Source organism: Haliotis rubra, unplaced genomic scaffold, assembly GCF_003918875.1.
Source record: "Haliotis rubra isolate DU_JTF1 unplaced genomic scaffold, ASM391887v1 Scf331, whole genome shotgun sequence".
Classification (NCBI taxonomy): Eukaryota; Metazoa; Mollusca; class Gastropoda; order Lepetellida; family Haliotidae; genus Haliotis; species Haliotis rubra.
This window is the reverse complement of record NW_025767004.1, coordinates 404,810-465,757: the sequence shown is the minus strand read 5'-3', so window position 1 is coordinate 465,757 and position 60,948 is coordinate 404,810. Positions and strand designations below refer to the sequence as shown.

Genomic DNA, 60,948 nt, shown 5'->3' with positions numbered 1-60,948 from the left:
AACTGTCCCCAAGATCCGCTTCTCGGTCCCCAAACCAACTTTTGTTAACTGTCCCCAAGATCCGCTTCTCGGTCCCCAAACCAACTTTTGTTAACTGTCCCCAAGATCCGCTTCTCGGTCCCCAAACCAACTTTTGTTTTGTCCCAAAGATCCGCTTCTGTCCCCAAGATCTTTTGCTTCCCCAAGATCCGCTTCTCGTCCCCAAACCAACTTTTGTTAACTGTCCCCAAGATCCGCTTCTCGGTCCCCAAACCAACTTTTGTTAACTGTCCCCAAGATCCTAGCTTCATTCAGCAAGCGATCATTCCTACATGCAGCTCCATGTCTCTGGAAGTTGACTGGTAAACTTTGCGCTTCCTTAGATCTCACTTAAAAATCATCATTTACCATGTAAACGATTACAAGCCACATAGATGTATGGTAGTCAGCAACAAACTGCCGAGCTGCAAATGCAATGTCAATCTTGTGATTCCTGTCATTCAATGTAAATGGTACACAATATACAAGAACTTTTATTCTTAATGTTTTATTCAAGGCATAGTGTTCCTATGGTGACATCTGTACAATATAATCTTGAAACTGTAGCATTGTGTGAAGATCTACTGCACATTGTGGTGTCTGGGAATGTGTCATCAACATGGAACTATCACCACTGTCAGTGGGTGAAGTGAAGACCTAGATACCAACCACCTGGCAGGTGACGTGAAAGGATCTCACTGCATATAATCACACACTGGAAATTTCATTCAGTCTCCCTTTTGTCAGGTAAAAGCATGATTAACTGGTAAATGTGACAAGGGAGTTCTGAATTCTGTTAACATTCACCATTAGATCTGGAGCATCAGGCTGTTCTTGATACATGTTGGGACTCAAGCAGTCCAGACATGACAGCTGCAGCGTCCCTTGACCTGGTAATGACATGATTCTCAGTGTTTCCTCAGTAAACAAACCATGTCGCTGCAATGGTGGAAGCTTGTTTTTGTTGAGATGCTTCCACAGTGGAGATCTGCATATCCTGAAGTGCTCCTATGACAACAGCCACACTGTGTCACGTGAGAATACATCTTGATGAGCAGGGCATATCACATCACAACCCTGCAGACATTGTCACTGTACACATAACTTCAACTAGTACGACTTCAGTACTTGATGCGTTTCTCCCCGTCACCAGGCTCTGCCACCTTCCTCTTCTGGATGATGCGGTTGATCTGCTGTAGTTCACGATCCAACTTGGCTTTCTCATCCTTTGGACCTGTCCTCCGAGTTCTGCGACCATCAGCCATTTTAACACCATACTGGAAGGCAGCTCTGAAAGTACAACAAAGTCCACACATTAATAAGAGTACCGGTCCGTGATCAGCAACTCAATAACTCAGCCATATGTGATGTAAGTAACAGACTTGGCAGGAAATATCCAGTGTTCAAGAACACCTGTCTGAAGCTATCAGTACAATGGAGATTTCAGGTTTTGTTTCACAAGTTGATATTTCATTGATGGCAGATACCAAAAGCCAATGATGGAAGGAGTAAATCTAGTGAAATATCCCCAAATGATTGAGAATTCCCAGACATTAAATGCTATCAATGTTACATTGTCAGACAACAAAAGAAAACAGTCCTTTTCTGTTATTACTGTTTTGTACAACCATTCTCTGGTCTAGTGTAGGTCATCACACCGAATGGTACAGCCTAATGGTACAGGATAATGTTCAATCCCCACATGGGCACAATGTGATATCAACCCTCAGGACTTTCTGTGGCTGATTACAGGATATCAACTTGAAACTTGAGGTGTTAACCCTTGAGGCACCCAGCCTAACAACTCTGTCGCCTGGTGACCATTATTGGGTGTCTTACCCATTTAGACCAAGATTCCCTTAGGTGGAAGTTTCCCTTGACCAAATCATGTCTAAAACATTTAAGTTAATGATGTGTAACTCAGCTAGACACATACTTGGGCAGGGCTTCCTTGTTGGACATGTAATCGCTGTATTCCTCCTGGGTGTCGAAGTCCCAGCGGCCGATTGGGCCCTTCTTGTTGCCTTGGTCCATCTTGGTGTAGTCAACCTCATCATCCGACTCGTCAATAGCGTCAAATGCTTCCACCATCCTAAAGCAAGAAAACTTTATATTCACATGCAAGTAGCTTTACAATTCCTAGTTAAAGAACATTGTATCACTTCCACGAGGCTGCCAACACACCAACACTATTTGATTCACATGGATGGGAAATCCTATGGACACTGTAACTCTACTATATTCTGCCTACTTACATACAGCACACACATTAACTGTATCACTAAACCTAGGTTAGCAGTCACAACCTTATAGTTGCCTCTTCGATGTTGTGAAAATAATGCCAGTTGTTCCACCTGTGGATTAAAGGGGTTTTGGATGCTTAGCCCACTAAGTAAACCTGAAGTGACCAACTGTAGTATGTCCACACAAACAGGTGACATGATACTTTTTTCATTTGGTTCATGATTTACTGCCTACCAATCTGATGATGTTGGGGTTAGGGGGGTCAGGTGGACTGTCCAGTAGGACTTCTGCCGTACTGGTGACCACACAAAGTGTAACTATACACCACCTACACTACTCACCCTGGGTAACACTCGGCATAGCTGTCTATTTCCATCTTAGACTGCAGCTTCTTCAGACGATCTTTCTCTGCCTTCTCATTGGCCCTGTAGCAGGAAGAATGGCATTGTATTACCCACAATGACAGAGTTTAACTATCTTTGGTAAGTTTGTGAAGCATCAATTCACATCTGTGTGAATGATATCACTAAACATTTCATCAGCTAGTGTCTCATATTGAGATTCAGAAAACCCAGTTTCTACATGATAAAAACAACAAACTCTTTCAGAGCTTATAAAAAGCAGTACACCATGACACATAATTCCTCGATGTTCATGGTTTATTCTCAGTGTCAGTGGGCTAAAATCAGTGTGGTAATCAAGTAGTTTTGTCTATCGGTGTCAACTCCCACTGGGAGACAGAGACATGACTTCTCTGATTCTGTATGCTGACAGAATGGAGCCTCGTTTCTCTAACAACTTACTTTTGCTTCTCATCTTCCATGTCGGCATAACTCTGAAACAAGGAAGAAATAACATCTACATGTCTGCGTTGATAAGATACAAACTTACCCGAATCAATTTCATGATAATGAAGTAATGCAATCTCTATGATTTTCCTAAAATACTTAATACATACGAGCCAGGTAATACTGACATGTCTCTACACATACTCTTGAACACCATGTACTCTGACATGACAAAAATAACAGAGAGGGTCAGTATGCACCACACCTTTCAACAGCACAACAGATACGTTTATCCGTGGAGATCCCAGCGTGTCAGTATGACAGCCACATATCCATATATCCTCATGTGTATATAGACAGTAATGTATAACCTTGAATATCCTAGTCTGTCATGTACAAGCTTCCAGTTCAAACCTATGCCCATAGGATCCTGTCGCACTAAAGGGATGCAACTTACTGGACATCAACCCATACCTTACACATGACAGGAAGGCATCAACACTACACTCACCTTAAATCTGTCATTGATGTTCTTCACAAGTTCCTTAGCAGACTCGGTTGGCTTGTCTCGGAAATCCTCCTGTTGTAGACATTATGCATGAAACAATTAATACAGATACACGTCATCGACACACCATCATGTTCATCTGTAGCATAATCTGACCATAACTGTCCCAAACAGAATTTCTAGATACACAAACCTCCAGATTAATGTGTACATAGGAATGTCCCTTTGATACAAGGAATACATTATGTAAAAACGATCATTTGGAAGGGCTGGTTTCACGGAACAACTGACTGTAAAGCTCTTGAAAGGCATTTAAAAGTTGGACGAACATAAAATACATGTGACCTTTTATGGATAACAACTTCTTTCTATTCTTTATACATGTTTCAAAGCTAATTCTGAAACATATAAAGAATAATAAGAAATTGTTTTACAAGAAATGTGTCATGTATTCATTTCTGACTGTAAGTTTACAGTTGTTACCGCAGCTGGTTCTATCATCTTCGTTCCCTCACCTCTATGACCAACACTGCCTAGGCACAACCTACCTCTTCAGATGGTTTCTCAAAGTAGGACCTTTTCTTCTTCTCCTCCCTGTCTCGGTCCCTGTCGCGTTCCCTTTCTCGGTCCCTGTCTCTTTCCTGTTCTCGATGTCGGTCCCTTCTGTCCCGTTCCCGATCTCGGTATTCTCTCTCACGGTCCCCTCTGTCTCTGTGACTGTCTCTATCTCTGTGGTCCCGATCTCGATCCCTTCCTCTCTCACGGTCACGATCTCCTCTTTCTCTCTCCGGAAGTCTGTCCCTCTCTCTCTCCTTGCGATCTTTTTTATCTTTTGACTTCCCAACTTGAGGAGCATACTGACCAATATCTCCATAAATGCTGCAATCAGGACAGACTGGTCACCATCTTTTCAAACTCCTACTGTTTATAGCAGTCTTTCTACCTACCCGCTAAGACAGTTCACAAATTTCAGTAATGGAAAACATAGATGGTAAATTACATTGAGAATGGGCAGTAATGCTTTAACTTATCATTTTTGTTTTCACTTTGATCACAATTTTGAAATATCTGTCTCGTCTCCCTGTGCTGCAATACACATGTAACTGTAGGAGTCGGCAACAGGGGACGGCAGTACATCGTGTAGCATCCTAGAGTCATGTTGACGGAAAGCTTCACCTGTCGTCTGCTCCAATCAGCTTTTCTTTCGGCTTGTCCTCTTCCTTCAGCTTGCCTGCAATACAACAAGCACCACTCTATACAGTCTTATTCAAAGATAACGACTCCACACAGAGATCTAGAAAGTCATATTTACAAACAGATCTCTAACAACATATTGAGGGAGCTCAATGACTGAGTATTTGGCTTGATGAGCCAACACATTAAGCACCAACTAAATTACTCATATCTCCTCCTACCTTTCTCCTTCTTCTTGAGTTTCTTGGTCTCCCTCTTGCCTTGTCGCAGGTATGACAAGATCTGGGTTAGTTTGTTAATCACAATGTCATTCGTTGTCAGTGTTGTTGTTGCCTGTCAATAGTTAATCAGAAAAACTTAGAAGATATTTCAAATTGTGAGGATGAAGTTAATTTTTCAGAATTATGAAATATCAAATGCTCCTTAATTAGTAACTAACTTGAAGTCAGCAGTGGTTACTTTACTGTTTGTATCCTGGTCAAGAAAATGCCAACAATGTAAAACACTGGAATGTCCCCAGTACAAAAGAAGAGTCACTGCGGTACAGCTGGAATGGGAGTGATTGTTGCTGCTGTACAGAGTGTTGGAGTAATGTCCACACAGTCAGGTGGCCATCAAACACTAGTTATGCTTGAACATATAATTCTTGAGGGAGAATGAGGCCTTGATACAGAACATATTTTCCAGTCAGCACTCTAAACCATAGAACCTTTCTCTCTTGACAAAATGCCAGCCTTCTTTAGACCACAAGGGTGTTGAAATAGTTCACCCAACTGACCCGTCAGTGAAAATGTAAAGCTGGGCATATGGGTTACCATTTCATTGCCCTTTGGATATTTAAACACACCTGGAAAAGCTTACAACTTATTCTTTCCCCACATCTTATGACACCCCTTACTCTCACACCCTAAGATCGGTGTAAAAGCTGCCAACATGGTCAACATATTATTGAATGATTTAGACTCCAGCTCTAGAACTTACTTCCAGACTGGGACAATCAGCTTTGCTTCTGATGAGTGTGGTTGGCACATCAGACTCAGCAAAGTCATCCTCCAAGTCTACAACGTATGCCATCCGACGTGGTAGAAACAACTCATTCCTGTCTGGGAGTCGGGCTTTGAAGATTGTACGATACACATTCCTTGCTGGAAACAGAAAGAAAATCTCAAACACATTTTAAGTATCCTACTTTCGTCATAATATGTATAACACTTTTCAGCAGGTTCTTCTGTTCATAAGTATTCTATCATTAGCCTCACGACCCAAAGAAATTTACATGATTTGAGCATCAGTCCAAAAGCCAAGCTCAATGTTCACATGACAAACATCACCAAGGAATACACCATAATGTGTCAGCTGCAGACATTACAGGACTACATGAAAACTTTGGGAAGGGATACCTCCAATTAAAAAATGAAAAAACGGCAACCAGTGTGTATAGAGGTTAAAGGTTAAGGAGTCATGGTATTTCAACCAGTGTGTACAGAGGTTAAAGTCAAGATGTTTCAAGAATTTACCCATTTTTGTCTTGAACTGCATCTGGTTCTCTGGATCTTCTTCCTCTCTGAAAACAAACAACCAACCTCAGTTTCACGTCACAAGGACACTGCAACCTACTGTCCAATGACTGTTTACAAACAAAGGCATCATGAACGTACTTGTGAACAATCCAAGAAGTAGCATGAATACAGTACACTATGGCCACTGAACACTAAATGTGATTCGTTGTAGCCATAGTTCATTATACACTAAATAATTTCAACCAAAATAGAGGAAGGGACCTAAAACACAGTTGGTTATATTTGCCCGTTTGGTGTAAGTTATAAATGTAATTTACTAACGGACACGTGACACCATTTTGGTCCTGCAGCCAGCTACATTTTACATGGAGCACTGACCTATCTCACCTATCACCAGCCATCACATAGAGCATGGTCTTCATCACAGTGACAACATACAGACACAGAACACCTACTTTTTCTTGGGTTCAGGCGGCGGCGGTGCTGGTGCAGGAGTAGGTACAGGGGCAGCTGCGTTGGCCTGAGCAGCAGCGGCAGGGGCAGCGGTGCTGGTCACTGCACTCTCCATAGCATCCTCCTCTTCTCTCTCTTTTGATGTGATTTCCGCTCGTACCTGTCAGTTGGTGATGAAGCGCAGCTGATTATACATCAAGAGTTGGCTACATTGGCTACATACTTATAACATACAGTACTATCATTGGCTACATACTTGTAACATACAGTACTATCATTGGCTACATACTTGTAACATACAGTACTATCATTGGCTACATACTTATAACATACAGTACTATCATTGGCTACATACTTGTAACATACAGTACTATCATTGGCTACATACTTGTAACATACAGTACTATCATTGGCTACATACTTATAACATACAGTACTATCATTGGCTACATACTTATAACATACAGTACTATCATTGGCTACATACTTATAACTAACATACAGTACTATCATTGGCTACATACTTGTAACATACAGTACTATCATTGGCTACATACTTATAACATACAGTACTATCATTGGCTACATACTTGTAACATACAGTACTATCATTGGCTACATACTTATAACATAACATACACATACTTATAACATACTATCATTGGCTACATACTTATAACATACAGTACTATCATTGGCTACATACTTGTAACATACAGTACTATCATTGGCTACATACTTGTAACATACAGTACTATCATTGGCTACATACTTATAACATACAGTACATCATTGGCTACATACTTGTAAACATACAGTACTATCATTGGCTACATACTTGTAACATACAGTACTATCATTGGCTACATACTTGTAACATACAGTACTATCATTGGCTACATACTTGTAACATACAGTACTATCATTGGCTACATACTTGTAACATACAGTACTATCATTGGCTACATACTTGTAACATACAGTACTATCATTGGCTACATACTTGTAACATACAGTACTATCATTGGCTACATACTTATAACATACAGTACTATCATTGGCTACATACTTATAACATACAGTACTATCATTGGCTACATACTTATAACATACAGTACTATCATTATTACATACTTATAACATACAGTACTATCATTGGCTACATACTTGTAACATACAGTACTATCATTGGCTACATACTTGTAACATACAGTACTATCATTGGCTACATACTTATAACATACAGTACTATCATTGGCTACATACTTATAACATACAGTACTATCATTGGCTACATACTTCTAACATACAGTACTATCATTGGCTACATACTTGTAACATACAGTACTATCATTGGCTACATACTTGTAACATACAGTACTATCATTGGCTACATACTTATAACATACAGTACTATCATTGGCTACATACTTATAACATACAGTACTATCATTGGCTACATACTTATAACATACAGTACTATCATTGGCTACATACTTGTAACATACAGTACTATCATTGGCTACATACTTATAACATACAGTACTATCATTGGCTACATACTTGTAACATACAGTACTATCATTGGCTACATACTTGTAACATACAGTACTATCATTGGCTACATACTTATAACATACAGTACTATCATTGGCTACATACTTGTAACATACAGTACTATCATTGGCTACATACTTGTAACATACAGTACTATCATTGGCTACATACTTACTGTAACATACAGTACTATCATTGGCTACATACTTGTAACATACAGTACTATCATTGGCTACATACTTGTAACATACAGTACTATCATTGGCTACATACTTGTAACATACAGTACTATCATTGGCTACATACTTGTAACATACAGTACTATCATTGGCTACATACTTGTAACATACAGTACTATCATTGGCTACATACTTATAACATACAGTACTATCATTGGCTACATACTTATAACATACAGTACTATCATTGGCTACATACTTATAACATACAGTACTATCATTGGCTACATACTTATAACATACAGTACTATCATTGGCTACATACTTGTAACATACAGTACTATCATTATTACATACTTGTAACATACAACAGTACTATCATTGGCTACATACTTGTAACATACAGTACTATCATTGGCTACATACTTGTAACATACACATTACTATCATTGGCTACATACTTGTAACATACAGTACTATCATTGGCTACATACTTGTAACATACAGTACTATCATTGGCTACATACTTGTAACATACAGTACTATCATTGGCTACATACTTATAACATACAGTACTATCATTGGCTACATACTTGTAACATACAGTACTATCATTGGCTACATACTTATAACATACAGTACATACATATCATTGGCTACATACTTATAACATACAGTACTATCATTGGCACATACTTATTGTAACATACAGTACTATCATTGGCTACATACTTGTAACATACAACATATCATTACTACATACATACTTATAACATACAGTATCATTGTACATACTTGCATACAGTACTGTCATTGGCTACATACTTGTAACATACATACATCATTGGCTACATACTTGTAACATACAGTACTACATACATTGGCTACATACTTGTAACATACAGTACACACATACACTATCATTGGCTACATTACATACTTATAACATACAGTACTATCATTGGCTACATACTTATAACATACATACATACTTACATATCACATTGGCTACATACTTACATACAGTACACACATACAGTACTATCATTACTACATACTTATAACATACAGTACATATATACATTTACACATACATATATTGGCATACATACTTGTACATACAGTACTATCATTGGCTACATACTTATAACATACAGTACACATCATTGGCTATACTTATAACATACAGTACTATCATTATACACATATACTATAACATATACATCATACTATCATTAACATACATACCATCATATACTTATAACATACACATATAATATATAGTACATAATTATGGCTATATACTTGTAACATACAGTACATATCATTGGCTACATACTTGTAACATACATTACTATCATTGGCTACATACTTATACATACATACAGTACTATCATTGGCTACATATACATATATACATACATATAGTACATATATATATTACATACATACTATATAATATACACACATATACAATACATGGCTACATACTTGTAACATACAGTACATATATATATATACATACTAGTATACATATATATATATATATATACATGACCTATATAACATACAGTATATATACATATACATATATATATATATATAAGTATATCATATATACATAATATATAACATATATATACATATCATTATATACAATATATATATATATGAAACATATAGTACATATATATATATATATACATACTTATAACATACAGTACTATATATATATTATATATATATAACATACAGTACTATATATATATACATATATATAACATATATAGTATATATATAATATATAATATAACATATATATATATATATTATATATGAAAGCATGGCATATACATACTTGTAACATACAGTACTATCATTGGCTACATACTTATATAACATACAGTACTATCATTGGCTACATACTTGTAACATACATATACTATCATTGGCTACATACTTGTAACATACAGTACTATCATTGGCTACATACTTGTAACATACAGTACTATCATTGGCTACATACTTATAACATACAGTACTATCATTGGCTACATACTTGTAACATACAGTACTATCATTGGCTACATACTTGTAACATACAGTACTATCATTGGCTACATACTTGTAACATACATACAGTACATACTATCATTGGCTACATACTTGTAACATACAGTACTATCATTGGCTACATACTTGTAACATACAGTACTATCATTGGCTACATACTTGTAACATACAGTACTATCATTGGCTACATACTTGTAACATACATACAGTACTATCATTGGCTACATACTTGTAACATACAGTACTATCATTGGCTACATACTTGTAACATACAGTACTATCATTGGCTACATACTTATAACATACAGTACTATCATTGGCTACATACTTGTAACATACAGTACTATCATTGGCTACATACTTGTAACATACAGTACTATCATTGGCTACATACTTGTAACATACAGTACTATCATTGGCTATCATTGGCTACATACTTACATAAACATACAGTACTATCATTGGCTACATGCTTGTAACATACATACTTGTAATCATTGGCTACAGTACTTATAACATTGGCTATCATTGGCTACATACTTGTAACATACAGTACTATCATTGGCTACATACTTATAACATACAGTACTATCATTGGCTACATACTTGTAACATACAGTACTATCATTGGCTACATACTTGTATACAGTTATAACATACAGTACATATCATTGGCTACATACTTATAACATACAGTACTATCATTGGCTACATACTTATAACATACAGTACTATCATTGGCTACATACTTGTAACATACAGTACTATCATTGGCTACATACTTGTAACATACAGTACTATCATTGGCTACATACTTGTAACATACAGTACTATCATCGGCTACATACTTATAACATACAGTACTTGATTACATTGTACTATTTTGAGAGAGAGAAGAAGAAAGAAAGAAAGTGGCTTGCTGGCTGGCTGTCTCCTTCTCCAGCATGCCAAGAGTCTGTTTGAGTGTGTTAGTGTCTTTCACTGTTACCTTCTCCAGCAGGGCGTAGTCCAACCCCTTCACCAAGTGAGTGTGCTCCATGTCACCTCCCAGATACTTAGACTCCTGGATCAGCTGCTTCCGACGCTCAGCATAGTTCTCTCCCCTGAAATAGTAAATATGATGGATTCTCCAAACATGGACCAGCCACACAGACAAAAACAGTGCTAGCTATTCTGGATGCTGACTGAAAATCTTAGACAGTATTTTGGGTTGCATACTGTCATGTGACAGTGTTATTCATTGTGATACAATGTTCCAAGTGTAACACATTATAGCTGTTGATATTCAGTAGGGGGAGGTGGCGTGCTCTATATTTTGACAATTGTAGAGGCTTCCACCATGTTCTGACCCACAGAATATTATAGTGAGTGAGTGGGTTCGGTTTTACGTCGCTTTTAGCAATATTCCAGCAATAGCACGGCAGGGGACACCAGAAATGGGCTTCACACATTGTAATCATGTGGGGAATCGAACCCGGGTCTTCAGCATGTCGAGCAAACGCTTTAACCACTAGGCTACCCTGCCACCGAGAATATTATCGAGAGACTAGGAAGTGTATTAAAAGGTGCTGATTCCAGAGTGTTACGCATCGTTGAGTATCGTACAATTTTCATGGCATTTTGTTTTGGATATAAGGGGAACTAACTCTTGCTTCTCTTCTGACATTAAATCTCAAGCCACAAGATGACCAGCATTGTATGTGATGTTCATCATACCCTGGATGCTTGCTTCCAAGTTGGAATAGTATCACTGAGAGGTAAACATTACATCACTGCCTTTAGTGCTACAATCACTACTCTTGTATTACCTCGGAATTTGTACTGGATTCTGTTTTGTACTGCCATGGATATACCTCTGCATTGATTTGTATCAATTTTTTAACATAGAATACAATTGTTAATTTGTTGGTTTCACAGTAGTTTTCTCACACACTGATTCCAGGTTAACTGTGTAGTTTCAGCTTGGGTGTCAACATGAGTGAGTGAGTGAGTTTAGTTTTACGCCACACTCAGCAACATTCCAGCTACATGGTGGCGGTTTGTAAATAATCAAGTCTGGACCAGACAATCGAGTGATCAACAGCATGAGCATCGATCTGCGCAATTGGGAACCGATGACATGTGTCCACCAAGTCAGCGAGCCTGACTACCCGATCCCATTAGTCGCCTCTTACGACAAGCATAGTCACTGTTTGTGGCAAGCATGGGTTGCTGAAGACCTATTCTACCCCGGATCTTCACGGGTCGGAGTCAACATGAAACAATGCAATAAAGTTTGATCATGCTCATACCGGCAATGAACATAAGGTGACCAGCATTACAGCAGACATGGCAAAAGAGTGCTTCAACTTACGCCTTGGCGTCAGGGGCCACTGCTCGGTAGTCTGCGGTGGTGCTGATGATCTCAGTTTCTGCGTAGTCCTTGTTGGACCCTTCACGCCGTTCCCGTGCCTGCCGGGAGACAGGTCATTTCATGCTCATATCAGTCACTTAGGATAATTCTAAATTCCATCCACATTCCAGCATCTTTCAAAATCTTCACAAAATGATTGTCAGTTTTTCAAATACCTTGGTCAGATGATTAATGATTTATACAGAGGGTCAAGTGTGAACATTTCTCAGTTAGGAAGATTGAGCTAAGAAAGAATACTGGTTGCATCCAGGTTTCAGATATATTGCTGCATATAAGTATAAAAGTGTCATTAAACTTGAATGAAGCATGTACATGGTACTGCCAATCTGGACTAGTACTAAGAGAGTTACCTCCCTTATGCAGCACATCCAGCCTGAGTTAGGTACTATATGTGTGTGTGATCTACAGAAATCACCCCCTCTTGGTATTTGTGTGTGATCTACTGGAACTCACCCTGTCTCTGTATTTGTCTGCCAGCTCCTTCTGTCTCTCTTCCTCCATCCTCTTCAGCTTGGCATAGTAGCTGAAACATGACACAGGGGTGGATACAGCATTTTTAGAAGGAGGGGGGTACTATTGAGAAAAGGGAGGGTGCACATTTCATTTTCACCCAAGTTTCAATGGTCATTTAATAAACTGTCAGGCCACCTGCACCCCCTTCTGGATCCGCCTATGATGATACCTCACACAACACGACTCGCATATAACCCTCAGTTGTCGTGCTACAGCTGAGAGATGTTTTACTCATGATAATTGGCCTTGTCACTCTTACAATGAAAACTTGGACCAGATTTTGTTATACATCATTTTACACCAATTGAAATTATTAGATTTGGATAGAATAATTTGAGGACAAGATCTTATTCTAATGTGGGATCTCAGTATACTGAGACTGCCCCTTTAGTTCCTGGGTTACTTGACAGAAAGGTGTAACTGATGCCTCAAAGCTTTGTAGGTAAACATTTCATTACCATTATGAAGCTTGCTAACAACTTTAGAGGTCCCATATAAAATATACATAACTGATTGCCAGGAATCTAAGACTCAACTTTGCATTTCAAATCTTCAATTCTCGACATATGTTCACCTAAACAAATCTTTAACAATAGCATTGCTACCATGACTCAATCTTCTTTTTAAAATAAGATGCATATATATTTTTGTGAACGGATAATGTGCACTTTCCTAATGTAATCAGGGTTGTCAGTCTCTCTTATGTTGTCCTGACTGAACACATGTACTAAGTGAATGTGAACTTATATCAGAAACTTGACATGAAACCGATGGATGGAGCACTCCAGGCACAGACTGTGGGGTAACAGTTCCCTAAAGATAATGATGGATTACTCAATACATGTAAACACCCAACAATTATCTCTGTAAGAGGGAGTGAGTGAGTTTAGTTTTACTCTGCACTCAGCAATATTCCAGCTACATGGTGGCGGTCTGTAAATAATCAAGTCTGGACAGCATGAGCATCGATCTGCGCAATTGGGAACCGATGACATGTGTCAACCAAGTCAGCGAGCCTGATCACGCAATCCTGTTAGTCTCCTACGACAAGCATGGATTACTGAAGATCAGTATTCTAACCCAGGTCCTTCACGGGTATATCTCTGTAAGATGCATACCAACCTTTTCTTCTTCTGCCTCCTGGTGGCAGGATCTTCATCCTCATCTTCCTCCTTCCTCAGTGCCCTGTAACCATGGTAATATATACAAAGTCAGCAATAGACACCTCAGCAGTGATATCAAATATATTTCTAGTTCCCCATGATCACTACTATGGGAGTCAAGATTACTCCTGCTGAACCGATACACCTTAGTTGTTGTTTCTGTTGGTGTTGTTCTTATAGTGTCGGTATAGCTCATAATTAAACACTAATATTTCTCAACATGATATCATCAGTAGAAGCAAGAGTATGGCTGTTGAACTCAGCATGTGCAACATTTCACAAACAAAGATACTACTTTAGAGTTTTGACAGCAAATTGATACATAGTATAAAAGAGCAAGTACATGTGTTAAATTGCTTTCTCATGACATGTCATAGCAAGCACTTGCTCCCTCATCAACTTCCCTACAGGAACAGGTCAATGCTTTTACAGATTGTCAACTGATTGTTAACTGATGTATTCAGAACTTACGTAGCCTTGTTGATTGTGGCAGTGTAGCTTGATGCCGAACCCCTAGGGGTCATCAACATCTTCCTGAAGTCTTCATTTGTGAGAGGGTGGGCGTCATCATCATCTGGATCCTGCTGATGATTGACAGGTGGGAGAGGGTTGGAGAACACCTCCATCTCTCCTGAAACATACACCATACATGTTGACTATAAAACTCAATATATAAAACAGTTTTGCAATACATCAGTCTGCAATTCACATTTTGCAAACATTCACATTTTCCCGTCAGATTGTCATGTGTGTATGTAAAACAGACATAAGAATGTTACAAAAAAATGCTATTTATTTTTAAACAAAAATGTCCTGTTCCCCACTGTTACTGTAATAAGTTTCTTCTAGCTGTTATCTTTCTTCTATTACTGACATTGGCAGTCCATCACGGAAATCGTAGATGCAGTTTTGTGCACTTGTATCATGTGTATAGATGCATATTAACTATATGTGAATAAGGATAATGTACCTTGAACAACAAAGGTATATCTTCTTTGAGATGCATTTTTAGAAGTTGTATAGATAAAGGAAAACCAAGTTCTATGGATAGTCAACTTCTTTATTGCAATGAGTACACTTCCCTATGAGTACACTCATTGCAATAAAGAAGTTGACTATCCATAGAACTTGGTTTTCCCTTAACAAAGGTATAAAAATGCATGAACAATGTTATAATTTTATTGTTTGTGTAAATACGTCTCAGTTGTAATACAGTGTATATCTAAAGTATTATCTTTGGTGAGGTGAGGGGACATTGGGTTTAACGTCGTGTTTGAGAATATTTCGCTCATATGACGAAGTGCATGCGTGTGTATGTGGATGTGTGGCTCCTTGTACTAGCCCAGACTGAAGCTGGTTTTATAGTGCTTGCCAACTGAGATACCATGCCGCAGTGAAGCATGAATACCCCACTCCGACACATTTTACTGACTCCGAGCCGACCAGTCCTTGTACCCATTAATGCAGAGTGCCAGGCAGGACCAACAAGTACTATATTTTAATGCCTTTTGGTTTGACGCGGTCGGGGATCGAACCAGCGACCTCCGGGCGGACGCTCTAACCACTACACCACGGAGGCGGTTATTGACTTTGGAACCTACAAAAATTAACTAAACCTGCAGAGATTTCCAATTCTTTGAAGAGAGTCATCCTTGGGTTACATATATGCATTTTCTGCGGCTGAAAATGTCCTGTGACAGTTGTATCAATGTTTTAATAAAAATATTGTACAATAAATAAATTCTTTTTCATCTATTATACAGCCCCCACCACGTGGAGTTACCTCCCTGCTACGCATGCGCAGCCAACCAGGTAAGCACCTGGGCCCGTATCATCATTCCTTCTGCTGAATAAATCAGTGAACAGAATTGCGGGGAGGTGGGCGGCCCTACCCCAAGGACGACTCTCTTCAAAGAATTGGAAACCTCTGCAGGTTTAGTTAATTCTTTTTCAGAGAGATCGTCCTTGGGGTACATATATGCATAAACACAGACTCCCAAAGACCGGAGGCCAGGGAGGAGGGAATTCTGTCAAAGTACACATGAATAGCGATTGTTAAGAATAATGTAACAGACGCCACAACACTCACCTGTCACGTGTCCCGGAGCTTCCGCGAGAGGCATTATGGGAGGGTAAACGACAGGGAGGATAGGTACTTAGAACCGACCTCGTAGGTTAAGCAGAGCAAGTTCGCACACAGTGCGAAAATAAACAACCCCACCCACATCATGGTCTATTAGAGAGCACCGTAGGGGGGAAAAACCAACTCACAACCGACCATAATCTCCGGAGAGAATCGAAAGAAGTTAGATCACACAACAGCGGATATATCAATAAACACAATTGAAAGCAGCATCAACTAACCAGATAACCAAGACTCACTCGGTCAGGGTGGCAGGACACTGTCCACTGGAGAGAACAGAACGGCCAAAACGCGCATGATCACGTGAATGTGTATCGAGCTGATAGTGCCTGATAAAAGTGCTAGGCCTGCTCCAAATAGCGGCACAGCATATCTCTTCAATGGGTAGTGCCGATGCAAAAGCTTTTGACGTGGCTACTGCCCTGACCGAGTGAGCCTTCAACCCCTCAGGGGGAGGCTTGCCTTTAGCCTCATAAGCAGCACAAATGACCGAAACAAGCCATCGAGACAGGGTCTGTTTGTTCGCCAGCATCCCAGCCTTCCCGCCACCGTAACAGCAGAACAGATGGGTACCCATACAGATCCCCTGTGTTTGTTTGATATAGACCTTGAGAGTCTTTCGGACATCCAATGGGTGAGTGCTGGATAAGAGTAGCAGGTTCGATAGGAGCTGTCACATGGAAAGCGTGATCGACCTTCGGGGCGGTAAGTATCTGGGAGGCGAATACTGACACGATCGAGATGGAGCACAGTCAGTGCTGGGTCTGCGGACATAGCATGTAAGTCGCTGACCCTACACCCAGATGTTACCGCCACCAGAAATACGGCCTTCCATGTTAACAACTGAATGGAAATAGCTGATAGACGTGAGAACGTAGGACCGGACACCCAATCTAGCACAATTGACAAATCCCAAGGTGGGCTGGTTCACCTGACAGCAGGTCGAACCCGATCCACGCCAGCTAAAAAGCGCTGCACGAGTGGGTGCTGCCCCAGAAGAGCACCATCGACAGGGGTGTGAAAAGTGGAAATAGCGGTGGAGTAGCCACGAATGGTCGAATCCGCCAAGCCTTCTTCCAAACGAGCTTGCAAAAACTCAAATACTCTGACTAAATCCGCAGAAAAGGAATCTGCAATCCCCCTATTTGAACACCAGCGCGCATAGCTGGACCACCTATCCTCACACTGAACGTTTGTCGAATCCCGCCCCGAAGCTAGAATTGTGTCTGCAACTGCTGCAGGAATTCCGCGTGCTTCGAGGCTAGACCTGACAGAGGCCAAGCCACCCACTGAATCCTAAGATTGGGGTATGGCGCGCTGTTCTGAGTGAGAATGTCCGGTCGCAAACGAACTGACTGGGACCGACCCACTGCGACAGCCTGCAGGTTTTACGGGAGGTCGGGGCAGACCTCCCGCGACCGCGAAAAGGCTGGGAGCCAGACCAAGAGGACTGCTCCTAGACCTTACCTTTGGCTGGACGGGTCCTCCTCCTAACCCTGCCCAGCGGCCGGAGCCAGACGGCAGACTCGGGGGTAGGCTGCGCCCCGGAGTTGGAACCCGCTACGGAAGCGCGGGGGAGAGAAGCTCGCGGATTCTCCAAAAAGGCCTTAGAGTCCTTGAAGGAGGTAGCTGCAGCAGCAGCCTCCCGAATGACCTGCTGAGCCCCCGGAAACAACGTCGCTCCCAGCCAGAACGGAAGGGCTAGCAAGGTCTGCTGTGTCGCTGCCGAGTAGCGGGACGTAGACAGCCACATGACTAGGCATCCCCATGACTGCGCGCATCGCCGTAGACGCCACAGACCACAAAGAGTCGCGCGCTAGGTGGGCCTGCACTTCGGCCAACTGGCGAAGCAGAACAACATGCGAGGACACGTCCCCAGTGCTCCCTTCAGCCTCCAGAGCCGACCTGTGGACAGAGGAAAGGTAGGCCTCATGGATCACCACCCGCACCTGCTGCATGGCATTCCGGTAGACCTCCTCATAAGTCTGGTAAGCCTGTTGCAGGAGGGCGCCCGCAAGGGCAAATGGTGAAACTAAACGCCCTTGCTTGGCAGCCGGGGCTGCATCAGAGGAAGCCGAGCCTCCCCCCGAGGACGACCGAAGTGAACACTCACTCGTCCACCACCGGCACAAAGAACAGAGTATCGTCCCCCAGTTGGTACCTCTTAACGAGTTCGGGTAAATCGAATCGGAGGCGTGTCCCAGCCAGGAGGGGATCCATCACCAGGGAAGGCAAGATGCGGAGCAATGTCTGCGAGGGTTGCCTAGGGGCAAACGCCTCGCCCGGCAGACGGAACTCAGCTGAGTCCGAGTGACAGGTGGGTACCGCGGCTTGGGGAATATACTAGGAATAATACGCTTCCGCACCTCCCGGAGAGCCGACGAGAAGCGGAAAGTGCCCTCCGGCTCCTCGACCTCCCCAACATCACGACTCAAGTTAGCCTAAGTTAGAATCTGGGTCTAACCGACCCGGTGGGAGGCCGAGCCCCAGACACCAAGGGAAGGGAAGAGCCAAAGGAACTCCCCGCTCCGGCAACCGACACACCACTCGAACCCTGGTCCCGAGACACGGGAGGAAGACCGGGCAGAACCGACTCCTCCGCTCTCATGGGGCGGGGCTGCGCAGAGAACGGAACCCCAGGAATCCTCAACAGACCCTGCGCCAGCACCGAGAGGGGGACTGGGAGCGAACCCTCCCCCTCTGGGATAGCTGGGGTGTCTGTACCAAGGGCAAAGGATCAACAGACACCTCCAGGCTAAGGGATCTAGCCAGGCTCGGCGATCCCATCCCCGGACTCTCGGTCCCCTGTTCAGAGTGGGCGAGGAACTCCTGGCGGAGACCTCCAACGGACTCATAAACAAGGGACTTCACAGAGTCCATATGCTGCTGGAACAACTGGGTAATTAGTGACATATCAAAACCACTATGAGATGACTGGGGAGGCGAATTATGCGACCTAGCCTTTTTAGTTGGTTTGGACTTTTTGGCTTTAGACGGGGGGGACCTCCTGGGTAAGTTCCCCTCCCGCCTCTGCAATTCCTTATAGAACAGGAAATCCGCCGCCCTTCTCTTCTGGGCCCGGGTGGAAAAGGCCATACAAAGCTCACAAACATCGGGGTTATGTCCCACCTTTTCAAGGCAGCACAAGCAATTGTGGTTGTCGGCTCTCGGAATGTTCTGCCCATAGACAAAACACCCAGTAAACGCCTGAAAGCAAACACGCAAGCATGTAGCTAACAGAAGAACCAGCAGCATAAATATACACGTACAAAACATTGAAAATTACGTGAAAGCGACCACAGGAAGAAATAATAACGCAATATGACAACCACGTGGCACGCTAAACTTCCCGCCATGGAAGAGCAACACGTGCGTAAACCACGGGAAAGCTAGCGTAAAGTTTAATACAAAGTCACATAAAAGAGAAATAACAGACTGCAAAGTCAATAAAACTGTTCTGTCAAGAACGAATAAAGACCATACATACAGTTGTTGGAGTCTCAGACATTCTTTTCACAAGAGAAGTAATTTAGCTATGATACTCGAAACACATGTGAATGCTTGAGTGACAGCAGAAGGAATGATGACACGGGCCTAGGTGCTTACCTGGTTGGCTGCGCATGCGTAACTCCAAGTGGTGGGGGCCGTATAATAGATCAAAAAGATTTTTATTTATTGTACAATATTTTTATTAAAACATTGATACAACTGTCACACGACATGACATCTACTATATTGGATTAGGTCCCTAATACTAACCCTAAACCCTCAGCCCTAACCCCTTGAAATAATCCTAAATAATAGAATGCAATGACTGAACCGGCACAAACAAAACTGACGTGTCCAGTGTAATGCATTATTACTGCTTCGAAAAATAAAATACTAATAAAAAACTTTTCTACTAAATGGTGCAAAATACTGAATGAAAAAAATATATATGTATGTCAGTTCACATTGGTAAATCATTTAGACTTAATAGTTACTTAGAAACCGAAATATAAAATATATTTACATAATTTGAATAATTACATTGACCAAAATTGCGAAAAATCGAATATATATAATATAGACCGGTGTAACGCATTCTTGCTAAATTTAAAAAATACAAAATACAATAATACACTAAACAAAACACCTCAGCACCCTGTAATACAAATTATATGAGTGTATTAGTGAAAAAAGAAAGATATATTATAAATATAAGACAACCGTGTTGCCATGGTGCATTGGGCATCGGATCATTGGGCACTGTGTCGAGAACGTGCTTTCGAAGAAAATGACATTACATTACGTATAAGGGTATTATGACGTATTTTTAAAGTTTGTGGTGCTGTATTCTAAAGGTAGGCCCTGACAATGTCTGTGTGATGCAACATCCCAAATTAAAGCCCAGATTACACTGCCGTCCGAAAACGTACATGATGTCCGAAAAAGTCGTGTTGTACATTTCCATAATTCAAATACCAATCCATAAGAAAGTACAAGTCATGTCTCAACTGTAAGACCCTACCGCAGCTTAATGTCATCCACACACTACATTACAAAGTGTACTGGAATAGATCCTTAACTAAAGAGTGGACCCAATGAACATGATGAAGAGAAGGCTAGTGTCTTGGTCATACGATTAGACTAGAGCTAATTTTATGTTGAAAGCGTTGACAAAGTTGAAGCGATATGTTTACATTGAGACAGGGGCCTATCATAACTTACCTGTAAATCACGTTAAATTCATCAATGTATCAACGGGTATTGTTTAATATGCACCAGTTTTTTCACAACCACATATGCAGATGGGATTCTAAAGTCGGAGTGTGGAGATCAACTCATTTCATTTTAAATGTGTAAATTGCAACTACATATACACAAAAGCTCTATTTCAATGTAATGTTTAAATGCCAACAATGTTTAAGTTAAAAAGGCTAAACATACGTTCCGGCATGTTGCTGTCCTTGTTTATTAAACAGCAGTGACAAATTAAGAAAAGTTAACGTTCAGCAAAAGCTTCTGTTGACTTCCGCTTCGCCAACTAACGCGATGTCTCGTCAAGATCGAGAACAAATGTGGCTAAACAGTATTCATGTCAACTATTCAAAAGAGATAAAGCACGAACTTCAGTTGAGAAGTTTCGGAAGAAAGTCGGATTCTACTTAAAAAGATGTTTACACTTAATCATGGAATGTGGCCAAAAGAGTTAATACATTTGTACAACGTGTCTCATCACACATCATGTTATGATGATGACGACCATCATTCAGTCATGGACACCAACAGAACAAAACCGATAACACCAAACAAAATGAAAAATGCTTTGGATGAATTGTAAGATTCCCTATGTATAAAAAAATTATATGAGATATATTAGATACGTCTTGATTAAAATGTGTGTTGATTTTAAGAAAAGGTCTTGAATTCAAGAAAATGAAATATAGAAATTGCAAGAGGTTCTTGTTCTTCCAAAATAAGAAGGAATGTGAGTCTGTCCTACTGAACAACATCCTCTCCATGTGTGTATTTTGAGGACGACTGATGAACTGGATTTAATGGTGATGTTGGTGTTGAACTCAGCAAAACTCCAGCCCAATGGTTAAGACTGGGTAAGACAAACCACAGATTGTCAACACGATTCTACCAAACAGTAATTAACTAAATAGAACACTCCCAAACGCGGAACCATGACGTAGGAGAACCTGTGTTTTAAAATACACCACATATTGACACAAACATTTTCTATATGGCACAGATATGTGGTTTTTACTGTAGATAATATTTATGTGGTGCAAATTTGGTAATAAACTAAACCGATGCATAAGACAGTAAGATTCTTTATGGATAACAAATTCTTTATTACATATGATGCGATTTTTCGGTATGGATTCTTATCACTCACCAACTTCTTAAATGCCAGTCAAACAGTTGAACCGATGCATTTCATAAAGGTAATATTCCTGAACCACTAGAAAATAAAGTCTTTAAAGAATAATTGGATATTTAATATTTCTAATAAATTTGTTTTGTGCTGTTCAAACATGAAAACATGGATACAATCCCTACCAACGTTTCAGCACCAACAGAAAATGATTATGCAAATGTTTCTTACTATAGGACAGACATCGTGTTATTTACTTACACATTTGAAATGTCTTCTTTGATTGGCATTTGAAATGTGTTTGAAAGGAAGTAGTATCTCATTACCGGAAGTGATATTTGATTGGCAGGAGAGCACCTGTGCAACTCGGCGGTTGCTTCAAAACATTTTTGTTGTGGTGGGACGAGTCTATGGGCTTCTTTGTTTGAAATCTGTTGCATTCCTGCTGGAATCGCCATGTCGTTTTCAAAAGCAAGTTTGAAAAGATTCAACGAAGTCAAAGGTGTGTATGTTCGCCACAGACCACATTCTCATTCAGATCATCTATCCAGAAAAGCTGCTCGTCTTCAGACCTTGACACCTGAAGACCACTTCAAAATTAATAGGGCTAAAGTTCACATTGTCTGCATCACATCCCGAAGTAATTTATTGTGCGCTCCTATATTATTTCGGGAGTACTGCACTTTACCGGGCGCACTTTTTCAGATTAATTAGCGCTGCTGGGTTTCCCTATCCCCTAACCCTAAGGATCGTAAAGGGTGCCTAACCCTAAGGATAATAAACAATGGTAAAGGGTGCTTAACCCTAAGGATCGTAAAGAGTGCCATACCCTAACCCTAACCCTAAGGATCGTAGAAGAAGCAGCGTGGGCTGCGCCCGGTAAAGTGCATTCTAGCCATTATTTCTTTTATGAAACTTCATTTTTTCATAGCTGTATCAAATCCCCAACCACAACGTAATGCCAAAGCTCCTACACCAGAGACCATTACAATGCCGTCTGGTAATTCCGCGCATCTAAGCACAACAATCACAACACGGCAACTAACGTCTCTTATTTTTTGTGGTTTACTTGACTAAACATGCTGGTGTGCATCATATTTACCTAGAAATTTAAGTTTTATTGACGACTATAAGATTCTAACGTTGCGTTATGCCATATGGTTGACCTTACTGGCGTTCTACTGACATCGCTTGCTGTCCGGTAATTCTGCGCAGCAACTGATGCATAACATCCAGCTGGAGATCCGTAGTATGGAAGCGTATTGGGGCCAGATTTTTTCAAAAATCACTTCATCAATGTAAGGAAGAGTGTTTCATATTAAATCCAATTATGAATAATGAAGCAAAAGGTTTTAAAGTCTTAAGAAAACGAATTTTCATAAAATTGTCAATTACTGTTATTTACTTACCTTTAGTGATTAAGAGCCAGTCCCTTATAGAAATGTCCAGATTTCAAGCGTTAATGTGGTAGCAGACGATGTTTACATTCGATACGAAAGTACGCTATTGCAGCTGCGCAGACTTAACGGACTCACTTGTATGTGCGCCATCATTATTATAGGATATTTATATAGCGCATATATCCAGGCAACTAGTGCATGCTCAAGGCGCTGGTATTTTCTTCCCTTGATCACTGTATGTCAATGTCAACGGCACATCGCATTATCAATCTCAACTCCCTGGGGAGTATTCAACTCTTGCAGCCACTAGGCGCACTGAGTTATTGTGGCTTTCTCATCCTTACGAGGTACCCATTCACAGCTGGGTGGACTGGGACACATAGTCACAGTACTTTGTCCAAGTTCACTGCATGTTGCTGTACCCGCAACTAGGTGTTTGCATGTATTCATGTGGCCACCATCTGGTCATATACCAACAGATTTGTGGGTTCTTTTAAGTGCACAGGCTTGTGTACTGTACACTAGGGGTTGTGACAACACTGAAAGAGTGCACACAAAGTTGACTCTAAGGTTTTTACACCCGGTCACAGGTGGTAGGCTCGATCCCATCACCTCAACCACGCTGGATCACTAGCCTGGCGCCTTAGCCAGCTCGCCCACCGCGCCCCTGATCATGCCTATGTTACTACCTAACTAAGTCTTCAAATCATGAGATATAGGGAATTATGGACATCAACAGTTTCAAACTTACAAAAACACTTACCAAACTTATAAGAATATCATTTGGTGGCCTCAGATGTTCAAAGTAAAATCAAATAAGATATAGTCAAACTGTTCATGCTTATTAGCAATGTTTTGATTACCTGTGCAGCCATATATAGCAGGGTAAGACGTACGCCCGTATCCCCCTTAAATTTTAATGATGAGGAAACATTTCTTTGAGTGGCATTTTAAGAAGATTGATGTGTCTTTCAGTATGTTCAGATACAATTAAAGAAACATGTTAAAACTCATCCTTATGAGATAATGAATATATATTCAGGTGATCTGATTTGGCTAGAATGAAATTTGAGGGGGGATACAGACGGGAATTCTTTCCATTCTGAGCTTAACTTAGTGCCTAATGCCACAGACCGTTGATAGATAATAAGGAGATGGTCAGTGGTGTGATTCTCTGGCAACAACATTGTAAAAACATTTAGAAGATGGTACTTGTTCTTACAACCAAAGGACAGTTATCTTGTGTGAAGCATAAAAAATAGGTATTATCCCATAAATAATATGCATGCACTACTAAGCTTAAGATCTAAATCACAATCTGTCACACCCTAATGCTAAGTTCTGAGGCAAACAACCAAAGTTCTACAATATAGATTGAGATAAGGTTACTATTGAAAAATAATATTTTCAAGTATTGTCAGGACTGGCTATCAATATAGATAATAGAGTGAGTGAGTGAGATTAGTTTTACGCTGCTTTAAGCAATTTTCCAGCAAGGTCACGGTGGGGGACACCAGAAATCGGCTTCACACATTGTAAACATGTGGGGAATCGAACCCAGGTCTTTGGCGTGACGAGCGAACGCTTTAACCACTAGGCTACCCCACCGCCCCATATAGATATTAGAGATAGATAATCGTGAACTAAATATCTATCATTTATTGATGAATATCAGAAAGTTAGCTTTCAGCAAATATACAAACAAAGTCCAAAAGAAATCATATTTCACATCACTCGTGAGTTTTGACATATTTTTGTGGTGATAACAAAACAGTGTCCTGAACATACTTTAGCAGCAGCTCATAAATAAATAATACATGTAACTTTGTGTAATGTGTGAGTAATTTAAACTTTATTTCATCCAACAGTTTATGTATGATATTATCAGCGACACTATTCTCATAGGAAAGTTCGATACGTTTATGGATGACAACTTCTATATTATATATGATGTGACACTCTTGCTTGACAACGGTGTAAGAATCTACACTGAAACGTCGCATCATATATAATAAAGAAGTTATCATCAATAAAGTATCTTACTTTCTTATTACTCACAAACTTCTAAACTGCCAATCGAAGAGATCACTATTCTCATATCATTAATTGTTAACAATTTTTCCAACTGACGATATTTCCAATTATCATGTTTATCAATCTTTTAGCCGTCATTTGTGTTGTACAGAGTTTTAGAAGTTATTGACCTAAGTCTGAACAAGTTATCTCCCCTTTTTTCCAAACCATTTATCCGTATCAAGACTGACTCACCTATCAAGACTGAAGCTGTTTATTGAAATATTTGGTTACACTGGGCATGGATGTGTGTTGTTGTGTTGTGCTTTCATCCAAAATTGTCTGCCAAGCAAGGTATTATCTATAAGGTCCCTGAGCATGCTGTTTTCAAACCTTCAGCCAGTGCCCCTCCTGTTGGTGCGTATGACCCCAGAGAGCTGAAGTCTGCACATGGTGGTGTCTTTGTGAAGTCGGACAGGTTCAACAATGACAAAGGCAAGTAAACAACAATTTGCGAGTGATATTCCTAGTGTATTACCATGGTTACAGATATGAGCATGACCTACAGTAGAGGTCATATTGCTGCTGCACCTGTTCAACAGTATGCATACATTCATAAAGGACCAGTGTAACTTGACTGAGATGCTATTTTGTTGTCACTTGTGACCAATCCCACTAATCATGCTACTATTTTGTCAAGGTTTGTCAGTGTCACTGTTTGGATTTAAGGGTGATCCTTGGGTCTTTGAAGTTTGCACCTATAGTATATGAATCTAGGGACCCCTTATATCTTAAGTACTTGACTGTTGCAGTTCTTAAGCCTACCTCTCTACGATAGATAGAGATTATCACTCTTGAATATTGGTGTTATCATTTTTAGTAAGTGTCACAAAGGATGTTATATTTTATCACTCAAACACCCCCCACGCACCCACACCAGCCCAAGGTTGTACACTTTGGTTCTTCTCTGGTTCAAACCTTGAGGAATGACATATAACCCTTGTGAATATCCAAAGTCCCTCCCCATTGTATACAGTCAGTTTAGCAGGTTCAGAGATTAATTAGAAAACCTCTAGTTAGCTGAGGTACTAATGTCTTGGGAAGAGTTGCCAATGTCACAGACTGCAAATGCTGACTTTCAGTGTTTGATACTCTGATGTTGACAGAATTTGGTCCCAGCCCAGCAGACTTCGACATCAGTACATGCAGCGTGATCAGTGGTGTCAGCATGTTGGCGGGGAACAATCCCGGGCCCCGGCGTGTTCTCCAGCACCCCCAGGAAGAAATCCCTGACCCATGCTGCTAGCACAGAAGTAAGTCATCAGATTACAAGGTCAGGTATAAGTGTGTGAGCCTGACTTGAAGTACTGACATCACAATCTGCATACCTGAAACATCTCACCTTCCTCTGGTCACCCTTGTTCGTGTGTTCTGTCTATGGTTTGAGTGAGTTTAGTTTTATGCCGCACTCAGCAATATTCCAGCTATATGGTGGTGGTCTGTAAATAATCGAGTCTGGACCAGACAATGCAGTGATCAGCAGCATGTCTCTGGTTTGATCAATTCAGATATTTTCAGGTTATTTGGTAAGAGTTCCTCCCGTTCCCCCATCCCAAATAATTTTTATAAATTAATATAAGCTAAATTATTAACAAAACCTAACACAACAATTACTAGAGAACTCAAAAAAATAACTAAAAGCCCCAAATTAATTACAATCTATAGGGTTGAACCATGTTGCCTTACCTCTGTTAATCTTCGGAAGAAAGAAATGGGGAATGGAAGGACTTTTTCCGCCTGTTATTTCTTTATACATTGAGAGTTACAAATTCATGCACTATATTCTTGACATTTTTGTGTCGTCTTGTGGCCACATTTTTCAGACATTTTAGGCTTAACATATCATTACATTAGTTGAAATTATGTAAGAATTAGCCTGTAGACCAGTGAATATATTTGCAACTCTATATCTACAATCTATATGCATGAAGTTCGTAAAAGAAAACCCATCCATTGCCTGTCAGATGCTTGTTAGGTAGGTCAACTACTAGCTGAGTTGTGAATTAGCCTTTGATGACATTGCAGCAGAAGTACTGTCACAGTAAGTGCTAACTGTTTCAAATCATGACACCAATCATAAGTGATCTGAGATTTCATGCAAGCAGACTAGCTTGTGCAACTATACTTCACCTTTGATACGTATAATCATGGTAATGGGTCCAGGGGGCAAGCCCTGTGTTCATGTCAACATGCACATGATGGACCTGTTGCAGGTTAAATCCAGCTCCACAAACTGAGCCCTGTTATTATAACCTCAGCTGTTAGTATAACCACTCTGCTTCCAGTCTCTGAAGGAGAAGAAGGGGAAATCTCTGGAGGAGACGATGATGCTGAGTAAAATCAAGGAACTCGAGCGAGAGGTGGGTAAATGTTTTAGGAGACACTGTTGGATATTACAGGGTTTTTTTCCAGCGTGCACATGGGTCACCTTTAAATATGTTTAAGGGGTGCCCTTTGGAAAAAGAAGTAATTTAAAAAGCTGAATATTTGAAAGTATTGTTTCATATTTCTGTCACTTAATGCTATTGATAATATAGAATACAAATAATTAAGCCATAGCAGTTTCCTTTGATACCTGTGATGAAATTACTTGTTACGAGTTAGATCCATAAGCTGGGGTTATCTTGAAATAATAAACATGATATTTAATGTGAATGCAATGTATCACAATGATAGAGGTTACTGTAAGCCTGTTACTCCTGCTGTTATTTGCCAGCACTGGCCACAGCTTACCAAATGGTATTAGAGTTCCTAATGTTAAGTACACCCTAAGACATGTTTCACAATTCCTAGTGTCAGAGCTCCTGTTGAAACGCAAGGAGGGAGACACTGAAGTAACCATGGTAACTGTTGTCAGATGAAGAAGCTGCTGCAGGAGAAGACAGATCTCAACAAGCAGCTCGGCATCAAGGAGGAGGACATGAAGAAGTTGGAGGGGCGACTGCAGCATGCACAGTCCGACCGCACCGCTCTCATTGCCAAGGTGGCCACGCTTGAGAAGGACATAAAGGATGTCAACAAGAGCAACTCTGTACTGAAGAATAAGGTATGCTTCTCATAGCAACTCTGTACTGAAGAATAAGGTATGCTTCTCATAGAAACTCTGTACTGAAGAATAAGGTATGCTTCACATAGCAACTCTGTACTGAAGAATAAGGTATGCTTCTCATAGCAACTCTGTACTTAAGAATAAGGTATGCTTCTCATAGCAACTCTGTACTGAAGAATAAGGTATGCTTCTCATAGCAACTCTGTACTGAAGAATGAGGTATGCTTCACATAGCAACTCTGTACTGAAGAATAAGGTATGCTTCTCATAGAAACTCTGTACTGAAGAATAAGGTATGCTTCACATAGAAACTCTGTACTGAAGAATAAGGTATGCTTCACATAGCAACTCTGTACTGAAGAATAAGGTATGCTTCTCATAGCAACTCTGTACTGGAGAATAAGGTATGCTTCACATAGCAACTCTGTACTGAAGAATAAGGTATGCTTCTCATAGCAACTCTGTACTGAAGAATAAGGTATGCTTCTCATAGCAACTCTGTACTGAAGAATAAGGTATGCTTCTCATAGCAACTCTGTACTGAAGAATAAGGTATGCTTCACATAGAAACTCTGTACTGAAGAATAAGGTATGCTTCACAGAGCAACTCTGTACTGAAGAATAAGGTATGCTTCTCATAGCAACTCTGTACTGAAGAATAAGGTATGCTTCTCATAGCAACTCTGTACTGAAGAATAAGGTATGCTTCTCATAGCAACTCTGTACTGAAGAATAAGGTATGCTTCTCATAGCAACTCTGTACTGAAGAATAAGGTATGCTTCACATAGCAACTCTGTACTGAAGAATAAGGTATGCTTCACATAGCAACTCTGTACTGAAGAATAAGGTATGCTTCTCATAGAAACTCTGTACTGAAGAATAAGGTATGCTTCACATAGCAACTCTGTACTGAAGAATAAGGTATGCTTCTCATAGCAACTCTGTACTTAAGAATAAGGTATGCTTCTCATAGCAACTCTGTACTTAAGAATAAGGTATGCTTCTCATAGCAACTCTGTACTGAAGAATAAGGTATGCTTCTCATAGCAACTCTGTACTGAAGAATAAGGTATGCTTCACATAGCAACTCTGTACTGAATAATAAGGTATGCTTCACATAGCAACTCTGTACTGAAGAATAAGTTATGCTTCTCATAGCAACTCTGTACTGAAGAAAAGGTATGCTTCACATAGCAACTCTACTGAAGAATAAGGTATGCTTCACATAGCAACTCTGTACTGAAGAATAAGGTATGCTTCTCATAGCAACTCTGTACTGAAGAATAAGGTATGCTTCTCATAGCAACTCTGTACTGAAGAAAAGGTATGCTTCACATAGCAACTCTACTGAATAAGGTATGCTTCACATAGCAACTCTGTACTGAAGAATAAGGTATGCTTCACATAGCAACTCTGTACTGAAGAATGTACATGGTTCACTTAGCAAGTCCATACTGAAGAATAAAGTTCATGTTTCACATAGCAACCCGATGCTGATGAATAAGGAATATGTTTCACATGGCAACATTCTGCCAAGGTCAGCTAGCTGTACACATTGTAAGTTGTTCACTGGTCACGAGGGGGGCATGGGTTTATGTACCCTCGATGTTTGTTTATGTTCCCTGAGCCTAAACATCGAGGGTACATCAACCCATAGGCCCCGAGGGACCAGTGACCAACGTATTTATCTTACTGAACACCTTAATGTTTGAAGCACGGGTACAAATCTTTTTGTAGCCATCGCTAGATTTTGCTGACAAGAAAAACAGATTTAGAGTTATCTCCCTTTCCATCGATTTGCATTCGCAAAACATCGGTAATTTCCGTACACCATACGTGATTCAATGTTAATCGAGATAAAGAATTACTACGACGAAGTACCAAATGAGTTGCCATTGACAGCGGGGTACATTGAAATGTTACTCGCTTGTAAACGGGGTACATTGAAAATAATAGAGCGCTCAGCCAATCCGAAAACGACATTTATGTGTGTGGTAAGATAATGACATATATGCTTCTTAAATTATGATGTGACCTTTCAGTAGAGATTCCTATACCTTGTCAAGGTTGAGTGAAGTACTACAGCACAGGACCGACTTATGTACATCTCATATATACGGATAGGTGCTTGTTCAGATTTGTTGGTGGCCAGTTTATTTTTCGGATGGAGGGTGGTACTGATTGGATAGTTGAAGAAGTTGAACTGAGTGAAAATATGGCGAAGGTGCTGGGTTTCTGCAGTATTGATAGTAGAGGAGAGATTGATGGCTTGTCTGGTGAGGGTAGAGATGATGCCAGTTTTGGTTCTCAAGGGCAGGGGTGGAAATAACCCATTGCCCGAGTCCAGTGTTTTTTTCTGTCGGGCAAGCAAATTTGTACATCACACTGTACCGGTGTCCAGTTGACTTTCCAATGTTAATTATGTTGTTTATTTAAAAAATCAGCAAGAAAATGGTCGGTATACTTGAAAAAATATCAGGGCAAGTCACTTAACATGTGCCACTATACCGGAGTACACTATCAATTTTAAAGTTATTTCCACCCCTGAAGGGGTGGTTAGATGTATGCATTGCTCGGAGTTGATCGGGTTTCTGTCCTCACTTGTTTGGATATTGTTGGATGGGTTTCTGGTTTCTTGATTGGACATCTAGAAGGGGATGTTGGTGAACTGGACGTGCAGGTGTTGCATTGCCCTGGAGTAGTGAGGCCTTGTCCTGTGTTATCTCAAGAGACATGGTGACCTGTTGAACTGTAGGTGACTGTGGCAGAGGGCAAGAAGAAAGATGAAAACTTACAGGCTGAACTGACAGATGCCAGGAAGAAGCTGGAGAAGAAAGACAAGGAGATAAGTGGCCTGAAACATGCCATGGAGGAGGCTGTCTCCCTGCTGATGCGGGACCTCCGAGAGGTGACGTGCGTGGCAGACAAACTCAACAACAAAGTGTCCGAACTGGGTGAGTGCCACAATCAACTAAGTATGCAAATAAGATAAAAATGAAAACCTGGAAACAGCACTGTTAAGTTATTTCAGTGGTGTTTGTGAATACTCATGTACAAACTGTGGAATCCTGTGATGATTAATCAGATTTATTTAATTGCATGTTGACATTGTCAGCACATTTCATACATACCTGTGAGCAGTTTCTCAATGAACGGTTACAACAATTTCGCATGCATATATCCTGCTACCACTGGGATTGTTTAAATCATGTTTTGTAACACATATGGTGCATGTATAATGCAGCTTTGTGGACAACAGACATCGCTAAGGTTTACAGATCATTTGTCCCCTTTTCCCAAAGTTGAATGACAACTTTTTAATATTGGATTAGCTCCAGTATGTTATTTTTCAGACAATGGAAATTGGTTACTTTTTCTACATTTTGCTGATGAATAAATGTATCTCTACAGTAACATATAATTAATGTAAGATTTCTAGAATTTTGATGTGTTTGTTTCTATTTGAGGAAAGCTTTAATGTGGAAATGCTAATAAGAATTCACCTTTTCTTCAGAACGAAGCTTTGAGGATGAAAAAGATCACGATTCCACAGAAAATGCAAAGGGTTGGTGAAAGATATTCTGGCTTTACAACTAGTTTTAATTTACTTTCCTTATACGATCAGGGACTACTGTTTCAAGACTATTTTAGTGGTTATTTTCACAAGATTTGTGGATTGATGAATTTACCAGAAAAATTAAAATGAAATATATTTGGCATGAAATTCGTTAAATGTCAGGGTGTGTTTACTTCAGAGCGGAGATCGGTGGCAGAAGGGAAGGGTGACCTTGACCTCTTCGAGAAGGTCAACAAGGCAAGAGATGACACACAGGTAATGCCAGAAGCTGGGTTCCTACTCGTCCACACTTACGCTGTCATGATACATTTCATCAAGATACTATACACATTACAGCCACATTTAGTACTTCAGCATTTAATCCAGAAAGAATACACATCTCATTATTAGGGTTATGCATCAGTGTTTGAACACACTTTTTGGCATTTTGGAAACATTTCATTTAACCTACAGAGGTGGCTTAATTGATGGTCACTCGAATGACATAACCAAATGCCATCATACCCTGATGGTATGGTTTGGTGCTCTCAATATCGACCATCGAATTGTCTCATCCAAACTGGATTAGTTACAGGCTGCAGTCATATAGCTGGAATAATGCTGCATGTGGTGTTAGACACCAAATAAATAATGTTTGAATCACTGATGATACAGTTCTGACTTTATATTTTCTCAAAGAAAATCAAGCGGTCCCTTCATGAGATCCGAGTGACAACAGAGAGGAAGGTGCATGAGATGAAGGTGCGGATGCGAGAGAAGTACGAAGGTGCAATGGCTAAGCTGGAGCAGCTGGCAGAGGATCTGCAGCGTAAGGATGACAACCTGGAGAGTTCCAAGACCTGCGGCGAGGCCCTGCAAACATACAGGTAACCACAGACCACACACCAGTGTTATGTGTGTCTCGCTACCTAGATACAAGTCCTATTTGGTGGCATTTAATTGTGGCTGGTACTGACTACAGAAAAGACCGACATACTCACTCAAACCAAGAGCACTGCATGACTAAGAATAACAGTTATGTAGATGGTCAAAGCAAGTACCCAGCAAAGAAACTATTCAAAGATTGAGTTTTCTGTATGCTAAGGATGACTTGTAGTATATAAGTCAACTGTGATGTTTAGTCGCTGTATTGTGACGTTGACAGAGATGCTCTGAGGGCCCAGAACAAAGGTCTGCAGCTGACCGTGAGTCGTCTCCGGATGGAACAATGGGAGTGTGAAGACACCATCAGGTATTGAAAACTATATCAGATGTAATACAGCTGTAGTGTCACTGTACCACAATATACTACAGCTGTAGTGTCACTGTACCACAATATACTACAGCTGTACTGTCACTGTACCACAATATACTACAGCTGTACTGTCACTGTACCACAATATACTACAGCTGTACTGTCACTGTACCACAATATACTGCAGCTGTACTGTCACTGTACCACAATATACTACAGCTGTACTGTCACTGTTCTACAATATACTACAGCTGTACTGTCACTGTTCCACAATATACTACAGCTGTACTGTCACTGTGCCACAATATACTACAGCTGTACTGTCACTGTACCACAATATACTACAGCTGTACTCCACATCATATGAAGCAGCTGGCAATACCACTACAGTGAGTTGTTTTTCTAAGGAAGCATAATGAAATATGTCCCCAAAGATGTGACTTAAAAGTCATGATATGCCTTTCAAATCTGTGTTAAACTGAATGCTCACATAGCCTTCAGCAAGTGTTTTATCACTAACTTGATTAATACTTCTTATGACTTACAATTTGTCTGAGTAAGTCCGTGCCCTTGTAAATTGAAATTTTCCTTATCCTGACTCATGCTTATAATGCTTGTCTCCTTCCTCTTGCGAATGATAGTGGAACACTTGAAATCACTTGAAGTTCCCTTTAAATAAGCGGACGTAAAATCACTCACCCAATGGTCACATGATCGACCATATTTGTCACTCCCTTCTTCTTCATCGCCCTTGAGGATGGTTGTGAGAGCACCTGGGTCCCTATACGGCATATATCCTTTTATATTTTCCGACCTTACATCAAAATTATTGCTGTATACGGTTTTTAGGATTATATTCTACATTACAGTTTGAAATTTGTTCTAAAATTTCCTTTGTTTGACATTTGTTTTCTTCATGTTTACTATTGATGAAAACTTGTATTCGTTGTAGGTACCAAGTGTCTGCGGCTGACCCGGATTTATTATGTCCTAATTGCACTGTTTCATGTTCTTTCAGCTCCTGCTGTGAGTACTGTGTAAATTTAAATTCGGTTGAATTTACTAATTACCTTTTTTCCATCCATAGACGTGGTAAGGACTTGGTACGTAGGTATTCACAAGTCATGTCTAAATCAAGTGATTGCGCTGATAACTGTGTGTTAACCACTGCTGCAGATATTCATAATTCGAGTGAATTACTGAACGTTACTCAGGAGCAGGTCAATGTACCAGAGGTGAACGCCGGAGGCCATAAGAGATCATCGTCTACTGAGCTGACCTCATCGCAGATAAAGAAGGCCAAATCTTCAGCTTCGCAGAAGAAGAAGGCTACTAATATGAAGACTTCAGCGATGTCTAAGATCATCTCTAATCAGAAGACGAGGTCTTTCTCAGCCGAGATTGTTCCTCCGGAAGAAGCAGACGCTTATGATGATCCACCCATCCTCATACCTGAAGTCACCATTGTCAGTAAGAAGACGAAGCCTGCTTCTACAGCTACATCGGCTTTGGTATCAGCGCAGACATTGACAGTAAACCTACTATCAACGCAGACATCGGGTACCAGAGATAGCAGCAGCATCAACTCTTCACGAGGGCAGCGAGCCTTAGATGACGTCTCTTCAGTATCAGATGCATCATCCCTGCAGCAGTCTCTTCAGACAACGCAGAACTTCTACCCGGGACTGTTGTAACAGTTTACAGACCAGATGATGTCGATGATGGAACGTCGCTTCGCTCAAGAGAAGGCTGCTATGAAGACCACTACGTCTACTAGCCTGCGTGAAGGCTCTACAGTCTCCCCACCACATCTAGATGAAGAGGGAAGCCTGCGCGAAGGCTCGCGGACATGATTTTCCCCATCTGAAGTAGATGCCCTAGAGAGTGTTGCTAAGAAGTCTCCTCGCAGGAAGGAAGCAAGACGTTCTCCTGAACCCTACAGACGTCGCAGATATGAGTCGTCATCTCCATCGGACTCTGACGCCCATCAAGAGCCTGTGCGAAGACACTCCTACAGAGGGGAAACTACGTCCAGGAATCCACCTTCACAAAGATCTAGAGAAATATCGCAAATCTCCAGGAAAGATTCAAGATCACATCTGGATCGTTCGCCTGCGCGAAGCTCATCTTATAGATCATCCTATAGAGACTCAAGTCGTCGTTCATCCTTGGAGCGAGAAATGTCTTAATCAGAGGATGAAGGTGAAGGCGTCTTCTCCGATACGGAAATTAGCTCCTGGATCGCCAATGGCTTGGACTTATCATCACCTTCTAAGGACACAGATGAGGCGTTTACCTACAAGATGTCCAAAGATGATTTCGACATACTTACCTTTCCACCGACAAACCCGATCTCTCAAGTACCAGAAAACCTCAATGCAGCTTTTGATAAAGCCACCAAGTCGCAGTCAACACATCCCGACATTCAACGCCAGGAAATTCCCTCTACATAGGATGGAACCCTTCCTGAAGGCTCCAGAGGTTGATGATGACTACAAGATTATCACCAATTCCCGTCAAAGAACTTACAAGAATGAGGATAAGAAGTTAGCGCAGCTGGATACAACCACCAGACGTACTTTCTTCGGATCAGCCAGATCAAGGGCTATCAACGAAACTCTCATCTTGAAGTTCAAGAATTCCTCGGCCGAAGAAGCCCGGATGATATACTCCGCTCTACTTATGCAGAAGAGAGACCATCAATTCATGTCGGAGCACCTAGCACCTACCTCAGCGGGTTTGACTCTCCTGAGAAGACAAGGGTTATTGTCAGCATGCACTTGGAGTGAACGCTTCACCAAGTCTTTATACATAGCCCCATGGTCATCATCTTACATCTTCGGAGGAGGAATTGAAGAAGTCGTCAGAGAAGTTTCTCACGACTCCAGGGAAGTTATGATGATTAAATCCATCGACACTTTTTCTAACGTGATTCGTCAGACATCCCAACGCTACTCCAACAAATCTAAGTTTGCAGGAGTCCAGAGAGCCAGAGAAAAGAAGTATTCCAGTATGAAAGGAGGAAGAGGATCCTTTCGTCGCCCAACCGGAGCTCCTAGAAGTAACCCTCGAAGAGGCCGAGCACCCAGGGGTGCAAGTGGAAGCAAGCATTGAAGGCCAGGTTCGGAACGACTGGAGTCTTCCACCCCCAGCCATTCCCGTACAACCTTCAACAGTGGGTGGACGTCTTCAACGGTACTTGGAGAATTGGCGGATACTACAGGACGACTACATATCCCAGATACTGAGCAGAGGGTACAAGATAAAGTTGGAAGCCACTCTGCCGCTCACAAACAACCCGATGAACTATGCAGCCGACCAGATAGAGAAACTGGACGATGCTATCAAGACCCTACTCGACAAAGAGGCAGTAGATGAGATAGATCAAGATCTCATCACGCCCGGGTTCTACTCCCCAATTTTCCTGTTACCGAAGAAGAATTCCAAGGAGAAATTTCGGCTCATCTACAACATGATGAAGTTCAACCGGGAGTATCTACGCAGACCAGCAAAATTCAAGATGATACATCTTCCTCAGCTCCGACATCTCATTCGTCCAGCAGACTACCTCGCCAGCATAGATCTGCAAGATGCGTACCTCCACATCCCGATACATCCAGACTCAAGGAAATACCTACGATTCCTTTTCAACGGACATCATTTCCAGTGGAAGGTTCTACCGTTTGGAATATCGTCGGCCCCCTGGTTGTTTACTCGAATGACCAAGCCCATAGTCACATAACTACATCGTGGAGGTCTACACAGTGCTTTCTACCTAGACGAAGGGATTCAAGCTCATCAAGATCCCAGTCAACTCAGACTGCAACTAGATTTCACCATCAGGCTGCTCACTCAACTAGGATGGCTAGTGCATCTCCTCAAGTCGGAACTGGAGCCGAAACAAGATCTGCAGTTCCTAGGAATTCGACTCATGACGCCAGTTGATCGTATAGCCGTTCCAGAGGATCGTTGGGTCAAAATACAACAGATGATATCTCAAGCATTGCTCTCTCCGTTGACACTACGTGCTTGGCAAAGCATGCTCGGTCTACTCACCTCAGCTCAAGACATGACTCACAGAGGGAGACTACAGTTGCGGCCACTACAAGTATTTGTGAACGCCCACCTAGACAGCCTTGATCCGTTAATACTACCGGACAGCCTGAAACCATATCTCCTATGGTGGACTCGGAAGTCGAACGTTTGCGGAGGGACCTTTTTGTCAGAGCCGGTTTGCAACACTCATCTCTACGTGGATGCCTCCCTACAAGGATGGGGTGCGCACTTCAACAACGTGTGGCAGCAGGGAAGTGGTCAAGTCAGGATCAGAAATCACACATCAATCTGTTGGAGATGAAAGCAGTAATCAACGCTTTACAACATTGGTCCAGCATACTAAAGAACGCATGACTCATGGTACACACGGACAACTCCACAGTGGCATCTTACATCAACAAACAAGGGTCAACACGTCAGCTACAACTCCTGTTCAGCATAGTTGACGACCTGAACATCTACATGAAGGCATGCCACATTCCGGGAGCAAGGAATGTCATAGCAGACGCCCTATCTCCTCCACTACAACCATCCCCGACGGAATGGATGTTGCATCCAGAAGCATTCCAGTTCATCAGACAGACTTTTGGATCCCTACTAATAGACCTGTTTGGAACAAAGTTCAACAAACAGCTACCAACGTTCGTCTCACCGATTCCAGATCCTCAGGCATGGGCAACAGATGCTCTAAGCATCTCATGGGAAGGACTAAACGCTTACGAGTTACTGCCTCCTGCACTACTACCTCAAGTACTACAAAAAATCAAGCAGACGACTACGTTGCAACTGATTTTGGTCGCGCCCTACTGGCCGGCGAGCGTATGGTTTCCCATCCCCATATGAGAACTCGGAAGTCCAACCCTGAAACTACCAGAGTGGTCAAAGCTACTCGTCCATCCTCACACCAAGCAAGCTCACGGGAACCCGACACTGTTCCAGCTACACGCGTGGAGCGTATTAAAGCGGAATACCTGTGTCATCTACGACAGACGAGACACTTAAAAGGTTCAACACTTTCAACTTACTTAGCGGCCCTCGGTACAGTTATCACCATGAAAACGGGTATCAAGCTGACCAAAGTACCAGAGATTCTGGCACTACTACGCTCGTTCAAGTTGCAAGACCAACAAAAGAAATTTAAGGCTCCTGCCTGGGATCTCAACCTAGTTTTACAACATGTCACCAGTGATGCCTACGAGCCTCTAGAACGGACATCCTTTGAACTACTAACTCAGAAAATGCTGTTCCTGATCGCCCTAGCAACAGCTGCAAGGATGTCTGAATACATGCTCTGGACTTTGAACGAACACGATTTGAATCAAGACATTGTGACATCGTACATCTGGGACTGAGATGGGATTTTATCGCCAAGAACCAATACACACGAAGTCAGAACCCTGGCGTCAACACTTGCTCTGCATGGAAACTGCTCGATTACAACTATAATGGAGGTCTGCTTTTGGAGATCGAACACGGTGTTTGCCAACCACTACCTCAGAGACATTGCCACTGAAGACGTCTCAGGCATTCACCAGTTTGGGCCACTTGTTGTAGCACAACTAACAGTTCCACAAAGGCGCTGAGTAAATCTCACCCCTTTGATCACGTGACTTGTGAAAACCAACGCTCTGGAGAGCAATGGCTATAAGTCCATGCACATGTCTAGGACAGACTAGCATCAGTGATAGACCCTGTACTTGTATAGGACATACTCGTACATGAAGAAGGGTCGCATCTCCACTTGATGCACGCATCAAGAGATGGAGTTGTATTAGATAACTAATGGAATATTAGTATATCTAAAATCCACACGAAAATGTCAGGAGAAGTTTCGGAGAAATCTGACAAGTTGTGGTCCCCCTAGACCCATTAGAGAAGTTGAAAGAATCTTCAACAGTGCTGTCATAAGTTCCCAAGGGGGGTAATACAGGACGTAAATCTACAACCAGTGAATCCAGAATGTGGCTTGACCCACCACCGTTTCCGACGGATTCTGCATGCATAATTAGCATGGGTCAGGATAAGGAAAAATATGTAATTTTCTGACTAAAATTGATATTTTATACTTATCCTGACTCATGAGGTTTGCCCTCCCAACCTCCCCTCTTATGGCACTCTGGATTTCCCTGTAAATCGGGGTGTCGGGTTTACATACAGAGAGAGTGACAAATATGGCCGATCATGTGACCATTTGGGCGCGCCAAAGGGAGGAAAGGGACGCTACTCTTGTGTGAGTGATTTTACATCCGCTTTTTTAAAGGGAACTTCAAGTGATTTCAAGTGTTCCACTATCATTCGCAAGAGGAAGGAGACCAGCATAATTAGCATAAGTCAGGATAAGTATAAAATATCAATTTTAGTCAGAAAATTACATTATGTTTTAGCCGATATTCAGCATGTATATATATAGTAACAGGGACATCAATAGTCTACTGAATTAAATAATAACCTTACCTTGCAGTAAAAGTCTTGCTTACTTTTATGTAGATTTCTCAAGGGTGAGATTTTTACACTGAGTGATGAGAAAGAAATCTATGAACAACAGTCGTTCGAATCGAATGCGGAGTTGGCAACACACATGGAGAAGATAGAACAGCTGGAAGAGTGAGTTCCCTACACCATCGCATTGCTTGCCCCATGAATGGCAGTGTGGTCTGCTGCCCAAATTTCCCAAATCTCTGACAGTTCATTTGGATATAAATATGTAGTACATTAGGTTGTCTAAGTACAAATGCTATACATTCTGAAGATGTCCACCATATTCCTTATTATCCACTTTTGTCTTCTCACGTGGAATTTCTTTGCCTTTCAGAAGAGAGGAAATGATGAACATAAATATTCGCGAGCCTGACAGAGAAATATCACATCTTGGAGCAGACGCTAGGTGGGTGAGGCATACAGCACATCAACAAGTGTTTGTGACAGTTTGGCCATATTCCAGCTATATGCCAGTGGCCCAACCCAGTCTTAGGCAGACAATCCAGTGAATGATATTGTGACTTTCAGCACACCATCTGGGTCATATGATATCGACCAAGTAACCTAATCCATTCAGCTGGTTCTGCAACATACACAGGTTGCTGGAGACCTGTTCAGAGCTGGAATTCTTACAGAGTATTTCGCATCATTCAACTAAAAGCATTTATATAAGACGTAAGCTTACCACATAATTGTAATAATATGTATCCACACCCCAAGAAGGGCCCTGCCATACAGCTCAACACGGGGCACTGTAGGTTTACTGTCACATCTTCAACACGTGCATGTTTTTAATCTATAAGAACAAGCCAAACACTTTGTTCTCCACCAGTCTGCCAGGTCGAGGACTGAGCGTGGCTGTGATATAGCTGTGTTGTACTGAAGACTACAACTAGCTTGTTATTCTCCACCAGTCTGCCAGGTCGAGGACTGAGTGTGGCTGTGATATACATGTAGTTGTGTTGTACTGAAGTTTACACCTAGTTTGTTGTTCTCCACCAGTCTGCCGGGTCGAGGACTGAGCGTGGCTGTGATATAGTTGTTTTGTACTGAACACAACACCTAGTTTGTTGTTCTCCATCAGTCCGCCAGGTCGAGGACTGAGTGTGGCTGTGATAAAGTTGTGTTGTACTGAAGACTACAACTAGCTTGTTGTTCTCCACAGCGGAGGAGCAGAGCCAGCACAGGGCCGATTACGAGAAAGCTGTGGCTGAGCTCCAGGTGACCAAGTCCAGTCTACAGGAGGTCCAGCTGGAGTGTGAGACAAGTCAGAAGACAAACAAGGATCTCATACAGTCGCTCAACAAGGCCAAGGTAGGGCTGACACGTCAATGAGTCCAGAAATAAGTATAATCTAGGTAGTGTCAGAATTCTTTTGTGACTGTCGAGAAGGAAGATACAGCTGTAACATCTTATGGGAGTGTTTATGTAGGAGGGCACTTCAAAGGCCCTTTGTAAACCATACTCATGCTGTTGATCACTGGATTGTCTAGTCCAGACTCGATTATTTACAGAACGCCACCATATAGCTGGAATATTGCGGAGTGCGGCGTAAAACTAAACTTACTCACTCAGTTTTGTAAACCTTTCAAATACATCTAAACAGACACCAGCACTACATCAGCCTGCTAGTCTTCTGTCTTTTGTAATGTTCGATATTTGTTGATTTCAATTATTGGTGTCAGTAACCATCAAAACCATCGATACTGAAATCTGTCACCAAATATTTCCCAATCAAGTTTCAGACATGTTGGTTTGGAGCATATATCACACCAAAGTAGTCAGAGGTTGTTTCTGGTAGTGTTTCTCTGTAGACATGTGTACACTTTGGGAAAAGATGTTTTGGTGATTTGATATTTGCATTCATGATGTCCATTAACTGGATCAGGTGGTCAGGCTTGATTGATGCGTGTCATTGTATGGTAACTCCATAAAGTAAGATCATGACATCAGTCACATGATTGTCTGGTCCTGACAGCTGTCACATAGCTGCAATATTGGTGTGATTTTAAGAAACAACCATCCGATTTATGATAAAACTTAACTCGTGACAAGCTGCCACCATTCGTACATGCTGACTGCTTGTTTTCAGGGTAATGCTGAGAATGTGATGGCTGAATTAGACAAGTCCAGGTGTTCCCTGAGGGAGCTTCAAGCACTGGTGGATTCTAAAACTGAAGATGTGAAAGCAAAAAATGCTCTTCTTCACAAAACACAAGACAAAATTGACAGCCTTTCACAGCAGGTTACTTTAAAATCATCCCAGATAGAGACCCTACTGAGTCGGTTATCGGAGACGGAGAGGTCAGAGTCATCTCTGAGTTCACAGCTGTCTGAAGTAACAGGATCACACAAGAAAACTGTTGAGCTCTATCTGGATCGAATACAGAAACTAGAGGAAGAGAAGTCTCAATTATTGGAAGAGAAGCACAACCTCTTGAGCGAGGTGGACAAACTGAAAGCTGAGAAGCAGGATCTTACTGCCAACCTTGAGGCGAAGGAACAGCTTCTAGAACATTTGAAGTTGCAGCATGAAAGTGATCTTGTGCGAGAAGGGGTCAAGTTGGAAGAGGTTGAGGAGAAGTACCGTGGGGTTGAGAGCGAGCTCTGTGATAAGGTGGAGCAGCTGGAGCAGCAGCTGCAGAACATGGCCAAGAGAAGCGAGGCTGAAGTCACAGCCCGGGAGAAGACACTGACCCAGCTGGAGCAGGCCCTGGAGGCAGTGAAGGCTGAGAAGGTGGAGACTGTGGCACAGCTGACGGAGTACAAGAGGAACCTCAACATGGTCACCGAGGAGCTCAACGCAGCTATGGAGGACGTGGCAAAGTAAGTGTTTAAGATGTTGGTTGCTGATCTCTAGTGACTGAAGTGTCCGTAGGGCTAGGTGTGACTGAAGCATCCGTAGGGCTAGGTGTGACTGAAGCGTCCGTAGGGCTAGGTGTGACTGAAGTGTCCGTAGAGCTAGGTGTGACTGTAGTGTCCGTAGGGCTAGGTGTGACTGAAGTGTCCGTAGAGCTAGGTGTGACTGAAGTGTCCGTAGGGCTAGGTGTAACTGAAGTGTCCGTAGGGCTAGGTGTGACTGAAGTGTCCGTAGGGCTAGGTGTGACTGAAGTGTCCGTAGGGCAAGGAGTGACTGGGGATCTATAGTCAGCTATGGGTGATGGGGAAGTCTATTGCTGATCCTGCTTCAAGTGTAGAGATGATCATTTCAGGTTGGCTGCAGAGAAGGAGAGTGAGAGACAGCATTACGAGGAGAAGCTTGTCATCGTTAGTCAGGAAGGAGAGCAAGAGAAAGAACAATGGAAAAATGTGAGACAGGACCTCCTCCAGAAGCTTCAGGATACACAGCAACAGGCCAACGAGCTGCAAGATCTGGTGAATCGGTATGTTGTCATATTACCTACAGGATCTGGTGGATCAGTATGTTGTCAGATTAGCTACAGGATCTGGTGAATCGGTATGTTGTCAGATTAGCTGCAGGAGCTGGTGAATCGGTATGTTGTCAGATTAGCTGCAGGAGCTGGTGAATCGGCATGTTGTCAGATTAGCTGCAGGAGCTGGTGAATCGGTATGTTGTCAGATTAGCTGCAGGATCTGGTGAATCGGTATGTTGTCAGATTAGCTGCAGGAGCTGGTGAATTGGTATGTTGTCAGATTAGCTGCCGGTGTTGAACTGGTTTGGTGAATCAGCTAGGATCTCTTGGTGCTTCAGGCTAGAGACAGAGAAGGAGATTGGTGAGCAGGACCTAAAAGAGAAACTACGAGATGCCCGGAACGCACTGACTCAGGCTCAGTCCACACTACAGTCCAGTCAGGCCGAGCTGACCACAGAGCTCCAGGACACAAGAAACACACTACTCAAGGCAGAGAACGCACTCAGCAGGTCGGTATATAGCACCTTGGGCAGACGTGGGGAAATGTGTTATAGGATAGGCCAATCCATGAAGAACTTTACTTGGATAGCCTTATGTAGCAGACACAGCTTCTGTGTACTACACTTCTGTAATCAACACTTCTGTATACGACATGTCTGTATTCAACACTTCTCTATAGATGTGTATGTATTCAACACTTCTATATAGATGTGTCTGTATTCAAAACTTCTCTATAGATGTGTCTGTATTCAACACTTCTCTATACGATATGTCTGTATTCAACACTTCTCTATACTTCTCTATATGTGTGTATTCTGTATTCAACACTTCTCTATAGATGTGTCTGTATTTCAACACTTCTCTATACAATGTGTCTGTATTCAACACTTCTCTATAACACTTCTCTATACGATATGTCTGTATTCAACACTTCTCTATACGATATGTCTGTATTCAACACTTCTCTATACAATATGTCTGTATTCAACACTTCTCTATACGATATGTCTGTATTCAACACTTCTCTATACGATATGTCTGTATTCAACACTTCTCTATACGATATGTCTGTATTCAACACTTCTCTAAACGATATGTCTGTATTCAAAACTTCTGTATCAATATGACATGTTCCATTCTAGCAGTAATAATAAGGTCATTTGTAATTCGCTGAATTCCGCACCACAGAGGGGCACGGGGCACACTCAAAGCGCTACAATCTGAGTATCATTACTCCAGATAACCCAAGCTGCCTGTGAGGCAGTAGAAGGTTAAAAGTCACATGACTTATCCCATCGGGTACCCATTTTCTGCTGGAAGAACAGAGGCAAGTTTGAACAAACTCATTTGTCTGAGGTGCGACCATATGTATAACATGTGCTTTGTTGTGGGGCAGGACTGAAGTCCAAGAAACTCTAAGGAGTCAAGCTGCCAAACACAGTCACCCATCCAAGGACTCTCCGAGCCCAACATTGCTTAACTTCAACTGATATGTGATTTGAGCTCTAGGCACGAGACCACACACCACCAATAGCCCCCAATAACCTTGACCTGCTCACCTGACAAGTCATGCAATAACGTCACGGTTTTGTTTTGTGTTGTTCCCTTTATATTTATTACAACACTCGGTACTGTGATTATAGTCAGAAAGTGCCTTTCGCACCAGCAAATATGGTTGTTAAGTCTGTTCCTATATTTGTTATTGAACTCATGTCAATTTGAGGATTGGATCTGTTTGGAATGTTCCACAGCCTGAGGGCAGACATGATGGAGAAGCAGGGGGAGTTGCAAGGCCACCTGGTGGAGGCTGAAAGGGAGGTAACCCAGCTGAGGGAGGTGAAGAACAGTCAGCAGCAGATCCTCAAGAAGCTGGAGGCTGAGAAGGAGGCTCTCAAGGAGGAGAGGGACAGGTACATTGAGGCCATTAGTAGGCTGACTGGCAGTGGAGCTGAGATATCTGTAGATGTATACTTGTGTGTGTGGAGAGGGACAGGTACATTGAGGCCATTAGAAGGGTGACTGGCAGTGGAGCTGAGATATCTGTAGATGTATACTTCTGTGTGTGGAGAGGGACAGGTACATTTAGGCCTTTTGTAGGGTGACTGGCAGTGGAGCTGAGATATCTGTAGATGTATACTTCTGTGTGTGGAGAGGGACAGGTACATTGAGGCCATTAGAAGGGTGACTGGCAGTGGAGCTGAGATATCTGTAGATGTATACTTCTGTGTGTGGAGAGGGACAGGTACATTTAGGCCTTTTGTAGGGTGACTGGCAGTGGAGCTGAGATATCTGTAGATGTATACTTCTGTGTGTGGAGAGGGACAGGTACATTGAGGCCATTAGAAGGGTGACTGGCAGTGGAGCTGAGATATCTGTAGATGTATACTTCTGTGTGTGGAGAGGGACAGGTACATTGAGGCCATTAGTAGGGTGACTGGCAGTGGAACTGATATATGTAGATACATACATCTGTGTGTGAAGAGAGTTGCGTCTGAGATGGATGTGTTAAAGATGACATTCCCCTCAGCATGGTCCTACTTGGTATATGTGACCAAGATATGAGTCTATATCAACATTCCATGTTTGGGAATTTGATGAAGTCTCACTGAAGATGCCTTGTATTATATTTGGAACCAAATGCTTTTACAGATATCCCCATTGTAACTTGACAAGAACAGTTTCTTTGGGATATTTCCTATGGGTACATCGGTCACCAGCCTTAGAACATTCCCAATACTGCTCACACCATAACATAACTAAACAATTTACCAAAATATACAAATATTTTTCTTGTCAGATTATTTACTGCTATTGATTTACTAAGTCAAAACAGTGCGGGTAATTATATAGTTTTTCGAAAACAATTGATCAAATAACCCTCCATAGAAATATCGTCGTTTTATTGCCACCAGTAGCACCATCTACTCAGCTACTCGGTATTTCTTGAAAGCTGAGGGATTTTCAAACTAAACCCCTATAACCCTCTGTTGCTTCTCTATGTTGTCATTGGCTTGATGTGTGAGGTGTCATCCAGATTGTCGGAGGAGAAGCTGTTTGACACCACCTGCAGCAGTGAGAGATTTGCTGCCCTGGAGGAGAGGATGCGCAACGAACGCAAACTGTTCGAGGAGTTCAAGTCTGACCTGGCATCTCAGCTGACAGATACTGAAGCAGAAAACACTGCCCTTTCAAAGACCTTTGAAGCGTAAGTCTCCCAGAAAACTTAAGTTTGTCCAAGTTCCTAACACTGTAAATGATGTATACATGACAACATCATTACAGTTTCAGCTCACCCATCTAAAAGTCACATGAACTTTTGTCATGACGTATGTCTGTCATGTGCCATAAATATCTGACCTGAAGCTGAAACTTCACAAACCTGTTTCCACAAATGATGACACCCAGGAATAAACTGATCTGATAGGACCCCTGCAGAATTTTAAGCGTAAAGATAATCTCTAGAATTGCTGTGGTTTCTGTGCTGGTTTAGGTACAAGACGACCACCGAGGCAGACCTGAGTTCTCTGAAGGAGGCTGTGAAGGAGGGTGAGAAGAGGAAGACTGTCGTCGCTGATCTGCAGTTGCAGGTGCAGTTGCTACAGACGGAGAAGTCAAAGCTCACAGAAGATGTACACAGGTTAGTGGAGACATTGGATGGTATTCACTATTTCCTCATTTACTCATGTTGGTAAGAATGGTTGAGTGAATATCATTTTCTTTCAGTCCTGAGACTGATTTAAATCTGATCCAGAACCCTGTTCAGCAGACACCAACCACAAGGGCATGTTAGAGGTCGAATTTTGTTCTTTGGAATGCTATCCCATTCTTCTTCCAAGGCATCTACAAGCTGCTCTAAGTTGGTTGGCACAGGTCACTGTTTTGGGATTCTACATTCTAAAACATGCCATAAATAGATAGATCAGGTGTTCTCTCTCTTCTTTTCTTCCCAAGGAAGATCCTGTCTAATTCTAACATCAGAATCCAGTGTGGTCCTGGTGGCATGTGTTGATGCCCTATCCCTGTCACTACATCAGCAGCATGTGACTTCAAAGTGATTCATTCATTCTGTTGTTGTTTCAGCATCAACGTCACATCAACGCAGGCGTTGAATGACGTGCGGAAAGAGTTGGTGGCAGCAGAGAGTGAAGTTGCCAAGTTGTTGGCTGTTAAGCTGGAGCAAGCCCGGAAAGTGGAGTCCCTACAGCTGAAACAGCAGGCTCTCAGTGAGGAGCGGGACAGGTACTTAGCAATATGACAGTAGGCTGTAGGCAATGGGGAAGTAGGCTCTCAGTGAGGAGCGGGACAGGTACTTAGCAATATGACAGTAGGCTGTAGGCAATGGGGGAAGTAGGCTCTCAGTGAGGAGCGGGACAGGTACTTAGCAATATGACAGTAGGCTGTAGGCAATGGGGGAAGTAGGCTCTCAGTGAGGAGCGGGACAGGTACTTAGCAATATGACAGTAGGCTGTAGGCAATGGGGAAGTAGGCTCTCAGTGAGGAGGGGACAGGGACAGGTACTTAGCAATATGACAGTAGGCTGTAGGCAATGGGGGAAGTAGGCTCTCAGTGAGGAGCGGGACTGGTACTTAGCAATATGACAGTAGGCTGTAGGCAATGGGGGAAGTAGGCTCTCAGTGAGGAGCGGGACAGGTACTTAGCAATATGACAGTAGGCTGTAGGCAATGGGGAAGTAGGCTCTCAGTGAGGAGCACAGGTACTTAGCAATATGACAGTAGGCTGTGGGCAATGGGGGAAGTAGGCTGTCAGTGAGGAGCGGGACTGGTACTTAGCAATATGACAGTAGGCTGTAGGCAATGGGGGAAGTAGGCTCTCAGTGAGGAGCGGGACTGGTACTTAGCAATATGACAGTAGGCTGTAGGCAATGGGGGAAGTAGGCTGTCAGTGAGGAGCGGGACTGGTACTTAGCAATATGACAGTAGGCTGTAGGCAATGAGGGAAGTAGGCTGTCAGTGATGAGTGGGACTGGTACTTAGCAATATGACAGTAGGCTGTGGGCAATGGGGGAAGTAGGCTGTCAGTGAGGAGCGGGTCTGGTACTTAGCAATATGACAGTAGGCTGTGGGCAATGAGGGAAGTAGGCTGTCAGTGATGAGTGGGACTGGTACTTAGCAATATGACAGTAGGCTGTGGGCAATGGGGGAAGTAGGCTGTCAGTGAGGAGCGGGACAGGTACTTAGCAATATGACAGTAGGCTGTAGGCAATGGGGGAAGTAGGCTGTCAGTGAGGAGCGGGACAGGTACTTAGCAATATGACAGTAGGCTGTGGGCAATATGACAGTAGGCTGTGGTCAATGGGGGAAGTAGGCTGTCAGTGAGGAGCGGGTCTGGTACTTAGCAATATGACAGTAGGCTGTGGGCAATGTGGGAAGTAGGCTGTCAGTGATGAGTGGGACTGGTACTTAGCAATATGACAGTAGGCTGTGGGCAATGGGGAAGTAGGCTGTCAGTGAGGAGCGGGTCTGGTACTTAGCAATATGACAGTAGGCTGTGGGCAATGAGGGAAGTAGGCTGTCAGTGAGGAGCCGGGTCTGGTACTTAGCAATATGACAGTAGGCTGTGGGCAATGAGGGAAGCAGGCTGTGGTCAGTCAGTGATGAGTGGGACTGGTACTTAGCAATATGACAGTAGGCTGTGGGCAATATGACAGGGAAGGACAGGCAATGGGGAAATCAGTGAGGAGCCGGGACAGGTACTTAGCAATATGACAGTAGGCTGTAGGCAATGGGGAAGTAGGGCTGTCAGTGAGGAGCCGGGACAGGTACTTAGCAACATGACAGACAGGCTGTAGGCACATGACAGCAATAGGCAGTGGTCAATGGGGAAGCAGGCTGTCAGTGAGGAGCGGGTCTGGTACTTAGCAATATGACAGTAGGCTGTGGGCAATGTGGGAAGTAGGCTGTCAGTGATGAGTGGGACTGGTACTTAGCAATATGACAGTAGGCTGTAGGGCAATGGGGGAAGTAGGCTGTCAGTGAGGAGCCGGTCTGGTACTTAGCAATATGATGACAGTAGGCTGTGGGCAATGGGGAAGTAGGCTGTCAGTGAGGAGCAGGTCTCTGGTACTTAACAATATGACAGTAGGCTGTGGGCAATGGGGAAGCAGGGCTGTCAGTGAGGAGCCGGGACAGGTACTTAGCAATATGACAGTAGGCTGTGGGCAATATGACAGTAGGCTGTGGGCAATGGGGGAAGCAGGCTGTCAGTGAGGAGCGGGACAGGTACTTAGCAATATGACAGTAGGCTGTGGGCAATGGGGAAGTAGTAGGTCAGTGAGGAGCCCAGGACAGGTGACCAGGTAGCAATATGACAGTAGGCTGTGGGCAATGGGGGAAGTAGGCTGTCAGTGAGGAGCGGGACAGGTACTTAGCAATATGACAGTAGGCTGTAGGCAATGGGGGAAGTAGGCTGTCAGTGAGGAGCGGGACAGGTACCTAGCAATATGACAGTAGGCTGTGGGCAATGAGGGAAGTAGGCTGTCAGTGATGAGTGGGACTGGTACTTAGCAATATGACAGTAGGCTATAGGCATTGGGGGAAGTAGGCTGTCAGTGAGTAGACAGGAGAGTACACTGTTGATGTGTTGCAGGTGCGTGTCGGAGTACAACCTGCTGGCCCAGGACGTGGAACAGATGCAGGATCAACATCAGCAGCAGGTAGAAGTGCTGAGGCAGCAGTTTGAAGAGCAGGACGCAACAGCTGATGTTGATGCTCTCACACAAGAAATACACAAGTAAGTCATTGTCATTGTAACTACTTAATATCACAGGTCTTATTGCTGGTGGTCAATCAGAATGTTCAGTTTGCCATGAGAGCTGTTTATCCTAATTTATCATTAAATATGAGATCAAAAATCATTTTTATGTTAACCAGAGTCCTTCCCATTATTAAACGTAGTGGTTGATTTATTTATGAAATATAAAGGCAACTGCAGTAGCTATTGGTGGCTTATCACAGGTTGACCTTTACCCTTATGTATTGTCAGGTGGCAGACTTTGTATGAAGAGCTCCAGGAGAAGGTTGCACCTTTCATTGATCAGATAGATGCCTTTGAAGCAGAGAGACAGTATTTACTAGGTAAGACATGTGTTCAAACACTGTAGGGAGCCTGGTTACAATAGGTCCCCAGCCCTCTATTGCTTGTCACACTATGATAACGTTTGTTAGAATAGGCCCCATGGATTCTTTTGCCAATTGTACGAAATTTGTTTACTTATTTGCCTTGATTTTTTTTATTTTGATGCCATGTCACCTCCATCAGAATTCCAGTTTAAATTTGAGGCTGGTAAGAAGTGACTTATAGTGGGAGATGCCTGATGGAGCAGTCTTCACAGTATCAATCACAGGCTTGTGTGACCCAGGCTCAATCATTTACAGGCTGTTGTCATAGCTGGAATATTGCTGAGTGCAGCATTGTACAAACAAGTCTTCTCAGTGATGTTTCCATTAATTAATGAAAACAGTTGTTTTATAGTCCATCAAAAGGTGTTAGCAGATGCATCAAGTTGATGTTTCAATAAGACTTTGGTGAACATTGGAATGTGCTACTTGTTGCTGCCAGGTTGTAGTGCCAATGCCCAGGCGGAGATCAACAAGCTGAGTACTGAGTATGCTCAACTACTTGGCCACCAGAATCAAAACAGAAGATTAAACATATCGTCAAGATCAAGGAGGAAAACAACTCGCTCAAAAAGGTTTGGACCACTTCATTGCACAAATTGATGTTAGTGCTGAGAGTAGTTTAGTCTATATTATGGTATGTGCGTTACGATGTTCATAGAGCTTGTGTAGGTGTGCCGAGGATATTGACTCAATCTGTAGCCAAGGGTGTGTTATTGTCACTTTCGTGTTTGTTGATGGCTGAGGAACTGTTAGAATGGTGGCTTGAACAAAGGTAATGCTGCGTTTGAAGGTACACTTGAAGTGTTACATCAAACCTGGTTGAAAGTCTCTTGGTTGGACTGATCAGAGCCTGAGATCTGTGCAGGAAATTGGGCAGCTTGATTACTGTAACAGGGACTCAAGTGTTACACAAGTAATTCATTTAAACATTGTTCTCTGTGGGATGGAAATACAAGCCCTCTCTACCTCTGTGAAGGTCCCACTGTATAAACTCTCAATTAATGTCCAATGATGTACGAACCTACAAAAGGTGGCTGATAGTTTTAAGTTTTTATTAATGTTATATCACGCCTTCTGATCCCTGTAGGAGGTTGTGCAGTTGCGAGAGCAGGTCCGCAAACAGAAACGGCAGATGGAGCGACGGAGTGAAGACCGACTCTCCCAGTCTCAGTGCCATCCCAAGTTCGACCCCTCCAAGGCCTTCCAGCACACGAAGGAGAACAAAACACCAGCAATGACTCCACTAAAAAACAGGTATTGATCCATGTTTGTCTTGAGTTAGATGAAAATGTTACACAAACAGCAATGTTGAAGAGAGCCTACCATCCATAGCTTCAAACTTGGATGTCTTTGGTGTTTAAAGGAATACTGCTGCAGATGTGTGTACCTGCACGATGTATCCTCGGTGTGTACCCCAAGCTGGTCATCGTATTCCAATCACGTAGATCGATGCTCATGCTGTTGATCACTGGATTGTCTGGTCCAGACTAGATTATTTACAGACTGTCGCCATGTTGCTGGAATATTGATGGGTGTTGTGTAAAACTAAACCGACTCTCTCACCCAATAATCCCCCAGCAGGGGACGTGAACACAGTCAATGCATCACAACCGAATGTGAACCTGATAGGAGTTCAACTTCAAGATAATGTAACCATATAATTGTCTTTGTAGTAGTCAGATACTTGGCATTTCCCAACTAAATAAGGTGGTTGTACCAAACTGTCCATTCAGGAACCAATTGAGTTGAGATCAATGGTAATGACTTTCCGTTGTGTCACTAGATGTGGCTGGTGGTTCGATTATTAAAGTGGATGTGAAATGAGGTCATGCTCACAAATGGGAGGCCATCAAGAAAGGCATGCAGCAGATATTTGGAGATGTATCTTGTTTAGTTCCCTGCAATAGAAGTGTTCATTCTTCATAGTATAGTGTATTCAGAAAGACTAGCATTCTGTGAATAAATGTTTCATAAAATATTCATTACAAGTTAAGGATTTAATCCAATATATTACATTTTCATATCATCTTTTTCTCTTCACAGGAAATAGACTGTAGGCAGATGATCCAGACGTTTGTTCTTCAGTGAAAGCTGTTGTGTATCTGCAGCTGGGAATTGTTGGGCCTCTGTGATGATTCATTGAAGGAGGCTTGGGTTGTGGAGACTGAGTCTGCTACAAATAGACTAGTGGTTTCTGACTCGTCAGAGAGATGAACCCCAACCGGAGGTATAACAAGCCACAACCTAAATTTATATCATGGTACATATCTACCCTTCATGAAAAGTAAGGTTGTGGTCGCACAAAATAGGTATGGCACATGGTAACCAACATGTTGCCATAGCAACACATGAAAATTTACACAAACACACATTTTCACGAAATGTGTGATAACTTCTGAAATATATCATATATTTCAACAAAACTGATTGCAAATTAAAGGACATAGTGTGGCCTTTTTCACAACATAGATATGTATTTTGAAAAAATTGTAATGGTTGTATTTGGTTCACCAAAATGAAATTTTAGCCAAAATTGCAAATTCATGTGTTTTCAAAATTCACTGAAAGAATAAAATGACAAAACAAGAGTACGGTTGTGTCCATTAGATTGTTTAAGACTTCAGCTTTACAAAACCATCAATAAAACTGAGAATAGTTGTAATAAACTTGTTAATTTATCTGATTTTAATTGGGACATATTACAGGAAAAAACACGAATATTTTATGGACACTTCAATTTGGGGTAAGTAGCCAATACATCTTTTGTTTGATTACCCCCATATACATATTAGGTAAGTTGTACTATGATCTGTCAAGGGAAAAAAGCAATTTGTATGTTTTGCATGACAACAGTATCGGGATTTGATAACAACCTAATAGTAAAAAGGGGTTGTCCCCCATCAAGCACCTGTTTTCATGATACATTGAGCACCCACTTAAATGTACTTCTATGTTAATATCACATTATCACTCTCTGGCCAAGATATCTAATAGTTTCTACAAAATATGTAACTACAAGTTTATCTATTTGTTCACATATCCATAGAAAGAGTTATTCACATTTGAACCTACTTTGTGGGTAAGATCCAGACTATCACATATGCCAACAACCGTCATGTTTAAAACTTCTGTGTAGTATGATCAGTGTTAGTCACATTCTTCATCTCCATCACTGTCAGAGAATGTGGAAGAAATAGTGTTCTGACAATCCTGTCCTCCACATTTACAAAATTCTGTGCATTTGAGGCCTGAATGGAGACACTGACACTTCTTCCCAACACTACAGTCGCTGTCTGTGCAATACAAGTGTGTGAGATTTCTCAGTTCAGTTGGAGCTATCTCCTTTGAGAACATCACAGGTTCCAAAGAACCATTCACAGCTACTGCTCACCCATTGTCCTTTGGGCTCACCAAGAACTGGCATGGGTATCGCGACTTTGGCACCAAATGGCTACTTGGTACCTGGCTCTCCTCACATGCTCGGAGAAGGCATCTTCAGTGGGAGGTAGATCAGCAGCAGACTTGTCAGTCGCTGACGCCATCACATATCGCAAATCCATCCAGAGTTGCACAGGGCTGGTTTTTCTCTTGAATATTGACAGAATAAATCTCCTTGCTATTGTAACATCATCCTCAAAATTGCCTGACATACCAAATCTCCCCAAAGATGCATATTCTTCCTTGACATGTTGCAAGAGTTTGCTGTAAACAGTGGATTTTCCAACTTTGTAGAAACTGCTAGTTGTGTCACAGCCAGTTAGTGTGTGAGCTGCAGGCAAACTCTGACAGACATCATGTCCCACTGTTACAGCTATGGTACTGATGGGAACGTACCTCCGCCTGTTGGTGGACTGTGTGTTGTGTCCAGCTTCCATATATACAGATGATCTAAGCATGGCATTATTTGTATAGTACAGGAGAAGTACCATGACATCTGTGTCGTCACTTCAATAACGATACGGTCATATCGCTTTGAAAAGTGAATTGCATGCAGCACCATCCTTGTATCGGCTTCCTCGTGGAACTGAATAGGTCCGTGAGATCGACACACTGTTTTCATTGATACATTTTGAAATACAACCATCAACAAATCCACCAGCAATGATGAGTTCCTGTCCACTGAGAAGAAATTCTTTTCTTTGCAGAATATAATCTGAAACAAATACTGCTAAGCTTGCCTTGTTAGCAGAATTCTTTAGGAATTTTCTGTAGTTTGGAACTGTAATGGCCACCTTTTACATCAAACGTGGCTCCTGACTCATCTCCACGCCTTTGTCGCCCAACTGTTTGATTGAATTTGGGCTGTCATATCTATCAAACACAATGGCAATGGCGCCAACACCAAGATTGCTATCAAGAATTACCTTCAACCGTCGAAGAACGCAATGTCCTAAATCATCAAAGGTGGTGAACTGTGTGTCTTTCAAGCTTTGCAAGAGTGCCATGCCATCAACTACATAAGCTGTGCTAGGACCTGTGTTCAAGCTGTGAACTTCATCACATGTAGCTTCAAGTTTCTTTGCTAGATCAGATTTGGTGCATTTCCTCATCGTGCCATCATCATGGAAAAGGGAAGGTGGGACTGCTGCAAGTTCATGTTTAAGGACAGATTCCAAACTGACATCTCTCTGCTTCGATACAACCAGCAGTCGACGAAAAGCACCTCAGAATCCACCATAAACCTGTCAGTCTTCTCTGAAAATGTCAGTACTTTCATGCGAGGTTCCGGATCCCAGAAACTCTTGTTCTTAGTTTCTTTAACGAGGCGCTTTGCTAGGAAATCCTGGTGTTTCTTCTTGCCTTTATCCAAGAAGCCATTCAAACTTTTACTTACTCTCCACTGAGGCAACCTGTCCAGTGGCAATGTTGATCAATTCTGAAGGCACAGTCAGTAGGTCAAATGGATTTTGATATTGGGAAGCAGCCTCCATGATCTTGGTAACATCCTGTTCATCCCTGACAAGCCTTGCATTTCCAAGTTCCTCATGTGGCTTATCAGTCCTGCTCCGATCACTACACAGAGACTTAAACGCTTCAGCGTATTCTGCAGTGATATGCCTTGTCTTTAACCATCGGGTAAGAGCACTTTTATGTAGTGTCAGACCAATAACTCCTCCTTTGCTTTTGCCATCCCTGTTGATGGTTTGTTCCAGGGCTTGATCTGTTGCCACACTATTGAAGCTGTGCCTTGAAGATCTTCTTCAGATGACAAACCCACCTCCATCCAAGTGTCTGTAGGCTGGCAGATCATTGTCTTTCAAGTTGTTCATGTCCGCTACATATGTTGGAACAAACTTGGCATATGTGTGTCTACCTGCAGCCACAAACCAGGGAATAGTTTCACATACAGTATTCAGATGAAGACTGAAGTTTGCTTCACGCTCTGCCCTAAGTAAGCGCAGAGAGAGTATATCTCTCCATCCAAGAAAGTGTCCCAGTAGGAGAACGTTTGAGACATGGTTCGTCCAACCTGTCTAAACTCATCAATAGTTTTGATGAGTGTATCAAGGTGTTGAAACGGAAGTTCATTTGATATCTTGATTGCTGAATCATGATCTTTGTAGCAAATGCATCTTGCAGTTCCTTTCCAATTTTTGGCCAAGAATGGAAGCCTCTAAAGTGCCCTTGTTCTTGAAGCCATGACTCCATTGCCACAAGCAACATAATGAATAGAGCTTCATGTACCAACTTCAAGCCTCAAGTCCTCTTTGCATATTCCTTTCCCTGCAGCATCTTACGGGCTGTGTTAACTGCATAGACATCAAAGTCTGTCAATAAAGACAGAAGGCCTCCTTCACAATAGAGATGGCCGAGGCTAGCAATAAAAGCCATTGTGAGATGCATGCCTCCAACTCTCATGGTTACTTTTTGTACAAGGCAGGAGGTTTTGCCCACAGGATTTCCTGTGCCTTCGAAAGTAGATGGCCATGTCAGCAGTTACAAGTATATGGCCTTGGCCTAGTTTCTCAGCCAGCTGAACTAACTGCAGTAGTACAGTGTATATTGTGGAGAGATCTGTAGGAGATGCCTGAATAAAGGGAAGATATCTCACGGATGCAACAGGTGAACTTCTTTCCTCTGATATAAAGGAATTGAACCCGGTCCAGGATGGAATATGCTGAGATTGCCCTTCTTCTTTTCTCACACGAGCTAGCTTCCATATCATGTCCTTGTTCTGGGCACGCCAGCATAGGCAGTGGAAGTTGAATAGGCCTCAGTAGTAGAACTATCAGCCACTGGATTGGGCTGAGGACGTTGTGCTGGTTTGGTATACCTGAAACGGCGTAAGAAAATTCATTTACCTTAGATAATGCTAGTCATGTATCTACGCCAGTGCAGTATGTCTACTACTGGGCTCATCTTTGGTCCTACTTAGAACTGAATCCAGACTCTCATGAACCAGTATAGTTGGTTGACAATATTACTCCAAACAATGTTGTTTCTTGTTCATATCACATTGTATTTATGAAATTGACATTGCATGTAACTGATAGTTATATGATCAGATTGTGGTAAGTATCATGTACTCTTTTCAATGTATACAACTAAATTTATTTTATTTATTTTGGTTTCCATTCCCAAATAATTCATAACATACCTTGCCAATGGAACTTCATTGTCATCATGCTGGATGGACTTTTGAGTGACACGCGGAATTGAGATTCCACTGATATTCCTGTTTCTCCCTCTGAAACACCACTGCAGCCATGGCATGGGTGGTTGATTTTCCATCAAGGGTCTCTTCATTTTGATCAAAGTTATCAATTGCTGCATCGATTTGAAGGTTATGATCACTTGACAACTGGAGACCTCTAGGCACATACATAGTTTGATCCTGTTGATCAAGGGCGACCGAGGTAAGAAATCGCCGAACTTCATCATAGGATACACAGTGACCCAGTGAATGGAGTTTATCTATGAGCAGCTTACTTCCAAATCAAATTCATGATGTACGTATACACCAATACCCAAAGTCATGGGGGTTCTTACATGCCTAGATTTAGAGATGATGTCATGACAAATTGCAAGTGTTGCAAGATCATTCTTTGAAACATTTGCATCACCACAATCTGAATGTGTTTGTATGATTTTTCGCTGGTAACCCACATTACAAAATCATACAGTAAATTGGGAACAAATTTGGCACATGTCAACATATTTAGTTGAGTACATGGTTCATAATACAAATTTGAGTCACAAATGCTTGACATCTGGTATCTCAATATCTTGGCTGCAGAATGAAGGATCTGTCTTTCATCAATCTCAGATAGTCCAGATGTTGGTGTAAGATCACAAAGATCTTCAGCATCTTCAATGAAATACTGTTCTTGCAATTCAGATGCTTTTCGTGAGAGCATCACCCACAGAGACTGTACTGAGACCAATAAGTCTGAACGTCCATGGCGCTCAATGAAAACAAGTTTTTCTCCAAAATATTGACTTAATTTCTCTTTCAGTTTCCATGAATACACCTCAACATGCATTCCCAAACTTGACAAATTCTTTTCAAATTCCATCCTTACTTGAGATAATGTTTTTACAGATTACCTCCTGGAAAGTATTGTTTCTTGAATGTTAGACACAAGTTGCTTAAAGGCCTTGTCATATTCTGAATCTCCCTTGTCATGGTCAAACTTTCTCCTTGCTGCTGTAATGTTTCGCTCTGAGATGTATGCAGCATAACAAGAACGGTGGTACTTTGCATCAAGGCAAACAAGTCAGAATAGGTTGTCATAATGAGAATAACCGCTTTCATCATTTCTAGCAATAGCTGCAGCCAATACCTTTTCATGTGTACTCTGCCCTGTTCCTGTGGCAATCTGTGTTAGTTTCTCACCCTTTTTCCACCCTTTGCTACAAATGAAGCAATGTTGCCGGATGTTAAATGATGATGTGTCATTTCTGCTTGCCGGTGTTGTTGTATATGGATTCATCAGACTGTGTGTTGTCAGATATTTGACTGTTGTCTACATGTACATGCTTCAAATTGGATTTGCTGGTATACGATGCTCGACAAGACTTGTGAAAGCAACTTCAATAGTCCCTGTCAAAATATCATCTTTGAATAGCAATAGATGATGATACACTTCATCCAGACGTACTTCAGAAGCTGTAAACAATGCTTGCAGTCCATCTACTGTGGGTTTTCTTACAATATTTGATGCCTCTTTCCCTTTTTCCCCAAGCTGTCTATGACAGAGAATACAATGTCCTATATCTGGTGGGACTGGGCGGATTCTTTTGGCAGGTGGTGCCAAATCCATCCTTATATTGTTTACACAATAATGAGCATCATAGTCCAACTTACATTGATCACTGAAACTTCACTGTGTTCAATATCTATGTCATCACAGACAGTGCAGTCACTAATACTCCATATTGGATAGCAGAAGGGGAAATCACTCTCAACAAACATCAAATTTGCCAAATTTAGTAATAATGAAGCGCCCATAAAATCTTGGGTGAAACTTTATGAATAGACAGTGTTTTTGAGAATGGTTGTTTGACCTAGTCACAGTTGGTAATGGTAACATACCTTCAAATAAATTAATGCCCTCTACATGTGCTATCATATGAGTGTAAACAGGGCTTTCTGTGTCATTCTGAAAATTATTTATGATAAATGAAAACTATCAATTATTTTTTTCTGCACTAACTGATGCATTAAATAATTCATTGTGTCCATCGGTGGCTTCAATAGAGTTAATGATTAGTACTGAAAGAATTGATGAACATTACAGATCATTTTAAAAAAAAGATGAGAGTTGTACCCCATCAAATAATGTTGTAGTGGGTGGTTAAGTGAACCTCCCGTCCGAAACATATTTTGCTCTTGTAACCATGGAAACAGAGCATTATATATATTACATACCAATTTCATATGACCACAACCATACTTTTCTTGAAGAATACACATATATGTACAAGAAAATATAGGTTGTGTCTTGTTATACCATCGGTTGGGGTTGCTCCTATTTTTATAGGCCTTTTGAAGAATGGCCACTGGACTAAAAGTTGTTATCTCAGGGAAAATAGGTTCAGCCTCAGTGTTCAGTGTTTAGAAGAGACATGGGTGTAAAGAGATGTTCAGGTTTCAAGGATAATGGTAGAGATATGTAACAGTTCTGCTAGACATTGATCAGAAGTGTTTGTTGCTTTTAACTTCACCTTCATGGAGGTAAATTTTCCATTTGGTTCAAAATATGAAACCAGTAATGTAGACTTTGCAGTTGTTACCATCAATGATTTTATGTTGATTGCCATTAAACTATATCAAATATTCCAAGTATTAATTTGCTTTTAGCAATTCCACTGATGTTTCTTTATCTGTCTTTGTATATATTGTTCCTTGTTGTCTGTGTCATGTCGTGAACTGGAATCTCAGTGACTTGGTCTCTTCAAGGTTTTCTTCTCTCGAGAGGTTAACCAACACCCCAGCACTGACTATAGTTACAGCATCAGGGCTGGCAGATTAAACCATTGTTGTATACATGATGGAACTGGGAATTGTGCAACTTCTTCTCCGTAATAATGAACATTGATACCAGAACATGTTATTGTATGACTGAAACATGGTTCAGTATTAGATATCTCTTGGCTACTAGTATTGTAAGATTCTATGTCTTTGTCACATGTGGCAGGGCACATGTTCCTGCCCTGCACTAAACTGCTCAACAAATGGAGAATAAGCCTGACACATGTACATACGTGGTGGTTCTAATGCTTGGGGGATCAAACAGAGGGTCATTGGCCAAAATAGTGTTCACTGTGGAAGCAGCATCTGTATTGTGCATTTAATATGTGTAAAATATCTTCTAATGGTCCTTCCTCCAATGAGAGGGCTGGACCCATAACAAACTACAGAATCATGATTGTATTAATATATAGATATATACATGTATACAGGGGTATGATACAGTTGATAGTCCATGGTG

The 60,948-nt window shown here is 41.8% G+C and overlaps 4 protein-coding genes across 4 annotated transcripts; 3 read left to right on the top strand and 1 right to left on the bottom strand.

Moving 5' to 3' along the window:
* Nucleotides 1-510: 510 nt before the first annotated feature.
* LOC124284242 (protein Red-like) lies at nt 511-21,809 on the bottom strand. The gene is made up of 17 exons (XM_046720309.1): nt 21,696-21,809; nt 15,095-15,254; nt 14,583-14,645; nt 13,401-13,470; nt 12,888-12,985; nt 11,523-11,637; nt 6,728-6,885; nt 6,270-6,316; nt 5,734-5,897; nt 4,974-5,085; nt 4,735-4,789; nt 4,107-4,437; nt 3,562-3,630; nt 3,066-3,097; nt 2,604-2,687; nt 1,955-2,110; nt 511-1,308 (listed from the first exon to the last, which is right to left on the bottom strand). Exons 1-17 carry the CDS (start codon nt 21,703-21,705, stop codon nt 1,140-1,142), a joined length of 1,893 nt encoding a protein of 630 aa, XP_046576265.1. The 5' UTR covers nt 21,706-21,809; the 3' UTR covers nt 511-1,139.
* Nucleotides 21,810-22,974: 1,165 nt separating this feature from the next.
* Nucleotides 22,975-27,352, top strand: LOC124284241 (hyaluronan mediated motility receptor-like). Its single transcript, XM_046720308.1, has 3 exons — nt 22,975-23,134; nt 26,445-26,540; nt 27,212-27,352. The coding sequence occupies exons 1-3, from the start codon at nt 23,089-23,091 to the stop codon at nt 27,349-27,351; spliced, it is 282 nt and encodes a 93-aa protein (XP_046576264.1). The 5' UTR covers nt 22,975-23,088; the 3' UTR covers nt 27,352.
* Nucleotides 27,353-27,589: 237 nt separating this feature from the next.
* LOC124284228 (tropomyosin beta chain-like) lies at nt 27,590-36,155 on the top strand. Its single transcript, XM_046720291.1, has 10 exons — nt 27,590-27,598; nt 28,391-28,465; nt 28,963-29,151; nt 31,911-32,109; nt 32,670-32,720; nt 32,911-32,987; nt 33,411-33,598; nt 33,877-33,963; nt 34,985-34,992; nt 35,839-36,155. Exons 1-10 carry the CDS (start codon nt 27,590-27,592, stop codon nt 36,153-36,155), a joined length of 1,200 nt encoding a protein of 399 aa, XP_046576247.1.
* A 265-nt stretch (nt 36,156-36,420) lies between these two features.
* On the top strand, nt 36,421-53,191 carry LOC124284227 (hyaluronan mediated motility receptor-like). The gene is made up of 14 exons (XM_046720290.1): nt 36,421-36,703; nt 41,666-41,814; nt 42,593-43,326; nt 43,713-43,883; nt 44,213-44,383; nt 45,626-45,784; nt 46,909-47,079; nt 47,365-47,511; nt 47,955-48,113; nt 50,481-50,624; nt 50,877-50,968; nt 51,453-51,585; nt 52,101-52,262; nt 53,053-53,191. The coding sequence occupies exons 1-13, from the start codon at nt 36,421-36,423 to the stop codon at nt 52,249-52,251; spliced, it is 2,664 nt and encodes an 887-aa protein (XP_046576246.1). The 3' UTR covers nt 52,252-52,262; nt 53,053-53,191.
* Nucleotides 53,192-60,948: the final 7,757 nt, after the last annotated feature.

Bases quoted from the DNA above. Each gene is read 5' to 3' on its own strand.
- LOC124284242 (XM_046720309.1), bottom strand. The intron at 14,646-15,094 runs GTAAGTTCTGAA...CCATGGTTACAG, and splicing joins GCCACAATCAACAAGGCTAC to GGCACTGAGGAAGGAGGAAG. The intron at 1,309-1,954 runs GTATGTGTCTAG...TTGTACTTTCAG, and splicing joins AACAAGGAAGCCCTGCCCAA to AGCTGCCTTCCAGTATGGTG.
- LOC124284228 (XM_046720291.1), top strand. The intron at 28,466-28,962 runs GTGGGTAAATGT...AACTGTTGTCAG, and splicing joins TCAAGGAACTCGAGCGAGAG to ATGAAGAAGCTGCTGCAGGA. The intron at 29,152-31,910 runs GTATGCTTCTCA...GTTGAACTGTAG, and splicing joins ACTCTGTACTGAAGAATAAG to GTGACTGTGGCAGAGGGCAA.
- LOC124284227 (XM_046720290.1), top strand. From the start codon at position 36,421: ATGGAACCCTTCCTGAAGGCTCCAGAGGTTGATGATGACTACAAGATT. The intron at 41,815-42,592 runs GTAGGGCTGACA...GCTTGTTTTCAG, and splicing joins AGTCGCTCAACAAGGCCAAG to GGTAATGCTGAGAATGTGAT. The intron at 44,384-45,625 runs GTCGGTATATAG...AATGTTCCACAG, and splicing joins GCAGAGAACGCACTCAGCAG to CCTGAGGGCAGACATGATGG.
- LOC124284241 (XM_046720308.1), top strand. From the start codon at position 23,089: ATGTCGTTTTCAAAAGCAAGTTTGAAAAGATTCAACGAAGTCAAAG. The intron at 23,135-26,444 runs GTGTGTATGTTC...TCAAACCTTCAG, and splicing joins AAGATTCAACGAAGTCAAAG to CCAGTGCCCCTCCTGTTGGT. The intron at 26,541-27,211 runs GCAAGTAAACAA...TGATGTTGACAG, and splicing joins CAGGTTCAACAATGACAAAG to AATTTGGTCCCAGCCCAGCA.